Source organism: Miniopterus schreibersii (assembly GCF_964146895.1).
Source record: "Miniopterus schreibersii genome assembly, chromosome: 2".
In the NCBI taxonomy this organism is placed as follows: Eukaryota; Metazoa; Chordata; class Mammalia; order Chiroptera; family Miniopteridae; genus Miniopterus; species Miniopterus schreibersii.
The window spans coordinates 74,575,311-74,636,258 of NC_138102.1; the positions used below are offsets into that span (position 1 = coordinate 74,575,311).

Here is a 60,948-nt window from a genome sequence, read left to right on the forward strand (position 1 = left end):
ACAGGAAATGTTAAAAGGACTGCTATAATTAGAAGTAGGAATAAAGAGAATGAGAAACATACGTATAAAGAAACAAAATGGAAGTAGATAAGTATCTTTCAATAATAACCTTAAATGTAAATGGATTAAATGCCCCAATAAAAAGATAGAGTGGCTGAAAGGATAAGAAAACATGACCCAAATATATGCTGTCTACAAGAGACCCACCTCAGAATGAAAGACTCACACAGGATGAGAGTGAAGGGATGGGAAAAATTTTCCATGTAAATGAAAATGAAAAAAAAAAAGCTGGGGTAGCAATACTCATATCAGACAAAACAGACTTCAAAATGAAGACCATAATGAGAGAGATCATAATAAGAAAGGTCATTACGTAATACTAAAAGGATCAATCCAACAAGAGGATATAACCCTGATAAATATATATGCACCCAATATCGGAGCACCTAAATTTATTAAAAACTTCCTAGAGGACTTTAAGGGAGAGATCAACAGTCATACTAGGGCACTTTAACACCCCACTGACTTCACTGGATAGGTCTTCCAGACAAAAAGTCAACAAGGAAACAGTGACCCTAAATGACACACTAGATCAGATGGATTTAATTGACATTTACAAAACATTCTACCCCAAAGCTGTAGAATACACATTCTCCTCAAGTGCACATGGGACATTCTCAAAGACAGACCACATGTTAGTACACAAAACAAGTCTCTACAAGTTCAAGAAGACTGAAATAATATCAAGCATCTTCTTGCAGCACAGTGGCATGAAGTTAGAAATCAACTACAATAAAAACACTGAAAGGCACTTAAATATGTAGAGGTTGAAAAGCATGTTTTTAAACAATAAATGGTTACCAAAGAGATCAAGAAAGAAATAAAAAACTTGCTGGAAAGAAATAAAAATGAACACAAAACAAGTCCAAATCTATGGAACACAATGAAAGCAGTTCTAAGAGGGAAATTCATAGCACTACAAGCCTACCTCAAAAAACAAGAAAAATATCTAATAGATTCTCTAACTCTTCAACTTAAAAACTTAAAAAGAGAACAACAAGAAAATCCCAGAGTAAGTAAAAGAAAAGAAATAATAAAGATCAGAGCATAAATAAATGACATAGAGATTAAAAAAAAAAAAATACAAAAGATCAATGAAACCAAGAGCTGGTTCTTTGAAAAGATAAACAAGGTTGATGAAACTTTAGCCAGACTCATCAAGAAACAAAGAGAAGGGATCCAAATAAACTAGAAAGATCACAACTCAACATAATAAAGGCCATATATGACAAACCTATAGCCAACATCATACTCAATGGGCAAAAACTAAAACCAATTCCCCTAAGAACAGCAACAAGACAGGGGTGTCTATTTTCACCACTCTTATTCAACATAGTGCTGGGAAGTCCTAGCCTCAGCAATCAGACAAGAAGAAAACATAAAAGGCATCCAAATTGGAAAGGAGGAAACAAAAACTCTCGTTATTTGCAGATAACATGATATTGTACATAGAGAATCCTAAAGACTCCACCAAAAAACTACTAGATTTAATAAATGAATTCAGCACGGTAGCAGGAACAAAATGGACACCTAGAAATCGATGGCATTTTTATACACCAATAATGAACTCTCAGAAAGAGACAATCCCATTTACCATTGCAACTAAAAAAATATGATACCTAGGAATAAACTTAACCAAAAATTTAAAAGACCTTTACTCAAAAAACTACAGGCCACTGAAAAAAGAAATAGAGGAAGATATAAACAAATGGAAAAATATACCATGTTCATGGATTGGAAGAATTAACATCATTAAAATGTCCATACTACCCAAAGCAATCTATAAATTCAATGCAATCCCCATTTAAATACCAACTGCATATTTCACAGATTTAGAACAAACACTTCGAAAATTTATATGGAACCAAAAAACACCCCAAATAGCCATGGCAATGTTGAGAAGGAACAAAGTTGGAGGGATCACAATACCAGGTATCAAGTTATACTACAAAGCCACTGTAATCAAAACAGCCTTGTACTGCTCCAGGAATATGCATATAGATCAGTGGAACAGAACAGAGAACCCAGAAATTGACTCATGCCATTATGGTCAACTAATATTTGACAAAGGAGTCAAGAGCATACAATGGAGTAAAAAGTCTTTTCAATAAATGGTGTTGGAAAAATTGGACAGATACATGCAAAAAAATGAAACTAGACCACCAACTTACACCATACATAAAAGTAAATTCAAAATGGATAAAAGACTTAAATGTAAGACATGAAACCATAAAAATCCTAGAGGAAAACATAGGCAGCAAAATCTCAGACATCTCTCATAGCAATATGTTTGCCAATACATGTAGGGTAAGAGAAACAAAGGAGAAAATAAACAAATGGGACTGCATCAAAATAAAAAGCTTCTGCACAGCAAAAGAAACCATCAACAAAACGAAAAGTGAGCCCACCGTATGGGAGAACATATTTGCCAATGACACATCAGATAAAGGGTCAATATCCAAAATATATAAGGAACTCATACAACGTAACAAAAGGAAGACAAACAACCCAATTAAAAAATGGGCAAAGGACCTAAAGAGACACTTCTCCAAGGAGGACATACAGATGGCTATGAGACGTATGAAAAAGTGTTCAACGTCGCTAATCATCAAAGAGATGCAAATTAAAACCACAGTGAGGTATCACTTCACACCTGTCAGGATGGCTACCATCAACAAATCAACAAGCAACAAGTGCTGGTGAGGGTGTGGAGAAAAGGGCACTGCTGGTAGGAATGCAGACTGGTGCAGCCACTATGGAAAGCAGTATAGAACTTCCTCAAAAGATTAAAAATTGACCTGCCATTTGACCCAGTGATCCCACTTCTAGGAATATATCCTTAGGAACCCAAAACACCAATCACAAAGAACTTATGCACCCCTATGTTCGTAGCAGCACAATTTACAATAGCTAAGATCTGGAAACAGCCCAAGTGCCCATCAGTAGGTGAGTGGATAAAAAAGCTGTGGGACATTCACACCATGGAATACTATGCAGCTGTAAAGAAGAAGGATCTTTTATCCTTTGGGACAGCATAGAGGGAACTAGAGAGTATTATGCTAAGTGAAATAAGCCAGTCAGAGAAAGACAAGTAACACATTATCTCACTTACATGTGGAATATAATAAACAAAATAAACTGATGAACAAAGTGGATCCAGAGACATAGAAGCATGGGGCAGACTGAGGGATCTCAGAGGGAAGGCAGGGAGGGGGGTGTAGGTGGGGAGAGATTAATCAAAGGACTTATATGTTTATAAGCATAACCCATGGACACAGACATTGGTAATGGAAAATCCTGGGGGTGGGATGGATGTGGGGTGGAGGGGATCATTGGGGATAAAAAGGGGACATCTATAATATTCTCAATAATAAAGATAAAGAAACCTAAAAGAAAATAGAAACATAAAAAAAAAAGAATTAATCTCTTTTCTTTGATTAACATTTGATTAGCTCATGTTAAAGAAACTAAATTAAACAGTAAGTACAAATTTGGATAATTAAATTCCCTTAAACATTTTAAACTGCATTTATAAATTTAAGAGTTGTTTTGTATTTTAAACATTTCAAATGCCTGCAGAGCAAATTTATAACTTAATGAGTACTTCCCCAAGTACTTAAATAACTCTATAAATCTAATACATTAAATGCATTAATATGGCAAATTAAATTACCTTAACCATTCCAATTACTTGGAAAAAAGAAGAGTGTTAATACCATAAGAAATGAAGAAACTGGAAAGAGAAGGTCATGTGATGGAGGCATGCTAACATGAGGCCTTAAAGATGTGCCATAGGAACTGGTGCTAAGAGGTCTGGAACTGTGGTTCTCTGAACTTAGAATCACAGGCTACTTCAACGCACACATGCCCGAACCCCACCTTGACCTACTTAACTTCTGTGGTAATATTTTGAAAAGGCCCCCTGATTCCTGATGTTGCCCAAGTCTCCCCAGCCCTCTGACTCCCCCACTTTAACCTTATATCTTACACCCTCAGCCTGTTTATGAATCGCTGGCTGGATGGAGGGAAGAGATGCAGATTTGATAGTAATCACCAGGATAGTATCTTCCTTGTAAGCAACACCCATGGAACAGACGCTTAGAGAGTAGAGCACCAAGGCTTGGGAGGACACCCACAAGGGAGGGGGCAGAAGCAAGAGAAGCCTAAAAAAGGAATTATGGAATTCTGTACCTAACTTTGTCTTAGACAAAAGAATAAAGTCATGAAACTTACCTTTTGTCCTTAGCACATGTGAGAAACCAAACCCGGGGTTTCTACTCTCTTCCTCCCCCAAATATGTATATATACTTATTATCAAATACCTTAGAATAGAAATCTGGTGCTAAAAAAAATCTACATTTGAATTCTGAAAAAAATGTAGTGAGGGTTTAACCAATAGCTATGTATATATAATATATATTCATTGCAGGGTTTAGGTAGAGACTTTTTCAAAAGGGACCTCTCCCCTGAATAACAAAAAATTCAATGAATCTTTTTTTTTCTTTATTCTTTCTTTCTTTGTCCCTCCCCTCCCCTCCCCTCCCCTCCCCTCCCCTCCCCTCCCCTCCCCTCCCCTCCCCTCCCCTCCCCTCCCCTCCCCTCCCCTCTTTTCTTTTCTTTTCTTTTCTTTTCTTTTCTTTTCTTTTCTTTTCTTTTCTTTCTTTTTTTGTATGCCCAGCACTAAGTGAGGCACTGTGGAGGTTATAAAAGAAATTCAGGTGATGTTCCTTTCCTCCAGAATATACAATTTAAGTGAGGAGATGAGTCTAACCCAAATATAACAATAAAAGCAATATGAGAACAGGTACAATCAAATGCTACATAGATGGTAACAATCTGTAGACTGAGTAAGAGATGGGCGAAGGAAGGTTTCTGAGATGGTGGGGGAGGAAGGTTGGGCTCTACAGGGATGCAAAGACATCAGCTGACGTTCACAGAATGGGTAGGACACCCAGCCCAATCCAGACTCAGAGGCCTTGTATGCCTTGAGGGAAAGGTCCATTAGAGAAATACTGACCACATTTTCCATAAAAGTGCCAGGACACATTGTTTGACACATGGTCTAACAACAGGAAAGAATATTTTTTAATTAAGGCTGTCCCAGAAAATCTAGAACATATGGTTACTGTTTTTACAGGCCAAGAAAATCCTAACTACAAGAGAGGGCTGAACTGACCGATCCTAGGTAGACAAGAAGCGGCCACACCACCCGAGAAGCTGCTGCACTGTTTCCCAACGGCCGTCAGTTAATGTTCTTTGTCAAGGTTTCTGTTAATCTTTTCCAAGGAAAGGTCAGTGCCGGAACAGTAAAAGACAAGCTGGAGAATTTATATTCAGATTTCTTAAATTACATTCTTTAATATTCTCTCAATTGCCTCAGATAATTTTTATAGTAGACAGGGTATAAATAATGAATGCAAAAATGTTTCTACCACCAGGGGTAATACAATAAAATCCAATTTAAAGTTGGATTTCTATGAGGAAAAAGAGAACATCCACACCCCAAGAAGTTCTCAGGCATCTCAGCAGAGCCTTCATTTATACTGAAAAATATACTTAAAAATACCAAGATTGTTATATGTAATTTTGGCCTTTACTTCCCTGATGTCTCGCTGTTTTTCTTGCTATTTTAATAGCTTGCTGCCTGAAATAAAATAAATGCCAGAAGCTTCCTTATCCAGTTTTGCAATTTAATAATCTTAGCAACTATTGGAAAGATAAACAGTTTTAAGGGCTTGAGTTTTCAAGTCTTGGCAGGTTAAAACATCTTTCACTTCACCTTGCAGCGAGTCCCAGAGCTCAGAGATCACTTGCCAATTCATTCTGAATATTATCAAGGAAATGCACCCTTTTCTCCTTTTATGGTGAGTGAGTATACAGCCCACGGTGATGTAATCATTGCTGAAACACAACAACAAAGCCACACATTTGAACAACTCTCTGTTGTTCCTAGAACAAAACCTTATATGTATGTATTTCTGATAAAAGCAAAAATATATGTTTTTAATGAGATTTCCTGGATACTAGAGGTGTTTATTTCCCCCCATCAATCTTCCACTATTATTTCAGGTCTCAAAAAATCTGGGTACATTTAAAGACAGAGCCTAACTTTCATTAGCTAGAGTTGCTTAAAAGGAAAAAGGACCCAAATACACAGCAATAGCAAGGAAATGTTTTGCAACCATTAAAATAAAAATTTTTATTCAGCCTTAAAGAAGAATGAATTGTGATGCATGCTAAACATGAATCAACCTTGAAGACATTATACCAAAAGAAATAAGCCAGAGACAAAAGGACAAATACTGTCTTATTCCACTTATATGATGAGATACCTAGAGGAGTCAAATTCGGGAAGTAGAATGGTGGTTGCCAGGGCGGGATGAGAAGAGACTGGGGAGTTACTGTTTAATGGTTACAGAGTTTCAGTTTTGGAAAATGAAGACAGTTCTGGAGATGGATAATGATGATGGTTGCAGGACCATGTGAGTGTATTTCTTGCCACTGATCTGTACACTTGAAAATGAATAAGATGGTAAATTTTATGTTATGTATATGTTTCCAAAAAATTTTAAATTAAAATTCAATTATGAATAAACTTCTAGATATTCATACCACCAGTTATCCACCTGAATAAAAAACTCTCTATCCCAATTCCCAAATCTAGGACCAAAGCTGACAGCTGAATTATCCATGGCCTTTGGAGAATTCAGTCAAATTCTAAGTACTCGATTAAACGTAGGTGGCAGAGCAGCTGGGCGTGGCTCAGCCGTTGAGCATCGACCTGGAATCCAGGGTTATGGGCTTGATCCCCAGATGGGGGCGTGCAGGAGGCAGCCGATCAATGACTCTCTCATCATTGATGTTTCTATCTCTCTCTCTCCCTCTCCCTTCCTCTCTCTAAAATCAATAAAGATATATTTAAAATAAAATAAAATAAATGCAGGTGGTGACAATGGTGTGACAGTTATTTTCCTTGTCTTCTTGTGTAAGTAAATATTGATACATTTTAATATCATTTAAATACAACAATAGCTAAATTTCTTGAGTGTTTACTATATTGAGTACTAGTCTAAGTATCAAAATCCTAGCAACCCTGTAAGTTTTTTATATATGATCAGCCACTAAGTGATAGATCTGTGATATTAATCATGCCAGCCTGGCTCCAGGGCCCATATTTTAAAGCAATAGTCTAAAGCAATGTTTTGGAAAAAAAGGAGCCTAGTTAAGTACTACTATTTTCATGGGTAGAATCTCTTTGCTCAACCTTTCATTTCCTCAATAAACATTTATTAAGCACTTACTATGTTCCAGATAATGCCAAGTGCTAGAGACCAATAAAATTATAAGACACTACCTTACAGTACAATAAAAAGAGAGAAAAATGAAAGGTACACAAGAAGGGCGATAAAGAACACTCAGGTCACAAAAAAGAGTGAGTTCTACCTGGAGTGGGCACTGTTTTTTCCCTTTGTATTCTCTGAGAAACATTCCAGCTCTTAATTTCACTGGTATGACATGAAAATAGATTGGGCAACAGAGAAAAGTAAAAAAGGTCTCAGAAGATACTGAGGATACGAGATACAACAAGATAGAAAACACTCTAGAATGTGTACATTAACCACAAGGAGGCCAGCTAGAAAGGCTGGGTTACAAGGTTAAGAAGATTAGGGGGGAAAAGTAAAAAAAAAAAAAAAAAAAGTAAGCAATAAACAATATTTAGTGTATATAATAGGATAAACTACAAAAGAATTCAGTGTCACGTGCTTTATTGTTAAGGATCCTACAATCTAGCAGGGAGAAAAAAGAAACATAAGAAACGTTTTTAAAACAATAATTAATATGGACAAATTACCATAACGTAAAAGACATGTAGGAATTAATCAGGCAGAGGAATAAAAACAATAAGATCCCAGAGGTTTGGGGTCCAATTTGGAAATAAAGGAGGGATAAAGTTGGGGAAGAGGGAAAAGGACATTGTAAACTAGAAAGAGCGACAACAAAGCCCTGGAGATTGGAACAAACTGAGTCCTAGAAGACGCACATGAGAACTTGAAGGAGCAGCAAGCAGTGAGAGTGACTGTCCTATAGGTGGCTATTCACAGACGACATGGAGGGATCCAGGAGAGTGAGAAGTACCTACAAGTTCATGGAAGAACACCTAAAAATATACTTTCAAGTCATACGAATTTAAATTCGCTAGTCATTGAAAGGGGAATCACTACAATTGTGTGGATCCAGCTAGCCAAAGGCTGAAATTCAAATAGGTCGAGTTTTTCCCTTATTACATTGTAATCAAACAGAAGGGCCCCAAGGTGTCACAGAGCACTCACTCTTGACTCTGAACTAGGTATTGGGTAACTGACAAAAGCTAAGTCTGAACACAGTGTGGGAAAGGAGTCAAAATGGAAAGTCTGTCCTGCAAAGTCCAATAACAGCAGCTGTCACATACTGTACACGTCACTGTGCACCAGGCACTATTCTAAGGGCTCCCCGAGGGTTCACTTATTTCATCTTCATGATCCTGGTGGAAATGGTGCTGCTGCTGCCAGATCCCAGGCCCTGAACCACTGCTACTCTGTTTTTCTACTGCTTTTCAAAGGATTACAGAAAATTCTGTCTGTTCTTGGAACGGAGGGGCAATTAGTTGTACATATGAATGCAATATAACAAACATTTTCCAACTGTGATCTATCCAGCCTCAAGAATTTGTTTTATTTTTAATGAATTTAATGAATTTACTTATAGCCTGCCACATGCCATGAAGAATTTGAGATCAAAAGAAATACAGGAAGTGGATTCTGAATGAAGTAGATTCTATATATGATATCATAAAGAAGTATTCTTCTGAATTTTGGAAATGATTGAAAATGAACCCACAGAGAAGTTATTAGACTGGTCAGAATTTGTTCCTCAGACCTCTGTTTATTTCCAGCTCTAAAGACTTGGAACCTCCTTGGGAATCAAGATACATGCTCATCTGGGAACTCAGCAGGTATCAATTCACAACCCAATCTGTGCCCTGAAAGATAATGAATGACTTTGTAATATCAGGCATCAAAGAATAAATATTCATTTTCTGACACTTGGAAGAGAAGGTAAATTTAAAATGTCAGTCGCATTCCATCAAAACTGCTGAAAATTTGTTCTGTTCTTGTTAATCTGTTAAATAAAGAAGCTAAAGACATATAAACACACTGAAAAAGACTACAAGCAGCAAGCGTTTTCGTACAGTATAAGCAACACTGCTCCCTAGGAACAAGCAGCAACGCCTGGAGCTCAATGATAATGTTTAGTGTTTGAGCACAGTTTTTCCAGCCCTGATGCAATTGCTTGTTTAATTGTTATATGTTATAGGCTGAGTTGTGGCTCACCTAAATTCATATGATGAAGTTCTAACCTCAGTACATTCGGCCCCTCAGAAAGTGTTTGTGTTTGGAGATGAGATATTTAAAGGGATAAGGCAATTGAAATGAGGTCATTAGAATGGGCCTTAATCCAATGCGATTGGTGTCTTCATAAAAAGAGGAAATTTGGAGACACACACATACACACACAGACACACACACAATTTGATGATGTGAAAACACAGGCAGAAGATGGCTATCTACAAGCCAAGGAGAGAGCCCTTGGAAGACACCAACCCTGCAGACTTCTTGATCTTGGACTTCTAACCTCCAAAATTGTGAGAAAATTAATTTCTGTTCTTTCAAGCCACTGGGTCTGTGGTACTTTGTTATGACAGCCCTACTAAAAATGATAAAAAGGAATTTTTCCCTTTACCAACAAATAACTTTATATTCAGATTTTTAAAAATGATGTCCACCCAGCCCTGGCCCACCAACCCAGCCGTGGCTCAGTTGGTTGAGCGTCGTCCCAGGCACCAAAAGGTCGCCAGTTTGATTTCCAGTCAGGTCATATGCCCGAGTTTAGGGTTAGGTCCCTGGTCAGGTTGTGTGTAGGAGGCAGCCAATCGACAGTTCTCTCTCACATCAATGTTTCTCTCTCTCTCTCTCTCCCCCCCTTCTTCTCTGTCCAAAAATCAATAAAAAATATTTTTTAATTAAAAAAATACATTACGTCCATCCATTGTGAAAAATACAGAGCATTATAAAGAAAAAAATCACTTAGAACCCTGCTTAGAGATAACCACTTTAAACTTTGACACTTTCTAGTCTTTTTCTATACATATACATATTTTAACAGTGGAATAATACTGCATCACTTACCTTGTCACATTTCCTCCACATCATTAAAAATTCTCCATAAACATTTTAAATGCCTATAAAATTTATAATATCATGTGTATCTTTCATAATTGAAATCCTCATTTTTAGACATTCAGATGTTTCTAATTATTTTCCATCATAATTAGCACTGCAGTCTTTGTGAAAAAGTTTTTATCTACTTTTCCAAATATTTTAAAGAATGACATCACAGCCCTATAATTATTGATTCAAAATGTATGGCTATTTGAATCAACTGTTAAGGCAATTGAAAAAATAAGCCAACTTATACTCTCACAAGCAGTCCATGAGATTTCCCTTCACACTTTACCTTGAAGTATGATTTTAACTAATCTTGTTAATTTGATAAGATAAAATGGTATCTGAGTGTCATTTTATTTTCATCCTTTGAATATTAATGAAGTTTTCCATTTCCTCCATGCATTAGCCATTTATAATTTTGCCTTTTGAATTGCCTGTGTGTGACTTTTTAAAAAAAAGATATATAATATCTTTATTGATTTCAAAGAGAGAGAGGGAGATAGAAACATGAATGATAAGAGAGTCACCACTGATTGGCTGCCTCCTGCATGCCCCCAACCAGGGATTGAGCCTGCAACCCTGACATGTGCCCTGACCGAGAATTGAACCTCGATCCCCTTGATCCTAGGTCGATGCTCAACCACTGAGCCCCACCTGGCTGGGCCTGTGTGTGCCTTTTGAAAGGGGTTTTTCTGAACACTTTTTATGACAAAGTTTTCTAGCTAAGCCCCCACTGCAATATTGCCCGCCCTTCAAGAGGCCTCTACCTCTAAGTTAATTAGATGACACATCCTAGGGCTGTCCCAGAATCTTATCACTGGCTGCTGCACTGTAATGAAGTCTTCACTGTTCTGATAGACAAAGAAACTTGTTCCAATTATTCACCTCCTACTAACAAAATTTTGATACCTCAAGGACATATGGATATATTTAATTTAACCACCTAAGTCTGAAAACAGTGTTCTTTGTGGGATGAAAAGGAAGCTCTCACTTCAAAAACAATGAAATTTTTGTGAGGAAAGCAGGTAGCTCTCTACTTGCAACACAGTTTTGGTTTAAATGTTCCTATTTCTCAACTGCATTTATTAAATTCAGATACAGAAGAAATTAAAAATATATATATTTGTCAACTGATTTATTCTAAAATTCACATCCATAATAAAACAAAATGTGCCTTGCTAAACCTTAGAGGTCTCTAATCAAATGCCTATATGTTCAGACAAGGGAAACTTCAACATTATTATTTTTTAAAGCAGGGGTAAGGGGCAGAGCTCAGTTGTAGAGAAACTGACTAGATTGGTTAGATTTAGCAGGGAGATACTGGTGATAATGAACAGCTGAGGGAAGCCAGTCAAGTATCGTGAAATAAAGATCATGCAACTTTTTTTTTTATTGATTTCAGAGAGAGGAAGGGAGAGGGAGAGAGAGAGGAACATCAATGATGAGAGAGAGTCACTGACCTCTGCCTCCTGCCGGCTCCCCACTGGGGGTCGAGCCCGAAACCCGGGCACGTGCCCCGACCACCAGGAATCGAACCGTCACCTGGTTCATAGGTCGACCTATGGCTCAACCACTGAGCCACACCAGCCGGCAAGATCATGCAACTCTTAATGCTTTAATCTGCTTCTTTTTGACGTCCTCACGTAGCTGACCTTCTTTGTCTCCTAGTCACAGTGAAAAAGGTGTCCTGTGCCTTTCCATGGATAACCCCTGCCCCTCCCTTCTTCATCGTTTCCCCTCACACCTCCGGATGTCATCTGTTTCTTCTCTGTCTTATGATGTCATCCTTCCCTCTCCATCTGTTCCTCTAACTAAAAATACATTTGACTTCCCATCTCCTAAAAAAAAAAAAAAAAAGAAAGAAAAAAGAGCTTCGTTCTGGGCTTTCCTAGCTAACATTACCCTATCTTGTCCCCTTTTCAAACTCCTTCCTACACACATATGTTAAGGTAGCTGCTGCATTTACTCCACCCCACCTCCGGCTAGGTTTGCCTGTTCTTGAACTTCGTATAAATGGACTCATAGTGTGGACTCTTTTGTGTCTGGCTTCACTTATGCATTTATTCTTCTTTACTGTGGTAAAATATGTATAACATAAAATTTACTGTTCTAACCATTTTAAGTATATGATTCAGTGGTATTAATTACATTCACATTGTTGTGTAATGATCACCACCATCCATTTCCAGAGCTTTTTCCATCTTCCCAAACTGAAACTCTATACACATTAAACAATAACTCCCATTCTCTCCTCCCCTCCAACCCTGGTAACTGCTATTCTGCTTTCTGTCTCTATGAATTTCCCTATTTTAGGAAACTTGTATATGTGGGATCACACAATATTTGCCCTTTTGTGTCTGGCTTATTTCACTTAGTATAATGTCTTCAATATTCATCCATGCCACAGCATGTATCAGAACTTCCTTCCTTTCTAAGACCAAATAATATCCACTCTATGTACATATTACCTTTTGTTTATCCATCACCCACAATGGACATCCACTTTTTGGCTATTGTGAATAGTGCCGTATGAACATTTGAATACAAGTATCCGTTTGAGTCTCTGATTTCAATTCTTTTGAGTATCTTCCTAGGAGTGGAATTGCTGAATCATATGTTAATTCTATGTTTAACTTATTGAAGAATTGCCAGAGTGTTTTCCACAGCAGCTGCACCATTTTACATCCCCAGCAAAGCATTTCTCTACATTCTTGCCAGCACTTGCCAACATTTGTGCTTTTTTTTTTTTTTTTAAATAATAGCCATCTTAACAAGTGTGAAGTGGTAGCTCATTGTGGTTTTAACTTATGCATTTACTTGTAAAATGCTCTCTGCCCTTGGTTCTTGCCTTCATATTGGTTCCTTGTTTACTTTCATTTTCTTTGGCCGAATCCTCCTTCTCTCTCTGCCTCGTTAGTGGGTTTCCCTGGCGGCCTTCTCAGAATCTCCTGCTTTCTTTGCACACACTGTCCCTGGAGATTTTATCCACTCCCATGACGGAAGAATTATGGCCATGCCGGCCACTATGAAATTTGTATTTCTCTAGTCAGGACCTCTCTCTGAGCACAGTATTTGCCTTTAAATCATCACCTTTGGAAAATAAAAGAATGTGAAGTTTGAAACTTGGTTAAAAATAGAGACACAATGGTCTGTTACTGGTGAATGGAGTTGGGAGTGAGGAAGAAAGAAAAGACTCACATTCTTTTATTGTGGTAGAAAAACATAACAAAATTTAACATCATAATCATTGTTTTAATAGATTTTTTTTTTTTTACATCATTATCGAGTTCACAGCAAAATGAATGGAGGTATAGAGATTTCCCATTTACCTCCTGCCTTAATATATGCACTGTCTCCTCCACTATCAAAATCCCAAACCAGACTAGAACACTTGTTGTAATCGATGAACCTACACTGACACATCATTGTCACCCAGAGTCCATAGTTTACATTTGGGTTCACTCTTGCTGTTGTACTTTCTATGAGTTTGGACAAATATATGGTGACACGCATTCACCATTATAGCCTTGGCCGGGTAGCGGTTGACTGGAGCGTTGTGCCAATGCACAAAGGTTGAGGGTTCAATCCCCAGTTCGAGCACATACAAGAATCAACCAATGAATGCATAAATAAGCGGAACAACAAATCCATGTTTCTCTCTCTTTCTCTCTCTCTCTCTCTCTCAGATCATCTTTAAAAAAGAATTGATAAGCTGGACTTCATTCAAATTACAAACTCCTGATTTCCAAAAGATACTGTCAAGAGAACAGAAGCCACAGACTTGGAGAAAATATTTGTAAAATATATATCTGATAAATGACTGTTATCCAAAGTATACAAAGAACTCTTAAAACTCAGCAATAAAGAAACAAACAACCCAATTAAAAGGTGGATAAAGACTTAAACAGACACCTCACCAAAGAAGATACACAGATGGCAAATAAGCATATGATGAGGATATTGTCATAAGGATATTGCAAATTAAAACAGCAATAAGATAGCACTACACACTTGCAGGCTCACCATAATCCATTGTAACCATTTTTCCGTATACATCTTACTAGTGTTAAGTATATTCAGATTGTTGTGGAGCCAATTTCTAGAACTCTTTTCATCTTGCAAAGCTGAAACTCTATACCCATTAAACAATAATCTGCATTTCCTCCCTCTTCTGTCCTCCTGGCAACAACCATTCTACTTTCTGTTTCTATGCTTTTGACAACTTAGTTACCTTATGTAAGTAGAAGCATACTGTCCTTTTGCAACTGGCTCATTTCTCTTAGCATAATGTCTTCAAGGATCATCCATGTAGCAGCATGTGACAGGATTTCCCACATTTTCTAATTTTAAAAGCTATTAATGTTTTTAATTAGGTGGTATATGTTGTGCTAGTTATTTGCCCCATCTGCTCCTTTCCCCCCATTCTCTATTCACCCATTATCTATTCCCCATTCTTCTCTCCAAGCTCTAACCTCACGGAATGCCTGACCCTCACCCTCGCCCTCGGGTTTCTGGTTGGGTCTGGCTAATGGAAGCACCATCAGGAGACTGAAGGGCACAGGTATTTATTTACCCCCACACATTATTTACTCCCTTCCTGCCTCACCAGCAGCTGTCTTCACTCCTCTTCCTGCTGTTGCTAGTCCCTGCATGCTTCACCATCCCGTTTTTGTTTTTGTTGTTCCTTTAACCTCACCCATACTTTTGCAAATACTCTTTTTATTAAAGCCTCTTCATTAAACCCTTTTGGGTTTGCCATCTCTTCACATGATTCCTGCTGTGATCCAGAGTCAGACAAGCAGCTATAAAAAAAAAAAGTAATGGTGTAGAAGTGAAAAATAAAAATTTGTGTCTATCCCCACACCTCTTTACTCCTTCATTTCATGTACAGTTGCCATTTTGGTTTCTTGTTATTTTTTATTATTATTACTTTTTAATCCTCACCCGAGGATATTTTTCCATTGATTTTCAGAGTGGAAGGTAGGGAGGGACAGGTGGGGGAGAGTGAGAGAGAGAGAAACATCGACAGGTTGCCTCCTGCACCAGCCCTGGCTGGGGAGGGGCTGGGGATCAAACCTGCAAACCAGGTTTGTTCCCTTGACCAGGAATTCAACCCGAGACCCTTCATGTCCACAGGCTGATGCTCTAACCACTGAGCCACACCAGCCAGGGCTGTTGGTTTTTTTTATTTTGAGTTATTTAGGGAAGGTGGGCAGGTAGGATTTACTTGACCTCGCCCCTTGGGCAAGTTTTAATTTGCCTCAGACAAGATGTTAAATCCCTTTCTCTTGCTGGTTACTGGTTCAGAAATCCCAGCCTAAGCAGTAGGGGTAGGGAATTTCCCTATCCCAGGGATTGTGCTGAGAATGCGCTAATGAGTCACTGCCATGATCCAGTTCAGACCAGTGAGATGCAAGGGGAAACTGCTGCGGGGGATTCCTCTCAAAAGAACCCTGCTTGGAAGAGAGGCCGGGAACTGCTGGAACCAGTTTGCAGAGTCAGCAGAGGAGGTTGAGCCAGGAGAATGAGGCAAACGGTGAGTTGGGCCACTGGATTAAGACACTAAAGCCAACTCTAAACCCAACAGGCCACCACACTTCCAATTATGGGATCTAATAAAGTTCATGCATTCCTGTTTACCTGCAACAAAAGCATCTTAACCAATACATGTACATATGGTAAAACACACATACACAAAGGGGATCATATCATAGATTTTCTACTGCAAATTACTTTTTTCACTAAGTTACATGTTCTGAACATCTTTCACAGATAAAGCACATTTAGCTCTGCTTCATTATTTTAAATACTGATAGTATCTTGTTGAAGGAAAGCATCATAGTTTATTTATCCTTTCCCCTGTTGAAACACATTTAGGTTGTTTTACAGTTTTCCCTCATATCAGACAGTGGCACAATGACACATATTTTGGTGTGTCCATCTTAATATGTACATAAGATAAATTCTTAGTAGAATTGCTTGGTGAATAAGTCTGAGAATTTAAAATAGTCATAAGTACTGCTATATTGGCTCCCAAAAGGCTACATCAATTCCCACTCCCACTAAGAAAATATCAGCATACTTATTTTGTCACATCCTTGTCAACACTGGGTATTATAAAAACTCTCTGAACTTTTGGTAATCACATAAAAATTACATCTCATTAGTGTATTGATATTTTGTATTTATGAGTGAGATCAAAGCCTTTTTATGTTTGTATTATTTTTTGTAAACTATTCATCTTCTTTGCCCACTTTTCTATTTAATTTTATTTTTCTTATTGATTTGAAGTAGCTCTTAGTAAAAAATAGCTATTTTTTATAGCTATTATAAATTTCATCTTGCTGCTTTTGTTAATCATTTTAGTTTGCTTATAGTACTTTTTTCATGAGAAAGTTTTATGCAATCTAACATATTGATTTTTTTCTTTCATCCTTTCAGGATATTGTTTTATGCCTAGAGTCTTTCCCTCACTCCAAGATTATCATTTAAATTCACCAGTTTCTTCCAGTAATTTTATGGATTCATTTTTACATTTAAATCTCTAATAAGTGAAAAGATTTTGCGCTATACAAATCTGTACTCTTCAATGCTTTTGTTACAATGAGCATAAATTATAATTATAATTTTTTGAAATATGGTCACTAGCTAGTATAGTACCGATATGTCTTTCTATGAAAATCTTAAAAAAAAAAAATAACAGATGTAATTTGAAAAATATCAATATGGTAAAAGAATGAAACTAGGCTTTGCATATTTTGTTTTGAAATTTGAAAGATCACCATATGTGAGCCTCCCTCTGCTATGGCTAAATTTCTCTTCCATGTGTACACACTGTTCAGCACATGAAGATTTCCAGCTTGCTATCAGTGGCCTTCCCTCCTGAGGCTTGATATCAATCCCACAGAAAACAAAAAGGAAGAAAGAAGGAAAAGAGTAACAGAATAAGACATAAGTAACCTTCTGAAACAGAATCAGCATTTGTTACCAGGCAGCGCCAATTCTTTTTGAAACGTCTGAACTACCTGATAGTACAAGTTATTTCTTGATTCTGACCCCATAGAAATTCCTCAATTTCCCCAGCCCCCGCAGTCCATAGCCGCAAAGTGTCTCCACTACACACAAAGTTAAGAACACAAGCTCTGGAGCCAGGCTACCTGATTCACACTAGACGCTACCAGCTGCGAGGTCTCGTCACATTGCTTGAACATCTCTGTGTCTCAGTTTTCTCACCTGTAAAATGATGATGATGATGATGATGATAATACTTACCTTACATAGATGTCCTATGGATGGATTATCTGAGTTAATACTTATAAAGCACTAATACAGTGTCTGGAATATAATAGTGCTCAGTGAATATTTATCGGAGACTAGTTAAGTGTGAGCCACAAGTCCATTGTAGAAGTCCAAGGGAATCAGGAAGTCAGAAATTCCAGGATTTTCCAATTGTTCTTTTGTTTGACAGGTTTGGGAAGATCATGCAACTTCTCCCTTTCTACTTTGCTAAGCTATAATGTGTGGGCAATTAGTTTCTTATTACAATTAACTACTGCAACAAATATGTGGTTTGAGGGCTATTGCTATTAAAGTTGTTCTTACTCACCTGATCTAAGACAAGCTATTTTTTTCTCCAACTGGCTCAATGGTCTATTCACTACTATTATGCGATACAGTTAAGAGAAAGTTACTGAATCATTTCAAACCTGTTTATTGATGCTGTTTACGTAATGGCGAAAAAAATCTTAGTGACACACTAAGGCAATGGCACTGTAATGAAAGAAAAGTTTGTTTCTTGGTAAACTGTGCAACTGAGATGCAGGCTCATTTTAGAAAAGTATCTACCACATCTATGTGTAGGTATAAGTTATTTTGTGTGTGTGTTTTTTTTCCAAAAAATGCATTAATACAATTAAAATGCATTAATTTATTATTTTACTCCTTTTTTGTGCCGTATGTTCTGTCTCTGTCTGGCACACTCTATTATGGCTGAGTTCTTTGGATCATTTCTTACAGTTCACTAATTTATACTTTGATGTATTTGGTTTTTTATTTTTTTTATCTACTAGGAAATTTTATTTCAATGATATTTTTTGTTTTCAAAATTAACAAATTAACAAAAGATTCTTTAATTAAAATCTGCCTGCTGTTATGATTGTCATATCCTGTCATATTGCTGAAGTTATTAAGTTAATTTAAAATCTTATTTGCTTGATTAACTGTTTCCTTGGGTATTCATGCTTTTATTTATTGAGTTTGGTGTCTGGCTTTCATGGCGTCGGTTTTCCTTAAAAGCCTGGTGATTCTTGGCTTGCTGCTGGTCTTTGTGTTTGAGCATCCCCGTCTTGGGAGCTGGTTCTGTTCCCAGGAGCTTGTCTCTGACACTGGACAAGCCAGGGCAGAGGTGCTGAGGGGAGCCCCCACCCCCTGCCATTCCTCCTGCAGTTCACTGCTGTCTGCAGCAATGTTTCTCAAACTTTTTGTCACTATTGTGCTCCTCAGAAGCCTTTTTAGACAGTCCCCCCTTCACTGCCTAAGCCCAATGAAATTTTATACCACAGATACACTGCACATCTGTTTACTTACTGGGCCCTTTGGAGGGCCACAGCTATTGCAATATCGAAGGGTTTTTTGCTTCCTTTCGCCCACTCTCCATCCAAAATCAATTTTTGCCCCAACAGGAGCAATAGCGTCTACCCCCAGCAGAAAGTGCATGCTCTGAAGGATGTCCAAGCTTTTCTGCACTGAATATCCTGGAAGTCAGTGCTCTTACTCCCTTCTGCTTAGAAAGCAGTTGCCCAAAAAACTCTCCTCCTTCATTCAATGCCTCTGAGCTTAGAACATTGAACATTCCCTGAACCACTCCTACCTCTAAAGTTTGATACACTAGGTTTTGTTGTTGTTACTGTTTTAATTAATAGACTGTATTTATTAGGGCAGTTTCGGTTCACAGCAAAACTGAGCAGGATGTACAGAGAGTTCCCACGTATTTCCTCCTTACCCCACACGCAGCCTTTCCCACCGACGGCCTCAGCAGCGTAGCATGTTGACTACAGTCTGCACGAGGTTTTAAACTGAGGTTTGCTCTGTTAATCTGATGATACATGTTTTCAATATTTCTGGAATTTTTCAAAAACTCAGATCTACTGATAGCACTATTTTCAAGCAATAGTATGAATTCTTCTTTGTCTTTATAACTTGTGATTTTGAGGATCTGGGGCAGCTGGGTAAGGAGGCCTTATTCCAGTTCTCCATTTCAAGTCAGTTTCTTGGAGAGAGAGTTCTAACATAACAAAAAAAAGCAAGTAGGGTGGGAATTAACTTTCACAGACTGTTATTTTACGTTGTCACAAAGATCCTCCAATTTATAGCCCAATAATTCTTCTAATAATAAAAGGCAAGCAATTTATTCTTAACTAAATAGTCAACATTTTAAATAAGTAGTACATGTTAGCCTATATATATTAAGTAGCATGGCTCTATTTTTATGAGTTCTTTCTTTAATATACAGTACTGTATTTATGATTGCTGGAGTTTATGATATATTTAATTTATATAGTATGTTTAAATTATTTGTTAATACTATACATTTAAGCAAGTTTATTGAAAAAAGAATACAAATGCCATTAAGTTATATTTCTACTGCTTCATATTCACTTTTAATCTGTCACTGTATATGTAGACATATTATATGGTTCTAATATTTTATGTTTACTAATTTTCTGTTGTTTACTCAGTGTGGGGGAGGTTGGGGAGTATGTGTTTCAAGTCTACAAAATTGCCATTTTTACTGCCCATGCTTTTTATTATTAAATAGGATGGAATCATGTTTACTGACATCTGGTTAGTATTAAGAATTAAGAATATTTTTATATTGTTTCAAAGAATATAAATACTGTCAAGCAGCTTTACAAAAAACTTAAACCAATTTACAATGCACCTTCAGCCCTGTCAAACACTGGATTTAATTTTTTTTTATTCTTTTGGAAGTTTTGAAAGTAGCATTTTACAAAATGTTGGGATCGTATTTTCCCATATAATGACTTTCTATCTGTATTCTTGCATGTATAAAAGTGTTTGCAGCAGGATGTATTTTCTTAATCTGTCTGTAACAACCAAACCATTGCATACCTTCTTATTTGACACTCCTTCCATTGACAATGTTCTTCCCCTTGATTTGGGGTGGCCTTATGACTCTAGCAGAAGTGACACTGTGTGACCTCCAAGGCTAGGCTGCAAAATGAGGTTCAGCTTCTGGTTGGGCCAAAAAAAGTGTATCAAAGATACATTTCCTGGTAGAACTGAGCCACCCTGCTGTGAAAAAGTCCATGTTGTAACCGCTAAAGAGAAAAGAAAACAAAGAGTTATAGTTAAAAAGAAATAAAGAAAAAGCTCAAGCAACTTGAAGAGTTCCACGTGGAACAGAACTGAGGACCTCAACCCACAGTCCTGGCTGAGATCAGTACAAAGCCAGCACAGACTTTTAGCCATGTGCATGAGTCATCTTGACCAAGCAGTGCCCAAACTAGCCACCCCTGCTAAGACGGACGGAGGTATGCAGAGATAAGGCAACTTTGCCGAGCTCTGCCCAAATTAAAGATTTCTGAACAAAATAATTATATATTTTTTGTTTTAAACCACAAAATTTGGGGCTGGTTTGTTACCCAGTAATAGATAACTGATACAGTATACATACCTCTTTTAACTACTTAACTGCAATTTGAAATGTTGACATGTATTTGTTTAATTCTTTACTTGAAACAGTCACTAGTCACTATTTTTTAATCAGAGAGAAATATAGAGAAATGAGAGGCAATATACCATAATGTATAATAGCACTCTGAAATTAGACTACCTGGGGTCAAATCTTGGCTCTGCCAATCATGAGCAAATTATTGACAGATACCTTGTCATTTATTAAAAGTGAATGATAAAGGTAACTACCTTATTAGAAACATTGTGAGGATTAAATGAGTTAATGAGTATAAAGTACTCAGGCCAGTGCCCACCTCACAGTAAAACCTGTTTAAGTGTTAGCCATTCCTAGCAGGTACATATTTTTTATATACTTTCTCTATTTTGTTACTTTCTTTAAAAAAAAAAAAAAAAAAGCATTAAGACATATGCATTTTCTTTATTTTTATACTTGGTATCAGCCAGGATCCATTCCAGTACAATAAACAGAAAACTCAATAAAAACTGATTTAAGAGGAAATAGCTTAACTAACTTAACAGGAGGTCTTGGTAGGGCAGGATCTGCAGTGGTCAGCTTCTCATTTCAATAATGCCAACAAAGACCCCCCTCCCCCCCAGGTTCTATTTAGCATTTAGATTTGCTAATGTTTATAATAAAGCAGATAAGTAATCCCAAGCATCATAGCCAGATACGGCAAGTCTAGGAGAAGAAGGCCATTTCCTCTTGTGATTCTCTCATAGAATCAAGAAAGTTTTTCTTCACAGACTTATGTTCATTGGCAATAATTAGATATGTACCCAATTCAAAATCAAATTTGTTCAAATGTGATTGGAGTGGAAATGTTGGACTATCAACCATGATGTCCACTGAACACTTTCAAGGGTATACAACTTGTTTCTGATAATATGTAAGGGTGGGCAAAAATCAGTTAATCATAATAATAAATAATACAATAATTAATGAATAAATACTAATAAAAGGATAAACTCTGTATTCCACGTACTCACAACTGTAAACCTACTTTGGCCAACACTGGTACTCTATTTCATCAATAATTCTTATTTCTTCTCTGCCCCAATGTTCTGTGCTTTCAGGTGGTTGATTACTTTTCAATTCAACTTTTGTTATTGTATTGTAGAAAAAATGATATGTTTCAGAATTACGGTCTTTTGTGTTTATTGTGCACTTTTGAATCTCATCCTATTTCTCAAGGAGAGAATCTATTCTTTTTTTTTTTTTTTAAATATATCTTTTTTGATTTCAGAGAGAGGAAAGGAGAGAGAGAGATAGAAACATCAATGATGAGGGAGTCACTGATCGGCTGCAGCCCGCAACCCGGGCATGTGCCCTGACCGGGAATCAAACCCTGATCGCCTGGATCCTAGGTCGACGCTTAACCACTGAGCCATGCCCGGCCGGGCAATCTATTCATTTTGCTCCATACCTATTAGTTCTACTTATTTCATTGTTCAGTTATATAATTGTTTAACTGATCCGGCATTTTAGCAGTGGAATTATAAAGTCCTTAATTATAAATATATTTCTTATTTGTTTTTGACTTTCTATGTTAGCTTTTGTTTTCAGCCTTTTTCTTGGGGTATTTAATATTGTGTTAATACAGTTTTTACCATCACGTAGTGATCTTGTTTCTCATTTCTACTGTTTTACTTCCAAATCTACTTTTCCTAATACCATGATAGTAACTCTGCTTCTGCTTCTCTCTCTCTTTCCACTCTCTTTCTCTCGTTTAATTTTGTTTTGATTTTGGACAAACATGTTAAAAGTCAGACCATCTCTTAATAGCCTTCTTATTTCTCTTTTTGATGACAATGATGGCAATAACAACTGTTAGCCTAGAAAAGTACAAAAATAGCTGTTAATTATATTTTTTATCATATTCAAACTTCCTGGAACTTTGAGGGCCTATGAGCCTCTGAAATTTGCATATTTAAAGAAATTAATCTTTTACAAACCAATTTGTACTTTATTATGGAGTATCATCAACATTGTTAAGGTTAATCCCAGATTTTCTGATAATGAAGGTGACCAGTTAGATATAAGGATATTGCTTCAAGCTTTTGCAAAAGTCAACAATGCAAGTAAGGCTATATTATCATCCAGTATTTTATTCAATAGTATTTTGTAGGCATTACAAGTAATTTTATATGGAATCCCCCAAATGGTGAAAAATATATAGATTATCTCTGAACAACTGCAGGCTTTTAAATTGTTCGTATTTTCTATTCTTTTAAAATAAAGATCATCTTTCTTTGAAACTTCATAGCATTTAAAATCTACACCATTTGCATATTCTTTACCTTGTAGAGTTTCTGTTTATTTCACTTGTGTATTAGCCTTGCCTTCTCAACTATATTTGTGTGTTATACTCTGAGGCGGCGATTGTTTCATACTCCTTTGGTTTTGCTAATGCAACTTTGCATAGAGTAGGTGCTCAGAAAGTACTTATTAATTAATTAGAGCTCTCCAGGTAGCCTAGTGATGACTCCTAAAATAGTGTGTCTTACCATATATATGAGAGAGAATAGAGTGTATGCCTATAGTAGACTGAATAATGACCCCAAAGATATCAGATCCTAATCCCTAGAACATATAAACATTACCGTATGTGGAAAAATCATCTTTGCAGACATGATTAAGTTAAGGAAATTGTCCTGGATGATCCGGTGGGCCCGAAATGCCATCACAAGTGTCCTTATAGAGACAGGCAGAGGGAAATTTCACTCACAAAGAGAGAGAGGATATGGACAAAGAGAAAAAGAAGTATAAAAAGAATTGAAAATGCTGGCCTTGGAGATTTGATTGATGAGGCCACAAGGCAAGAAATGTCAGCAGCCACCGGAAGCAGGAAGAGGCAATGGATTCTCCCCTACAGACTCTGCAGGGAGTGTGGCTTTGCCAACGCCTTGAATCAGCCCAGTGATGCTGGTTTAGGACTCTGGCATCCAGAAATGTGAGAGAATAAATTTCTGTTGTTTTAAGCCTTCAAATTCGTGATAATTTGTTAGAGCAGCCATAGGAATCAGATATAATGCCAGTCACATTGTTCTGTGCTTTTGGGTGGACTATGTAAAGGAAACCATTCTGCAACACCCTTCAATGCATATGTTTCCCACAATAATATGTAGACAACAGACATTTCTACCCGCTGCCCCCACCAATTCCATATAGGTTGATTTCTAAGGACCTGCCCACTTCTCAAATTCTCTGATCTGGAGACTGTAGCCTTTGGTGGTATCCTGTGGGATGACAACAGGATTCCTGTATGTAGTACTAAGAGCCATCTTTGATATCTAATCTGAAATCAAATAACTGTATGAAAGTGACCCAATGGCCAAGTGGGATGCCTTCAAATTCACAAGTAAATTCTGCTACCTTCCTAAATAAAATTGCTTTAATTATCTAGTTAATAAGAATATGGAAACACCCTAGTTTCACTAAAACTCCAGTCAAATCTAGAAAATGCTAATTGAATGAAACCCAAATGGAATGCAGCTATACAGGTAAGGCATGTAATTTCTCTGTTCACACAGATTCCCACTTGACAGAGTGTCTTTGTATTTAGGTTACTTTAGAACCAGCTGGGGCCCTGTGGGCAGATGCAAGGCTGTCACTGCTTTTCATACTTTATTTTTTTACAAGTTTCTTTCTTTGTTTCTTTTTGTTTTTAAAACCAGGAAAGCAGCCTGCATTTCCAAGGTCATTAACTCCCTGGCAGTTCTCTTCAGGACCATAGTGTCTTGTTTTTCTTTAACCCAGGAAAAAACTCAACCACAAATGTAATGTTTATCTTTCAAAATAGCAGCTGAAAAGAGCACAGGATGTGTGAGAATGAAAACACCCTTGACTTCCTCTCGTTTTTGTGTGTTTGTGACTTCCCTCAGGTTCTTCCCAGAGGATGCCTGCTATAAGTAACATACTGCAGTTTGGCTTAGGGAAAAAGCTCCCCAAATGAGAGCAGCCATCATGACCTTAGGAGCAAAACCGTGTCTGTTATGTGCATTTTGGCACAGGGTTAACTTCAGCTCAGCAATGAGTCTCCTCTATCTTGTCTTCTTCACTATGTCGTGACTTGAGCTATGCCGGTCTTGCCTCTCTCCTCAGTTGTTTGAAGATTTCATTTGATCATGGGTACAAGAACTTCTGAAATGTTAGCTCTTCTTGGGACCTCTAAAGGAAAAACTCGGATCTGTCTTCGACTGAGTTATTTTTCTTTTGAATGCATTGTTAGACAACAGGATTTATTAGTTTGAATTCTTGCCTCATAGAACTACCTGTTCTTAATGACATGCGTCCTTTCTTCTACTTCTCATACCCTGTTCCCTCTTTGCTCAATTTCTTCTTCCTTTATTTTCTGTGTCTATGCACAGTCTTCTGCAACCCCTCACCCACTTGCTATTAACAAGGGACCTTTCTCACCCCCATTATTTTGGGTGTGACTTTCATAAAGTGTATATAGGTACTGTGGTTTTTAGAAATTTGAATCGAATTGTTTTAAGTGCCATTAAAACTCCTGTCAGCAGTATGTATGTTTGCTGCTGTTATATGCACTCTAATTTTTCAGAAAAGTAATTCTGATGTCTCAGGCTGATATTCATGCTATTTCTTGGTAATGACTAGACTGTAATGTTTTATTTTTCCTCCACAGTATCATCTTTCTCCTTGCAAAATGAATTAGTTCACTTTCAGAAAGAAATGAGTATCAAAGTCTAAAAATTGACTAGCCCAAAGAATGGAAAAACTAGTTATCTGGAGCAGCATGCTCCATTTGACCCACAGCACTGAAAGACAGGCATTGGAAGAATCAGGAAGGACAATGGTCTCTTCTGAATAGTGCGCCAGCCACACTGAAGTATTGCCTCCCTTTTAGTGCCGTATGGAGCTTGCACTGAGACTAGACTACTTTAGAAGAGTTCCTGAGTGTCAGGCATTTCTTGAACTACTGGCAATTTTTTTTTTTTTTTTTCTATTGACGAGGTCTATTTGCAGTTCTATGTAATTTTGTTCTTTCAGGGGCTGTCTTACTGTGCTCATCCCTTCACTCCTTCTCTGCCTAAAAGAATGGCGCTGAGCTGGGCACATAGAAAGGGGAAGAAGATGCCATTTTTTATCCCTTTGCTGTGTTCACTGGTGAAACCAAAGACAGACCACTTCCTTAGGATATCTTTTAGCATCTTATCAGATTATATATATATATTTATACATTTTTTCCCCTCTCTCTTTCTCTGTGGTCTCTTAAAGAAAATGACAGTTAAATAAGCTGTTTCTGGCTTAGGTCAGGTACTGTCTCAAGATGGATTTTAAAGGCCTCTAATGTAGCATAATCCACCAGCTCCAAGAATATACTAAGGAGAAACTTCCAAGTTCAGTATACTTAACATGCCTGATTTTCTCTTACCCTTTGAAGGGTATATTCTGGCTCTGCTCTTATTTTATCTGTCTGAAACATCCTTTAAGGGAAATCACAAAAATACAAAAGAGGTTTTTACATAAATATTTGGATCTTGGTTCTCTGGAGTTTTAATAAATCAACCTCCCCCTTTCTTAAAATAAGCCAGAGGAAAATTGGATGAAAGATTATACACAAACAACCTCTTTAGATGCTTTCCTACTCAAAGTACAAACTACTTTTCTCTTGGGCATAAGTACTCCCGGTTATTCAGTGATTCAAAGCACAAGAAAGTTGATTATACCAAACTCAAAAGTAAAAATTGTGAACCCTGGGAAGGAAGATACCTAATAATAAGGGCTCCTGGTGGCAAAGTGGGTTCAAATTTTAAAAACAGGGTCTAGTAAATGAACAAATTGAATAGAGATAAGCAAAATAGAGGCAGACTCATAGAGAGCAGGCAGGCAGCTAGGGGTGGTGGTGAAGGAATTCAACAACAAAGGGAAAAAAAAGAGAGAGAGAACTTATGGACATGGGCCACGGTGTGGTAATTGCAAGGGTGGGAGGGGATAGGTGGAGGTGGAAGACGGCACAAGAGATAAAAGGTGATGGAAAAAATTAAGTTAAATTAAAAATTTAAAAATAATAAAAACATAAAAATAGGGTCAAGCATCCATTTCTACACAGGGGCCTCTCACACAATCCACACTTCAGGGAGAAGCCTGCACTGAGCTGCCTTCCTGCACAGTGTTTCTGTAATCAGAGCCAGCCCTTTAAATTGGAGTTCCTGAAGCCCTATTTCAACCAATAAGACTGAAATTCACCCTCCAGTCAGAGCTTCCCAGCTATATCCCCATCAGCACTTCACAGATGAAACAGAATGGCTCCATTCTGACCAATCAGGACAGTGCCTTTGGACCAATCAAACTTCAAGGATTTGGAGTCCTCATTTGCATGAGGACAGACGGACCAATCGGGGACCAGGAGCCAGGACTTTTATGTATCAGCTCAGCTGGCTCAGGGAGCACACTTTCCTTTTCCACCCAAGACTGGCAGGAACAGAGGTGAGCTGTCTAGCCAGCTGCCTTGCCCCAGGGACTTTTCGTACCTATGCTGTTTGACATCCAGGCTGCTTCCTAACTGAGCTCTAACACTATTAAGCTCTTCCACAGCCTTGCTACTGTCACAGCTGTGTCATATCACAATTGAGCTGTTTGTATTGAATAAAATTTCCTTCTTCACCACATCCTGAATTGGGGGGTTCTGTTGGCATTAAATTGGTACCAAGGACCATTGGTTGACGAAGTCCAAGTCGATTTCTCTTGCTTTGGTGGGCTTATTCACAGTTCCCAAAATCTTTACATGTTGGTTAAACTGGCCTGGAACCCAGGCAGATTTGACCAGACTGGATTAGGAAATAAAATAATTCCTTTTGTATCTGAGTGCTTTGTAGGGAGCAATCTGTAACAGGGAGACTCTTACACTTCTTTAAGACCCCTTTTGGTCTCTGGCATGGGTCACACAGCACAATGCATTTCTTATACTTTTAGCGCACCTTTGGTTATAACCACCCAATTTACTTTACAGCTAGCTATCACCTCACCAAAGACTATATATCTATATCTATATCTATGTGTGTGTGTGTGTGTGTGTGTGTGTGTGTGTATACACATATATATATATTCTCCTAAATTAAAATAAATCTTTAAAATTTTAAAAATAGAGAGTATTGGGCCAGAACCCCAAAGAAGAAACTAGCTCATTTCACCAGTAGCTTCACACATGCAATTTTCACCAAGTTTGAGAAACATAACTCAGGTACAAGCCCTGCCTCTGCTTGCCCTAGGAGTGCAGTAGCAATAAGTTCCAACTGGGCAACACAGGTTAACTAGGCCAGTTGGTTTTAAGGTTGTATTTGTCAGTAACTCATTGTGGAGCCCTTTCCCAGGTCTTTGTGTCCACTAAAGGCTGGGAGTACAGGCGAGAGTTTTAGCTAGGCATACACTGTCACATTGATCTAAGAAATTATCTCTGAGTTAATAGGAAATAACTTCTTCATCAGTAGCTATGGCTAGGTTTGGGTTGAGGTAACATCTAGAAGCCATGAAAGCTAAGTGTGGAATAAAGCCCTTACTGTTTCTATTCATTAATTATGCTGCTTTATGAATGCTTTTCTTGCTTAATAACTATTGCTACATGCAATGTTTGTTGAGGTCCCAAGTTGGAAAGTTCATTTTGGTGACCTTTGATCACAGTTCCATTGACCACAGTTCTGCAGGAGACCAAAATAGTTCAAGTTTTTCTTTCATTTTTGAATAATTTTGTTTAATGATCATAAGAAAAGTAATTTTGTTGTGGCTGTAAAAATTCAGTCTGTCTAAATAACCATGACCTTCCCATTAGATTTAATTACAATCTGGTCTTGGACTAGGCAGAAAAAGAACTATCCAAAGACTTCTTGAAGTATTGTTTCCAGGACTTTGATTCTAATAGCTAGAACACTGTTTGAAGACAAGGCAAAGTCCTCTGGCTATTAAGTCTGAGAGCATGACACTTCACATTTATGGTTTTCTGAAGTTTGAATGTCTCAGGACAGCCAAGTTTGTTTTCTGATTTCCTGCCCAGCACTTTTTTCTTCTGTTTTGACTTATGTTCAAATTGCACATATGCCTTAGATGTAATTGAGTATTTATATATGAAATACAAGATATAATGTACAAAAATAGAGATGTGATAGATCAAACTGTGGTTAGACTATCTCAGTCATTCTCATAAAGCTTCTACACAAATTAATTTTTAAAGTTTTTTAGCAGTTAAGTTTATGTAAATATTTCCAGGAGATAACATATATTGCCATATATTCTGCTAATGAATTCATCTACACTTTTAACAATATTTTCAGAGTTAAGGTTAAGTGATATTCTTTTCTTTATTTCATTAAAGCGACAGAATATTAAATAATTCACCAAAATTAAAATAAAGTTAGTATTGTTTTTATCTCGGCGGTGGGGAAAAGGTCAAAAAATAAGGAAGAAAAAATATTTAGGGATCACATGGGGGTTTTAATTAGATCCTAGGGTAATTAATACATTTTTAAAAATCAGTGTTAGTTGGAGTCTGCCTTCAGGGTTTCTGTATGTGTCCTACTCTATGTGTCTACTTATTTTAGAAACGTGCACAAAAGATGGAACTAACTGTCTGGAAATTTAGTCAACCATTTAAGAAACTCACTAAAAGAAATTTCTTTGTACTAATTTCATGTTCCTTTTTTTTTTGTAATAAAATTGCATTAGAAATGGCAAACTACCTGCTTTCTATTAATTGGAATAATGATTTTGATAAAGATATAAGCAGGGTAAATTCCTATACTTCAGGCTGGACAGAATAGAGTGTAGAGAGAATGCACTGGGGATATAGGTTGGCTTGGTGATAGGGGGCCTTTAAAAGTTTAGAGTATACATGTACACACACAGACTCACATATGAAAACTGTGGTGGGGCATATTTGCGGTCATGATAGAGAAATATCAGTGCCTCCTCTCACAATCCATGTTGCCAAAATAATGGTTATGATAACAGCACCTCTGTGCTACTTGCCTGGAAGTCCTAAGCCTAGTACAACACTTGGTAAGATTTAACTGGAGTTGGGCAGATTTTTTATATTAGGCCAGCCTCTGTTTTACCTTATTTGACTTATAAAGATACATACTCTATTGTACATTATTATTAGTAATGTTAGTTAATATGCTATCCTTTATTCTAACAAATAAAAGCATTAGAAACATCTCATTTATCCTCATTAAAAAAGAGAGTGAGAAGCTACTTCAACGGTCTTGAAATTTCTGTCTTTGGTGATTCCTTCTTTCTCATTAACCTGGAAATCCAGATTAATCTTTATGGAGCACCTTCAAAAAAATAGGTTATTTACAGAAACTTTTAGCAATATCCTCAGGAAAAATTCCACACTAGTCATTCTAAGAGACGTGGAAATTTATGGCTCCATCTTACCAATCAGCTGTTATCCTCCACAATTACTCAGCTATACCCTCCTCTAGATGTTGCTCTTCTTGCTATGTGCTATCTTCTGGTCTCGGTCTTCTTCATACTGTTTCTTCCACTCAGGTTCTTCTTTCTCTTCCTTTTGCTTCATCCAAATCCTTTCCACTCTTCCAACTAAAATCCTCTCTCCTCTATGAAACCTTACCAGGCTACTCCAGGTCATTCTAGACTCTACCGTCATGCTAAGAACAGTTGGTTTATTTGTTGCATATTACTAATAAAATATGAGGCATAATGAAGTTTAAGCAAGACCAGGTTTCAGGTCTTCTGAGTGAATTTCGTTCACTGGACTATCTTTGCGCCTTTCTGCCATTTCTCTCATTTCCTCTTTTTAAATTTTATTTTTCTCATCTTATCTCTCTTCTTTTCTTTCTCTTTCTTAAATGCTAAGAGACATATTCTAAGCATGGTGCTTAGAAAGCCATGGTTGGAGGAGGGAAACCAATAGATGGCAACTAGAAGACTAGAGTACCCAGTGTGGAGCATATCCAGTCTTTTCATAATCAAAACAAAATAAAAATCCAAAATGCCACAATCGATCATATCAAAAGAGAACTGCATTTATTATTAAGACAATTCCCAAAGGGTTGGTACATTACAGCCCAAGATTCTGAGAGGAAAAACAACAAAAACCTCATCTAGTCAGTTCATCATGGAAAACAGTGACATGCTATACCAGAAAATAATTGAAAATCATATATGGTATTGAGGTAGGGAGGCAATAAAAAATATAAACTTGGGAGCTAGGAAATTTAGAAACAATAAAGGATATCTAAAGTTATAAAAAAAGAAAAACAGTGCTTGCTTAAGTCTGAAGAGAGGTAAGAAGCCCTCACATTTTGCCTAGAAGAAACACTTTATTATAAACAGCTGAGACAAAGCCACAAGATACCTAGTAACAGTAACACTCTGGGTTAAAAGAGAAGGCATTAAGAGCACATTTCAAGGGGCATATTCACTGTTGTTGTTTCACTAAGCGCCTCATATTTGCAAAAATGTTTTTCCAGTCATCCTGCTAAACCAGAAGGAGGTATGGGGATAGAACCTGCAAAAGAAATCCCTGTTCAAGTATGTCGCACAAATCTGAATGATCTAAGATTCTTGCCTTTACTTGGCTTGATTTTGTTCTCCCTCCAGGTTAGGTATAAAAACAAGCACGGAAATCAAGGTAAAATGTGAAGCTACGCTCACCTTAAAAACAGTCTTCTTACCCTCTCAAAATCAACGTGACAAAAAGGACAAAAAGGAAAACAAAGACCTTCTAAAACTTTCTTACACTCAATAGTTAATGGTAACTTATAACTATGTTTTTAACTTTCTTTTGTTGAGTCATCAACTCTCCTTCCCCCACTCCTTAGTTTCCAGGGTCAACAGGCAACATTTTATAAATCACTGGACTGGATTTGCTATGTTTGGTCTTGATCCAGCCTCTTTATTATCCCGGCTGTTTGTTGTGCACTACAGTTTTGTAGACACACCAGATAAAATGAAGAAACAAAACCAGGAGATTATTCCCAGACTGTTTGCCAACTGATTGTAAACTGTTGCTGGTACACAAAATTTCAAACTGCTGATATGCAAAATAATGGTCTTTTATTCCTGAATATTTTAGAATAGAAATAGGGGGGTGGTGGTGATTTCTTTTTCTGTCAAACTGCTTTGTTCCTCCTTTGCCTCCGTTTCCTAATTTGTGTTGTTCAGAATTTTATTTTCTTCCCTAATTCTATCAAAATGCCTTGAGGATTTTTCAGCATTTTATCATAACAAAAGGAGAATCAGGAGGAATACGTGTATAGTCATTTATAATCCTTCAGATCTTGCTTCCAGCATTCCCCAGTCTTCAGTTGTAGTGTCTCAGGAAATCTATGAAACCATTCCAGTTCACAGTTAACCCCACAGAATTGATTCCTGGACAAGTGTCACCCAGGGAAGTTTAAATAAGTTGCTGCAAGTCATATGGCTAGCTAGGGTCAGAATTCACCATAACTAAAAACTCTTCCTATTCTCCATTGAACACAAATCATTTTCACTGGAAATTCAGAATGCCTAAGCAGATGCAAGTTCTCCCCTGGGTTTCTAGCTAAATCCAGGATGACTCATGGAGATAAGATGATCCGATTCTGAAATCTTGGGTTGTTTCTAGGATTGGTGGTCTGATCCTATGGAGTCTAAGAGACCTGGCCCCCTCCTTGAGCAGAACCAAAGCCCAAGGACCTCAGATTGAACCTACTATCTTCTCGGTTAACCCAGGGCACAGCTGACACAGCTCAAACATTTGAGTACACTAGGACAAAGTGGGGTGGGAGAAGGGCCATCTGTTGACACAGTCATTAACCCAACAGTGCGGGCCAGTATCCTCTCTTGAATTAGTTGTAAGTAAAATATCTTCAAAATATAATTTTGTTTTATCCTTAAATCCCCCCCCCAATATAATTTCGTTTTATCCTTAAATCCACCCCACCCCCTGCTCCTCCGAAAACTACTAAAGACTCATTATCATAGAGTACCTTGTCTCGAATCACAAATCAGGCCAGTATGCCTGTGGGTTTTGCCCAAGTCTGCCTAAGAGTGGAACATTTTGTTTTCAGAATGTGAGATGTATGAAATACAAATCTGCTAAATGGCTTCCTCCGTGCATTGCTCTGGAACTAGGCAGGGCAGGCATTAACTTCCCGAGGGAGAGGGAGAAGACCGGGCAAGTCTGAGTCAGGTAAACGCCCTTGGGTGAGGTCCAGGGAAGATAAAGAATTCAGATCACAAAGATAGAGCCCAGTAAACATTTCTGCGCCCCACTGAGTCTGTTCCATAATAAAGTGAGAAAATGCAGGTACGGACGCCCCCAAATTTCACAGCCTTTTAGACTCGCAGTAGGCGCAGCAACCGGGGAGGGGCCGGCCTGGTGCAGCCAGAGGTTAATAATTTGTACGCTGCGAACCCAGGAAAGTGCACCTGATTTTGCTACAAAACTGCAACAACTGAGTGTAGTAAACACGTTCGAAGGGAATTCAGAACTGGAAAATCCGGGTCCGCACCCAGGAGCGCCCCTCCCTTGCTGCCGGATCACGCGTGGGGCCCGGGGGCCAGGGCAGGGCCAGGCTCGGCGCCGCGATCGGCCCCTGGGGTCCGCCCGCTTCCCGGCCCGCCCGAGCGCCCCCTCCCTCGACCGGGACCCGAGCCCCCTCTGGCTCCGCCCCTCCCGCCCGCCCGGCTCCGGCTCGGGCCAGGCCTGGGCCGCGGTCCTGGCCCCCGCGCCGGCCCCGCCCCCGGGGCTGCGCGAGTTGTCCCCGCCCTCGCCCCGGAGCTGGAGGGCTGCGGGCGCGGTGCCGCAGTAGCTGCCTCAGCCGCCGCGGAGCCGCCCGGTCCCGCTCAGCCGCCCGTGAACCGCACCCGAGGCCCGGCCGAGGAGGCTGCCCCGGCAGCCAGGAGCCCGCCGCCCGCCCCTCCAGCCCGCCGCCCGCCGAGGGCACCCCAGGCCAAGCCATGGTGAAGGTGACGTTCAACTCGGCTCTGGCCCAGAAGGAGGCCAAGAAGGACGAACCCAAGAGCAGCGAGGAGGCGCTCATCATCCCCCCCGACGCCGTCGCGGTCGACTGCAAGGTCCGAGGCCGGGAGGTGGGGCTGCGCGGGGCTCGGCGGGGGCGCGCGGGGAGCCGAGCTCGCGCCTTTCCAAGGGCCGCTCCCCTTGTTTGTCCGGCCGCAGCTTCTTTGTAAGAAAGTGCGTGTGCAGGGAGCGGTGCGTGTGCAGGGAGCGGTGCCTGACGCGGGTTGGGGTCTCGGGAGGCCCGGAGAGGAAGGATTGAAGAACTGTGCCCAGGGCACGGTCGTGGGTGCGGTCGGGGGATGTTCGCGGAGCCGGGGCCGGGTTCGTTCGACCTGCAGACCGGCGGCGACGGGCAAACCCTCGAAAACAACAACAGAGTTCGGCACTTCCTCCCACTATAAATAATGTGCCTAAAATGGCTGACATCATTACCAGCCTAAACCTCTGTTGCTTCCTACTTTCGTTTCGAGGCTCAGCACCACTTGGACCAAAGTCCAGCTCCTGTGAGCCTCGTCATTTTAAAAGCATTTTCTTCTTTGCCTCCTTTTCCCACGGCCCTTCGGTATTGTCAGGTGGGGTCTGGAGAGGGGAGCAAGGAGCAGACGGGGGGGGGGGGGGGGAGCAAAGGGAAGGTGCGCAGAGTAGGTTCTGGCTGTTGATTTTATAACTAAAATATTGCAGGTAAAGATCAGTAATTACTATGTGGATGTTAGTGTAAAACCGACAATTGGCTTTTAAATTATATCTGCATCTTTATAGGACCCCTTAGGCTAAGTGAAACTAAATGCGGGAAACTTGTCCTACATCCCTTAGAAAATTTCCCTTATTTTACAAAATCCCTCGTTTTAACCCTAAGTAAAATCAGGAGTGAAACCATAATTGTACTAATTTTCGTTAGCACTTTTCAAGACTAATTACCATAGGATATACTTAGTTTTAACTTTGAAAAACTCAGTTATTTGTGTGCAGATATGAGTAATAAGCACTATTTTTATATAGCCTAATGAAAATTACTACTGAAAAATAGGCCACTAATATTACTGTAAACATGTTTGAGAATTTAATGTGAATTGGATGTAAAAATGTTTAGCCTGTACTTGGTTTTGGAAGTGTTCTGGTTAAAAACACAAAGGTCAGGGGTTGATTTTAAATGTCTGCCTTGCCTTGAAATAGGAACAGTGAACTGATTTCGTACAAGGATTGAGAGTTTGCATATTGGTATTGTTTTTCTGAATCCATTGCAAACAGGCTTGGTCTTACAAGAAAATGTTTGGAATGCACATACCGTAATTCCAGTAGCAAATTATTATCTTAGCTCTATATTTATGTAACATTCCGTGTACCTGAAATAGATTGATAGTCAAGTGCCCAGTCACAACAGTCTCAAATACATATATAGATAGATAGATTTTAATTCTATTGCATGTCTTTTAAAATCTTCTAAAGAAGTATGATCCCTCCTATTAAAAGGGGGGGGGGGGCAGCATCAGATGATGTCACTTCAGACAGCTTTGCTCTGTTCTGCTGTAGTGAAGGAGATTTGAAACTCCACATAAGTCAGAATTAATTTGTTGGGCAGCTGTAAATCCAATTTTTGACATTTACTGTCATTTCTGAAAGGGTGACCCTGTAGATCTTCAGAATTTCTCACTGTTTCACCACAGTCAAATTTTGTGGTCATAGCAGCTGTAAAAAAGTAACCATTCATAGCTCTGTGCTTTGTTTTCCTTTTCTATCTTCTCAGATCCCCATATCCAAAGAAAAATACTGGAACTAAGTTGTGAGGGCCAGAGTCTTCCTTTGTGACCACAAAGCCGTTATGGATGAGTGGGCAGATACAAAATGACTAATTCTTTTTCTAGCTATAAGCTCAAAGGCTTCTTCAGCAAGTGACAAAATACTGCTCTACATTAAAAGTAGAATCCTTATAATCAGCCAGTCACTTAATGATAATTGGAAGGCTTACTTTATAACAGACATTTGTGAGAGAACTGTCTCTTCCTCTTAGAGCTTGGGCAGTGATTACATAATCGTCTCTGGCTCCCTGGGTGACTGTACTGTAACAGCCTAGTTTGACTGCCTGGATTCTGCACAGAATCACCCTTCTGAGGTGATTTCCTTGCCTGGTTGGTTGAGAGAATCAAGTAAAGCTAGTTATGGGTCAGGACGCCTGAGCAAGAATCGGTAATACCTTTAACCCTCCTAGAACACAGTATCCTAAAAAACAGTGTTTCTCAAAATGTACTTATAAGGGTCACTTCCTCTCGTATCATCTGGGATTCTGGTTTTAAAATGCAGATTCTACCACATTCTCTCACTCCAGTCAGCTGTCTTAATGTAGTATGCATTCCAGTACTTTACTCTGCTCTTATCTTTTGCTGTTTCTTTAGCTCTTTTCTCAGTTCAGGGTGAGAACCCCCTGGAAGCAGTTTTGTTGCCCCATTTTTTAATCTTGTCTTTTCAGTAGCTGTTAATTTCAGTAGCCATGTCTATTGATTATTTTATCTCAACCAGCTTGCTACTTTTTGTTCTTTTCCTACATTTCCCCCTTAACTATTTTCACCTTCCTCCACCAGTCCCAATTAGCACAAAACTCTTAGAGATACGAAAACAGCAGAATGTACTTCCTATGTTTTGTGTAACGGGTGAATTTGAAATTAAATGCACGTTTTATATTACAGGCAGAAATTCATTTATGTTCGTGTCTATAACTTTGAGCTTTGCAAAATCGTTTGTTATAGATGTGCGAATGTAAAAGAAAATACTTAATGTACTGAGTCAGAAGTCCCAGTTTTGTCATTACTTAACTGTTTGAACTTGGGCTTAAGTTTTTCATTTTCCTTATCTATAAGATGAGAGGGTAGGACCAATTGGTCTGTAAGGATTCTTCCAGTTTTAAAATTCTTTGAAGATGCTAGGACTCTATAATTATATTTGGCAGGAATTACGTTGTTTTCATTGTGAAAAATAACTACCTCCTCACCCTAACCACACTGTTCCCCTTCATCCTTCCTGTGTTTAGCATGTTATATTCCTTCCTCATATTAAGTAGCAGTAGGCCAAAGAGAAAGGAGATGGATAGAAGTATTATGTAACGAATCAAATATTCAGTTTGGATTACATCACTGTAGAACAGTAGTTGTCAACAGCTCATTTTCTTGTAACGCCGAATTATGAAACACCTTTCCCAATAACCAACCTCAAAAAATCTCAAGTTTGCTTCAGAGGTATTCCCAGACAGTGTCTTGCTGATAAATCATGTTGCCTCTTTTCTACCCTGGAGTTGTAGACTTTCTTAAAAGTGAGATGTTCTTAAAAGTAAAGTGCTGTGTTTATGTAGGGGAGAAGATGGGGCAGGATGGAAGCTTGAGAAAAAGTGAAGAACTACTAACCCAGTAAGGTCTGAGTTACCCATCACAAAATGGCTATTTGGGCCCTAGTTTTTCACACTTCCAGACATTTTCTGTTTGCATTAAACTCAGCTGGAGGGTTTGGGGTTTGGTAATTTAGTTTTTTGGGGGTGGTCTTTGTTTTTCTGATTTTTTTATTTTTATTTTTCCGCGTTGAGGGGCGGGGGTTGAGGCAGAGGAACAAAGGACATAAAGTATACGATGATAGTTACTGAAATGTGTTGATCTTTAGAGAGGGAATTGGGAGTTTAGTTCTTTTTAACAAGTACATATCATTACCTAGTGTTTGTAAGCATCAGTCAGTAAAAACTTTGCAGTCATTACATCTTGGTTCTCCATTGAGGGTATTGATATCTGAAGTGAAGGTTTAGTATTGGAAGATAAATTAATTGCCCCGTGCATACCAAGGGACTTGGCAGGACATCCTGTGTACTCGTGCTCCACCCAACTCTGCTACTGTTGGCTGCAGTTGCAGAGAGTGGACCAGGTTGCATACTGTACAATTGGAGGACAAGTCACCTGCTTGGGATATTCCCAATGTCATCTTAAACACATTTTCTCCCGACTAGACAAGCAGGTATATTATCCTTTGCAAAATCATAACCCTTTAAGACGTTGTGGAATTCATTTCTGCCATGTAAGAGAGGTTTAAGTGAGAAGTATTTTTAATCAGAAATATCTCTAGGGACACATAGTTAGAAATCTTTTTAAGTTGATTTAGAATTTTTTTTTTTTAATTTTTAAAAAAATATATCTTTATTGATTTCAGAGAGAGGAAAGGAGAGGGAGAGAGAGAGACAGAAACATCAATGAGAAAGTCATTGATCAAGCCCACAACTGGGCATGTGCCCTGACCAGGAATTGAACCCTGATGGCCTGGATCCCAGGTCCACGCTCAACCGCTGAGCCACGCTCGGCGGGGCAGTTGATTTAGAATTTAACTTAAGAGGCTTTCATTATGTATTGCTGAAGTTTGACTTGCTTTCATTGTACATTGAAAATGTTTTAAGGAGCAATTGTGGGACATTTATATTTTTCTTAGTTCTAGCATGTCATAACTTAAACATCTGAAGTGTCTATTAGAAAGGCATTTATTTTTTTAAAAGGAAATACTTTCTGAATTCACATAACTAAAGCTTCTTGTACTACTTTGTCTATCATTGTTAACAGTAAAGGAAGATCCAGAAACAATGTTTCTCTTCAAATACATTGATGAATTCATTCTCTTAAACTTTTTGGTAAACTTGACAACTATTTATTAGTGCTCAGATTGAAGAAGGTAAGGACTTTGTCTTCAAAGAAATTCTTCAGGCCACAACGGCTATCTGTTAAATAAAGGATTTGACAATTTTGAATTTCTGAATGAGGTTTTTGTCGATATGATGTAGAAAATAGTAACACTGGAGCTATAATTTCAAAAAGCTTATATTATGTGTAAAGAGTTATTTTCTTGGCTCTCTTACGTTCTTTGCACAAAGCTTAATGAGAATTATTTACAGGATAGACTGCTGAAAATTGGAAATTAAATTATAGATATGATCCTAAGAAAATCATTTAAAGATTATGTAATGATGATTCTCCCCTTTAATCAGTATTTGTGATATGTATTTTTTAATAGCTTTAAGGAAATCTACAATAAAATTGTACCTTCTAAGAGTTACCAATAATTGAATGAATAAACTTATTTTAAACAATTAAAGTTTTTTTATGCTCTTAAATTGATAAGAGGTTGCCCGACCCCTGTGGCTCACTCAGTGGTTGAGCATCAACCCATGAACCAAGAGGTTACCTGTTCCATTCCCCGTCAGGGCACATGCCCTGGTTTCCCACTTGATCCCCAATAGGAGGTGTGCAGGAGGCAGCCAATCGATGTTTCTGTCTCATTGATGTTTCTATCTCTTTATTCCTCTCCCTTCCTCTCTAGAAAATCAACTAAAAACATTTAAAAAAATTGATTAGATGTAAAAAGAACTTTGAGGAAGTATTTCTGTAATTCTACCATTTGGGGGGAAATCAAGAATATTCTTAAGCAGAAGAATTTCAATCTTCAGTTACAGAAATGAGGAAATTACTCGTTTTTTATGATAGAGGGATATTCTAATTTTTCATTTATTGTTTTATATTTTAATGCTGATAATCTCCAGCAGTAATTTTATGACTTACAGCTAATGTAAATATGTCAGAAGAAAAATTAATGGAATAAAATGTGCACAATTTATAAATGCTAACATTTTGAAGTTAAATATCTTGGAAATTTGCAAAATTGACACTAAGTATGGTGTCGTATATTTAATACTTGGGAGATTTTGAATATTTGCATAAGCCTTTTTTGGCATAGTTTTGATGGATTTTTGTATATTTGAATGTTTAACTTTTAATGCCAAAATTAGTTTAAAAAATTTAAGTGTATGTTTTGCAGAATGAGTTAAAAATAAAGATTAAATCTTGAATTTATTTTTCTTTAAATATGATTATAATGTTTAAAATTATTTAATATAAGAGCCAAAAAGATAACATCCAAAAGAAGACCCATCTTTGTGCTGGGAAAAATGATTTTAAGAGCTAGTCGATCTATCTAAGATCTGCATTTCTTAAAATTTATTTTGTTAGCCAACCTTTCTACTATTTCCATTCTGTTGTATATATTACTCCATCAGATTTTGTGGAAAAAAAATTCATTTTTTTCTTGCTTTCATTTTAATGCTAGGAAGAAAATTTCCCAGGCCCATTGGTTTTAGCTAGCTTAATGTTAGTCATATTAAGCAGAGAGGGCAAACTCAATGCCTCGTGGGCCCAAGTAGATGAATTAGTGAAGCTTGGCTTTTTGCATATTAAACAAGTTAGAACATTCTTCAGTTTTGTTTAAAAAGACAGACTCAGTGTTGCTCAACCCTCTAATTTTTAAAGGTACACTAGAATCAGGGTTTTTATTTGAAATCTGATTGTTAAATATTAACTAATTCATGCAAGCATTTTAGGCAAAGACACTGAAAGCCTGTTTTACAGTGCTGATAAATTATCGCCCATGGGCCCAAATATCGCCTGCTGCTGCTTGTTTTTATATGGCCCTTGAGCTAAGAATGATTTTTACATTTGTAAATGGTTGGGGAAGGAGGGAATCAAAAGAATATTTTTCCTTTTTGCCCCAGTCCCCTCAAGCAGTAGAGGGGTACAGTTCAGGAAAATTCTGTCTAGTTACTAAGAATTTAAGATTATATAATTCACAGTTTAAATCCTGCCTCTACCACTTACTGTGTGTGATACTTTGGGTAAGTTACTTCAACTCTGTCTCAGTTTCTCCATCAGCAAAATAGGGAATATGATCATCTGTAAAAAATTGATCACAATGCCTGTAACAGAGTAAGACTATGTTAGCTGCTATTACTGTTATTACTACTGTTACAATTATTACAACTACATCTCTTACAGGCTTTGGCATTCATGAAACAGTTTCATGATGTGAGACAAATGTAGTATCTATTCAGTTTTCCTTTTTACTTTGATTTGGCTTTAAAGATTTTTAAAAGTAGCCGACTTCAAGACAAAAATTAAGCAGAGCAGTTATTAATTTTTTGCTTTTATAGATGAATGCCTCAAACTTAAAGTCACTTTCAGATAGTGTTAGATCCTCCTGGCAAATAGATCCTCTTGGCAAATGATAATTCTGTAACTTGGATGTTAATTTGGCAAGTCAGAAACCCTCCCAAGCCCCACTTTCCTCATTTGTAAAATACAGTGGTAGTACCAACCTTATATAGTGTTGTGAAACAACAGTGTATAGAAATTCATCAAATGTTAGTGCTTCTGCACTATCCCCATCTATTAGAGTCTCACTTTATTCCCTTCATTCTTGTTTTGTATTACTCTCCTTCATGTCAATTATATAACAGTATTGTTGCCATTTCCACATAGGCCCCCACCAACAGGAGAGGATGCATTCCTACAACAGAAAAACCCTTTAGCACAACGATTTTCAACCAGTGTGCCATGAGAATTTTAAAAACATACAGTATATAGTCAGGTGCACTGACCCCTTTTTCCTTAGATTGTCAAATAAAAAAATGACAGCCAACACAACAATAGCCATCTGGTGTGAATGAATCAAAATTATATCGTGTGTGTGTGTCAGATCGGCAAAAAATATAATACATTTTTGGTGTGCGCAGAATTTTAGTAATTAGTTTATGTGTTCCATGAGATGAAAAAGGTTGAAAATCGCTGCTTTAGCATTCAGTAAAGAGTAAAATTGTTTTACGTTTTTGCAGCACTGTTGACTAAATAGTTTAACAGAATGCAGTTGGATTCTCATATCAGCTTCTGCAGCCGCCTGTTGTAGTATCTCACATTTAGCTTTTAGAAAACTCCACTGTACACTAGTCTGAGAATAATGAAGATAACTGTCTTCGTTTCATTGTAAGGATACTTCTAACTGTTGGATCCCCTGAAAGGGTGTCCCTGGACCACATTTGGTGAACTTCTCTAAGCACTTGCTTATACTGCTGTTTCATGGTTTCTGGTTATTTCTATTTTTTTGTTTTTTGCAATTTTATGTATTATCTATTGGCCTCCTAAATGAAGTGAATATTTAGCTTTTTCTATTTATTTTTACATATTACACATAATCTATTCTCCTGGTATAGTTGTAATTTCCGGTAAAACTGATATTCTTTGCTTTTATTGTAATTGACATAAACATTATTTACATCTGAGTAGTATAGAATGACTTTATACTACCTTTCTCATACAAAACCTTTTTATTATTTGATAATTGCTCCTTAGACTGAGAGGAGGATTGCTTCTTTTTCTGTGTATTTATTGCTAATTCATCTTCAGACTCTCTGACAGCAGTATAATTGCTTTTCTGTATGTACAAACTTACCAGATAGCTTATCACGTTTTCTGTTTTCCTGGTGATATTCCACTTGTTATTCTTCAGTCTCACCATCCAGACTGGTTGCACTCCAGCCATGTTGCTACGCAGATGTCCTGAGGGTAATTACCATCTTGGAATTGAATTACTTTTGCCTCCATCCCATGTTGGATCTGCAGTTTTATGAATCAGAGAAAAAGTGTCCGAGGTCAACATATATTTTTATTTTAAATATGTTTTTATTGATTTCAGAGAGAGGGAGGGAGGGAGGGAGAGAGAGAAATGTCAATGAAACATCAATGATGAGAAAGAGTCCTTGATCGGCTGCCTCCTGCACGCCCCCCACTGGGGACTGAGCCCGCAGCCTTGCCCCGTCCTGACCGGGATGGAACCATGATCTCCTGGTTCGTGGGTCAATGCTCAACCACTGAGCCAGGCCGGCTGGGCTGAGATCAATATTTTTTAAACCTTGCATGTCTAAGAATATCCTCACAATTAATTTATCTGGGTATAAAATTCTAAGTGAGCAGTAGTTTTCCCCCCAGCATTTTGATGATAATGCTCTGTTATCTCTTGGTCTGATGCCATTCTGATTCCTGGTTCTTTGTACATTGCCAGTTTTGTTTTATTTTTTTTCCTCTAGAAGCTTGAGATTTTTTCCTTGTGCTTTCAGCGTTCAAGTTTTTATGGACATAGTTTGCTGTCATTCATTTTCATTCTCTGTCTTAAGGTTCGTTTGTCTATCCTTTTTACTGTTACTCTGTCTAGCTTTCAAGAGGAAGTGACGATAAACGTTTAACTGGAAATCAATGGGACTTTCAACTTTGCTATCTTGATAGCCTTTTAAAGATTTATTAGAATATTCCTTAAACATTAAAAATGGACTTAATGATAATAATAGATAATAATGGAAACCATCTGCATTATTAGCACTAGTGTAATGTCAGACAGGGTGGCCTAGAGAAAGATAATAAGGCATCTTCTGGTCTCCCTCTTCAAAGTTCCAAAACTGTCTCCTTTATGAGTAATTTTATACAACTCACTACCAACTTCATGGTTTTGCTTTGTGGCTTTATTACTCTTTACTGAGGTTTCATTTTGTAATTATTGTCTTACTTTTTTCATTTACTTTGAAATGCTTATATGCTGGTGTTCCTGAATTATTTTTCATTATTGTTTTTGCTTCTGTGCATATGATTTTAATACTTTTAATTACTATGCTTTGTAATTTGATGAACAATAGATAAAAGTCTAACACACACCACTTATTACGTGTGTGGTTCAATTGAAGTAAACCAATTATGATGGCAGAATTCTGTGGAAACTCAAGCTATGTTTTTGTTGGATCTGAGTATTATCCAATTGTTACATCGTGTCACTTTACCTTTTACCAGAGTTAATTTGCCTGAGCTATTACTTAGACAGGTAGTTGACCTAATAGTTTCATGCTTTCCCTTCCCCAAGATGCACATGGAGTTGGATGATACTTAGGTCTTATTAGTTCTGTGATAGTACACAGATAATTTTACTTAACTTTCCTGGCTTTCATTATATTTATCTGTAAAATGATGTGTTGGACTAAATGACATTTCATGGTCTTTCCACACGGAATCTTTTATTTCTGAGAACAAAACTGATCATATATTCAGAGGCACCTACTGCATGGCCAGACACTAAACCAGGAATTTTTAAATTACTAAGTGCCCCAACATTAGAGAATCACCTAGCGTAGCTGAGATAGACTAAACCAATTATGTAAACCAAATTAATCACAACCTACTTAAATGTCTGTATCTGCTTTCACAAGAAAACAACACCCCGGGATCCAAGAGCTAGGAGAGTGGTGGAGTAAGGGGACACGATCAAATGACTACTGAGTATTTATTGTACGTGCACTTGGTGCATGGCATAAGGTTGGAAGCACTTTTATTTCTTTTGTTAATCGTCACCCAGGGATATTTTTTTCTATTGATTTTTAGAGAGTGGAATGGAGGGAGGAGTGGGGGAGAGAAAGAGAAACATTAATGTGAGAGAGAGACATCAATCAGGGGTCAGGGATCCAACCTGGGACCCAGGTATGTGCCCTTGACCAGTAATCGAACCCACTGGGTGGGTGCTCTAACCATTGAACCACACTGGCTAGGGCTCAAAGCACTTTTTACGTGTTCATTCTATAGAGACAAATATCCCTGATCTCAAGAACTGGAATTATTTTTCTAGTCATTTTGTGTTAACTTCCACATTTTTCTACTTGGACCGAAGATACAACTTTCCACATTTAAACTATTTTATGATTTTAGAAAAATATACTAGGAATTTTCTTATCAAAAATGTTGTATTTTAAATGGAATTATTCATATTTGAAGATGAATGTGTAACACTCTTGTTGAGTAACATTAAGATCCAAAATTTATACAAAAATGAGTCTAGAACTGGTTTGCTTTTTTCCCCCTCTAACTTCACACTTAATGTTATAACGAATTACAAAAATTATTATTCCTATCATACTTAAAATTTTCAGTAACACAATTGCTATTCTTATTAGGAACAATATGAACTCATGATTCAGTCAGTGGCAGAAGAAATCTATCTTGACCAATTTAGCTATTCCTGGTAAAGGCTGTAATTCACAATAAGTAACGTATGTAATACTGTTTTTATAAACCTGCCTGTAAGTGCTGGTCTAGGCTTTTCTTTTGACTACCCATGCCTTTCAGTCTCACCAATATGAATTTTATATGTAGAAAAAATAGAAGATTTTTAAGGTATCTACTCACATATTAATATTCTGCCCTGTCCCTAATGATACAAAAGTGATTACGTTATTATCTAGCACTAAACGCATTTGCAGCCTGGTTTTTTAACTTTTTATTTCTGACCTACTTTTTAACCTAGACTGGTGCTGGTTATTTAGAATGTCAATATCTGGTTCAGATGTTATAGATTTCTCACAATAGTTAGATTGTTACACGATGGCTTTAAATTTTAATTTCCTTTTGCTGCTTGTATATTGTAAGATTTGTTAACAGTAAAGGACGTTTATGAGAAATCTGTTTTGTAGACATTGTAATTTTAGATTAATTTCTCACTTTCTAAACCTCCCGCTATTCCAAGTACAGAATAATGTAATAACACTTACTGTCCTTGTAATGACAATCACTTGAAAAACTGCCTCCTTTTGGTATCTCAGACACAACATTTCCCATATGGACTTGGTCCCCATAGATGAGACTGTAGCAATCTTGTTTGAAAAGTCAAATGAGAAAGCAAAATTTAAATACTGATTTAAATGTATAAGAAACTGCAAACAAATGTTTTCTGTGTTTATAGCTTTTTAATAAGTTGGAGCAATCTCTGACATAACTTTTGTGGCTCTAAGACTATAGGTAGGAAAGCTTTTGGAAATTTTTAAAGTAGGTTTTTAGATGATCACCAGGCTTTTTGTTTGTTTATTTAAAAATTCTTACTGAAATGGTGACTTAATTTTGCTGTCCAGTAATATGTCTTTTTGCAAGTGGCTTTTCAGTTTTCTGTTGTAGCTTGCTTTTTATTGGCTTCAACCTTAGCATATTCTTGTTTCAGCTTACCTTTCACAGCTAAATCCCCTGGTGAAGGAAATAATGATAGCTATCATTAAGCACTTCCTATTTACTATGTACCAAAATGATTTAAATGCTTCATCTATATTTTCTCATTTAATCCCTAAAACAACCCTATGAGATAATCCAAATTTATGATGAGTAATTGAGATGGAGAAGTTAAAATACCACTTGTCCAACTGTTTCCTGTCCTCTAAAATTTTGACATTTCTTGTTGGCTGACAGTCTTATTTTTCTGTTCTTTTTCTTACAGGTTTGTACCTTTTTTTTAGCTTCTTTAGTATCATTTAATTGGGCCTTGGGGCAGGGGGGTGACTTGTCCTTCCTGCTCATAAATTGAGAAAGGAAAGTAATTTGAGTTTACTGGAGTATTGAATACTGAAATATTTGGCTTTTTTAGGTATACAGTTCCGATAATTTTGACCAAAGTTGTATCTTCTGTCCAAGTTGAAAAATGTGAGAGCTTTGAAAAAGTCTCATACAGAATATTTTTCTCATCCCCTCCCCCCAAAAATTCCTTCATACCACTTTGTAGTCATTCCTGTCTCTCACCCTGTTCCTGTTTTCTGTTCCTATAGTTTACCTTTTCTAGAACGTCATATAGATGGTATTATAACCTAAATAGCCTCTGTCATTCTCATTGTTTTATCTTTTCTGGAAACTGGGAGTTGTTTGGAACAACTCTGTGATTCCTGTAGCCCTTGGACCAAGGTTTTCTTTGGGCTTACCCACTCCCTACTCCTCTCTGCCACCATTTTTTGTTTGCTGATGCCAACTGTTTGGGTTTGTTCTTTGTAAAAGAATGCTGCTTCTGTCATTTGAAAGATTAAGATGCCTTTATCAACCATATTAATCCAGTCTCTAAAACCCGGATCTCAGAATCCTTTATATGAGGAACTGGTTTAGACTGGTGGTTTATAAAATTAGGTTCTCAGAAGGGAGCATACCTAGTCAGAGCTGAAAATGAAGATAAGGTTCAAAACCATGTGATCTAGAAAAGAACTTGGTATGTGTTGTTTTCAACTGGGGACAAAAATCATGAGAAAGGAGTTGAAAAATCTAGACCATTAGTCAGAAGTCTGTTTTTAAAAATTAGAATCACCTAATTTTTTAAAATGTTGGCAACTAATTCTGTATTTTGGAAAACAGTATACAGGCCAAACAACACATCCATGGACAGTTGGCCGGTGCATCCCCATATTTATCGATATTACCAAATATGTTTTAAAATGTATGTTTCTAAATAACTAAATCTACTTCTGAAGTTTCAGTAGCTCATGGTAGTCTGAGTTGAATAAATTGTATTGGTTCTTTCCTCTATTTCTGTCTCATTTTTATACCGGAAGTGTTCTTATGACCCCTCCTCCCTTCCTTCCTTTTAATGTAACATAATTTTTAACCCTAACAGATATATTTCTCATTAGTATTCTGTTTTTTGGGTTTTTTAAATATATCTTTATTGATTTCAGAGAGAGGAAAGGAGAGGGAGAGAGAGAGATAGAAACATCAGTGGAGAGAGTCATTGATCGAGCCCACAACCCGGGCATGTGCCGTGACCGGGAATCGAACCTCGATAGCCTGGATCCTAGGTCGACGCTCAACCGCTGAGCCACGCCGGGCCAGGCAGTATTCTGTTTCTTAAAGCATTGTTGCATTTGCTATAATAATGCAAAATAGTATATCTGAGAGCTTTGAAAAAATGTCTTCATCCTAAGAAGAAGGCTCAAATACAAGTGCCTGGGATGTAAACTGCTTTGTTAGTATGGGATCAGAATAAAAATTTTATGAAAACCCTTGCATTTTGTCTGCGTTAAGTTTATAATTGAAGCACATTTCTGAAGCTTCTTAGGGAACTGATTGAGGTGACCTAATTCTTAACTAATTGAAGTACCAGAACAGAGTTTGTCCTTCATTTTGCTTAAGATATAATTAAGCAGTTTTATTTTATTATATGGTAAGATTTATTTGAACTAGAAATTAGTACAGTGCGAGAATGAGACTGCTTTTGAAAGTCGTATCTTTCTATACCTGCTGTTGAGGAGTGATTATAGGCCAGCTTGTGCTTCAGTGTCTTCATTTATAAACTGGGGTAAAAGCTTGAGGTTTTAGAAAGATTAATGAAATGGTAATTGTACAGCACCTGTGGGAGATCTTATACCTCATCAGCATAATTTAAGGTGTACCAGTTTCGCAGTACGTAGGGAGGACATGTTTCTGTAACTTGTTTTAAATTAGGCCAGGTAATGTTATATACCCTAGTGAAGAAACTCTTGTTCATGAGTAATTTTCCTTTTTCTTGTTGATTTTTGTTGGTATTCTTTAATTATGAAGTAATCTAAGCATACAAAAACAGAATCTGTAATACCATTTTATAGTTTTAAAGTCTTAGATATCATGTACTGTATATATTATGCAATTTGTCTTGTTTGTGTGTGTTTTTGTTTTGTTTGTGATTTAGTATTATGTTTCTGAGATTTATCTCAAAATCAATAGTGCTTGTTGATTGTATTTTAACTATTATTATATGAACCTATAATACTTTCTTCACTTGATGGACTTTTAGGTTATTTCCAGTTTTTTTCTTATTGACAGTTCTACAGTAATCATTCTTGGACTTATGTCTTTATGTACATGTACAAAAGTCTAGGGTTATAGTCCAAGGAATGGAATTGCTGGCTTATAGGGTATATATCTTTAATTTTATTAAATGCTACCAAATTATTCTCCAAAGCAATTGCGCTTTTGTCAACTGTATAAAAGGTCCCAATCCTCATTGTTCCATACTTTCTTTCTCCAGCACTTGGTGGTGTTAGACGTTTATTGCCCAATGTGTAGGATTTCAGTTGATTTTTCCCTCATTCCCCATATTGAAATATAATTTACATGGAATAAAATTGATCCATATTATGTGTACAATTTAATTGAATTTGTGGTAATTATATAAAGTCATATATATTCACCACTACAATCAAGATATGAAACATTTCCATCAGGCTAAAAGGTTTCCTCCTGCCTCTTCAGTCTTCCCTTCATCAGCCCTTGGCCATTGCAACCACTAAGTTGCATTTTGTCACTATAGTTTTACTTTTTCTGGAATTTCATAAAAATGGAGTCATGCAGTGAGTAGTCTTCTGCATTGGACTTTTTTCACTTGCATGGTTTTGATTCATTATGAATAAACCACAATTTATCCATTCATTAGTTAGTGGATATTTGTGTTGTTTCTAGTATGGGCCAATCTTAGTCAGTCTTGCTGAACTATTAATTAGTTTGAATAATTAGACTTTTTGGATTTTCTACAGTTATATCATTTACACCCAGCAATTTTGTGTTCTTTTTTCTAATTTTTATATCTGTGTTCTTGTCATTTGTGTACCAGGTAGGATCTCTAGTACAATGTTGAAAGGAAACGAATCAGTTTTAGTGGGCATCCCTCATATTTTTTACTTGAAAAAGGGTATGGTATAATTTTGAAGTTTCACCATTAAGTATGGGGCTTGATACACGTTTTTGATGATTAGCTTTATTTATATTAAAGAATTCACCTCTTCCTTGTTTACAAAGAGACTTTATTATGAATGGGAGTTCTGGTTTGACAAAATGCATTTTCTACATATTTTGAGATGGTTGTGGGGTTTTTCTTCTATAATTTTATATGTGGCTTCTTTCTTAAAGCTTACTCTTTCAGGTGTTAAAATTTAATCATTTTAAATACACTTAATAAATTGCTTAACTTAAAACTTTTCTATCTTGAATATACTTTAATTCCTCTCCATGACTCAGATTGTAATACGGCATGTCATTTATTTGTCATGCCTAATGTTAATTTTGGCTATAAATTGCTTAGGATGTGAGCCATGTCTTAATCAAGATGTGAGCCATGTTTTAATCACACTTGAATTTCCCAGAGGATCTAGCACTGTACATTGCAAATAGCAGGCCCTTAATAAATGTTGATCTGGGCTAAGTACTTAATTAGGGCTGCTGTTCTTTGCTAAATAGCCACTGTATGTCATGAATTCTTATGTTGCCACCCCCCAATATCATTCTCATGCAGGCTGCCGATGTAACTTATGGGTCATTAAAAAAATAACCAAGCTTTAAAAAAAACTAAATTTCTTTCACTCATCAAATATTCGTTGAGAACCAACTAAATGCCAAGTTTGGCTGCGAGCTGCCAGTATAGCCATGCATTGTTGAGGTGCTGAACAAATGGCCTGTCGATAAGTAAAGTATTTATAAATTAAGTCTTTGAGAAATTTAAATTTTTTTGTTTATTATCATAGTCTTAAATTTTTGTTTGTTTTGCTTTGCTTTGTTTTTTTAGCTTAAACAAAAACATTTATTTCTCACAGTCTAGAAGCTGGGAAGTCCCAGATCAAGGTGTAGGCAGACTGAGTTCTGGTGAGAGCCTGCTTCCTGGTTTGTAGATGGCTGTCTTGTATCCTCACATGGTGGAGAGCAGAGACCTAAAAAGTCATTTTTGAATGAACATGAGAATTCAAACTCCGGAGCATGGCATACAAAGTTGTTTTTTAAGAAATTTTCTTTTACTGATTTTAGAGAGAGGAAGGGGCGGGGAAGAGAAAGAAAGAAACATCAATGAGGGAGAGAAACATTGATCATTTGCCTTCCATATCTGCCCTGACTGGAGATTGAACCTGCAACATAGTATGTGCCCTGACCGGGAATCAAACCCGAAAACTTTTTGTGTATGGGACGATGCTCCATCCAACTGTGCCATACCAGCCAGGGCCAAAGTCGCTTTTTGACCTGCCCCAGTTACCTCTCCATTCTTATCTCTTGTACCCCTTCCCACCATATTGGGCACTCCAGCCATACATGTGGCCCTTGGAGAAATAAATACATTTTAGGTTGATGGTTTCATTCATTTTTTTCCCTTTAACTCTGTCATCTGTGTGGGTAATGAATATATTTGTCCTTTAGCATTCCATTCCAGTATTTTCTACCCTGGGAAGTCTTCCCCAAACAATATCATTCCTTCTTCTGTGCTCTCTGGTTTCTCCTATTAGAACCCATGTCGTACGTATGTTCTCTTTGCATATTTACTTTCCAGACTGATTTTTTATGATCTCTTCTTGACAGAGACTATATAACCAATGCCTAGAACATAGACATTCTTGAAATTATTGTTTGCTGCCCAGTTAAAAATGATACATCAAAAGACCTGGGGACTTGTCATTAATTTGATAATTAGGGCTGCATATTCTTTTGCAAATGTCTGCCTATCGTCTTTGGCTATTCACTTTTGTGCTGCTAGAAAAGAGCCTACCAAACAGTGAGTGTTGTACGCACATTTGACTGTCTCAGCAGCTGGTACCAAATGTTTAGAAATAACTATTTCCACCCCTCCACTCTGCCTCCATCTTAAAATCAGTTATGCTAGGGACTAATTCTTATCTCCCTAGATATTTATGTCAGATCAGGTAAGGACTCAAGCAAACACTGTACTTTATCAATTCAGTTGTCATACTACCTTATGACTTCATGGAATTCTTGTAACTTTTTATTCACAGGTAGAATATCTTACATGTCTTAATAAATTTTTCTAGTCTTAGTTTCATTACATACTACTCTCTTGTAGTGCACTTGTTGTATTATGTATGCAGTACATTGACAAGTATGCCTACTACAGTAACCTTTAACACTCACAGCTTAGTGGTTAGACGGTCATATACTTTGCAAAGTGTTCTCCCCAATTATTTTCAGTACCCATTATTGCAATGTTATTCACTATTATTTCTTGAACCTCTAATAATGTAATGCCAGCAGTTAATCTCCTTTGTCTACTGTTTGCATTTGAAACTGGTACAAATAAGAAATTAGCTCTTCCTCTGAAGTGACAGAAGAGGAACTGGGTTAGGAGGGCAAAGGGAGTATCTCAAGACTTGACCCCAGATGATGTTCTAATGTTAAATTATTTCCTTGAGTGAGTCAAAATAAAAATTCTAGCAATTGTATGATAGTTTTATGTCTTTGGACTTTGTAAGGGTTTTTTATTGAATCTTTCCTAGAAAGATCTTATTTGAAGACTTCCTAGACACTTTTTCTATTGCAATAATGTTATACTCTGAAGTCATAATATACAAGGCTCAGCACTGTAATATTGCATGACAAAGTTGTGTTGTAACCTTTTCTGAATTTTTAAATGTTAGAAGATGTATTAATCACCAAATGCTGTGCACAGAAAATAAAAATTATCCATATAAAGATATGGATAGCAGGTGGGGTGTTGAGAGTTAGGAGGCAGAACTCTCCCAAGGGACTGGATTCTTAGCTCCAGAGGCATTATGATGAGTCTTGGCACCACCACTTTGATCTTGATTGAGACCTGACTCCTCGGTGTCTTTATCTTTGTATATAAAACAATAATCCTTAAGGTTTCTTTCAGTCCTCACCTTCCTATGATTCTGACCGGAGATGTGATATTGACCATCAGTCTGTTTTCATATTTTAGGATCCAGATGAAGTAGTACCGGTTGGCCAGAGAAGAGCCTGGTGTTGGTGCATGTGCTTTGGACTAGCATTCATGCTTGCGGGTGTCATTCTAGGAGGAGCATACCTGTACAAATATTTTGCACTTCAAGTAAGTGGAAAAATACTAAGAACTTTTTTGCCTTGCCTTCACGTGTTAGAAGATTGGTCCTAACTTGCTCTAAGCCTGCACTTCAGTCTGTGGCCTTTAGCCAGAGTGGTGGTCCTATTTGAAAGCTGTGTTTAAAAGTCTCCTGAACCTGTTTGCCCAGCCTTTTAGACAGGCAGCATTTTAGACAGAGAAATACACTGGAGTACTTCTCTCTGCCCCTTTCTCAGTAATTAGTTTCTCTAGAGACTTGTATGACTTCAGCAGTAACTTAAGATGGAACTTATGTAAAACTTAAGTGTTTAGTGGTAATCCTAGTGGATTAAGACAGATTTTTCTTCTGATTATAATTATGACTATCTCAAATATTTTAATATTTAAGTAACTAATTTTGAACTAGTCTGCCAGAGGATGTATAAATTTCATGCTCATTTTCTATATTTTTTGAGAGAATGGCATGTTACTGGACATTACTGAAATACTACTCATCTTTGTTTAATACAATTTTATAAGAAATATATTTAGTAAAGGAAAACTCATTTGCAGTTTTACTGTCCAAAGATACTTGTCATAATGTTTTGTTACATACTCCTAGTCTTTATTACTTATATGTGCTTTTTATAATCTTTATAATGATTTGCTGTAATGATATTTTCCACTTAATTGTGATATATTTTAAGGAAAATCCAGACTCTGGGAATTTTAGAAATATTATTCCTCTATTGGCTAATAAGAGAAAAATTATTGAATTGGTGAATCCTATTAAAAGTTTTAAAAGTATGTTCGTTCAGAAGAAACATTAATTTCCGAATATATTCTTTTATAAAAATAATGCCTACAACTAGAAATAGGCTTGTGTATTTCTTCAGATTTACTTGTCACCAGAGGGATAATTGCTTTACATTCTATTTTTGTGGACCACAAAAAGTAAAGGGAAAACCAGCTGCTTTTCTCCTTCTGAAGCTGCTTTTTACAATACTTCAAAACTTGATCTTAAAGAATGTGTTATCTCTATAATTAAACTGTCTGACTTGTCATCTAAAACTGAGAGTTTGCAAGCAAACTACTATTTAGGTGGCAGCTTAAGTAATGCTTACATTTAAAAACCTGTCTCTCACTGAATTACTGAAATAGTGTTTAAATCCTCTATAGCCAGATGACGTGTACTACTGTGGATTAAAGTACATCAAAGATGATGTCATCTTAAATGAGCCTTCTGCAGATGCCCCAGCTGCTCGCTACCAGACAATTGAGGAAAATATTAAGATCTTTGAGGAAGAAGAAGTTGAATTCATCAGTGTGCCTGTCCCAGAGTTTGCAGATAGTGATCCTGCCAACATTGTTCATGACTTTAACAAGGTGAGCCAGTGTCCTAAACTGTCAAAAGAGTGCAAGTTCTTTAATTTATGCTTTTTGTAGTTTTAATTTCAGTATTTGCTAATTTATTCTATTTAGAGTTTACTTTTTACTTAAAAAATGAACTTGGGTTTCTTCTGTCCTATAAAATAAAGTGTCAGCATTTGATGGGCTTAATAATTATTTCTAAGTTCTCATTCTACATTTCCTCCCTAGCTATTGAAAATTGTTAATCACTGCAGAAAAGTAGAAGTGAAAATACAGTTAATTTCCCAAGTTCTCCACCTGGTTACAAAATTTTGTCATATTTTCTTCATCTTTTTTTCACATTTGACACTTGACCCTCAGATACTTAAAGCTGTTATTTCTTAACAATGAGGACTTTGTCTGCATAACCATATAATTATCACATCTAAGAAAATGCACATTAGAGTATAATTTAATATTTAGTTGACATTTAAATTCCCCTAATATTTTTTGTCCCAAGAATATTTTCTTCTTTCAAACCAGAATTCAGAGATTCAGCAGTTCTCATATTACCTGTAGATGTTAAATCAGTGTATGTTTGCCATTTTGAACATTCGGACATATTACTGAAGTTGGCGTTGCATTTTATCCGTGATAAAATACATATAATGCATATTTATAAGCCAGTTTGAAAAATTACTTTAAGGTGATAATTCTTATCCAAAGCAAATAGAAAATAATAAAAACTAACACTGATCTCTTAAAATCTAAGTGTTTATATGGTTTTAGTTAACTCATTTTAATCCTCAAAACCATCCTCATGACAGTCTTTCTCAATCAGGGTTTCTCACCTGAACCACAAGAGCACAGACAATCATTTAATTAACTGTTACTCAGTTCTCTAAGGATGGTATTAACTAATACTATTCTAGATAGGCAGATGATCATTTTACATATAATGGATGGATGCCTTGGAGGGCATTAGCGTTTATACCTGAGGGAACTAACGAAATCTCTTATTCAGATCATAGGTTATTTGCAGTTAATTTTAATGGCTTATTATCAGTTATTACAGAAACAAACCCCTGATAAGAATTTTACATCCAGCCTGGCCTGGTAGCTCAGTTGGTTGGAGTGTCAGCTGGTACGTCAAAGGTGCGGGTTCAATCTCTGGTCAGGGCACATACAAGAATCAACCAATGAACGCATAAATAAGTAGAAGGACAATGTTTCTCTCTCTCCTTTCCTCTCTTTGTAAAATCAACAAATAGATAAATAAAAATTTTTTTAAAGAATTTTATTTCTTAGTAGCAATTATTTTTCTTCTCCCATTACTACTTCCATTCCTATCCCAGCAAAGTCTTGACTTGTTGAAGTACAAGTGCTTTATACATTCTAAAGCCAACTCATTCTAATGGTACAAGTTATTCTTAAAAGTCTAGTTGTTGCCTGAATTATAAATATTAATCTAACAAAAATGTATCTTTTTCTTCCCAGAAACTCACAGCCTATTTAGATCTTACCCTGGATAAGTGCTATGTGATTCCTCTGAACACTTCCATTGTTATGCCACCCAGAAACCTGCTGGAGTTGCTTATTAACATAAAGGTATAAAATTTTAAACTATTTCTTATTGGTGCTGCTATAGCATCTTGGAATTTCTTGTTGAGAAGCTACCCCTGTGGGAGTCCATTTTGCTAGAAATATAGCTGAGAGGAACTAGGACTCATGGTTTTGGTTTTTTGAGGAGTTTTTTTTTTTCTTTTAATTTTGAAATTAAATATAATTTTAGGAGTTATATTTAAGTTTTCCTAAAGGTCCAGAGAATAAATAGGAGGCTTTCAAGAAATAAAATCTGTGTTACAGCTACTTAATCCTGATGCCATAAACAATATGTAAACAAATGGGCATGAATGTTTTTCAGTAAAACTTTATAAAAACAGATGGTGGGCAAGTAGTTTGCAGCCTCTGTTCCAACTATAAACTCTAAGAGTTTTGTTTATTTTCTTTGTCTGTTCAATGTAGGCCTTGAGATAGTCATGTAATATATTCTTTCCCAAATGTAGGCTGGAACCTATTTGCCTCAGTCATACCTGATTCATGAGCACATGGTTATCACTGATCGCATTGAAAACGTTGACCACTTGGGTTTCTTTATTTATCGACTGTGCCATAACAAAGAAACTTATAAACTGCAACGCAGAGAAACCATTAAAGGTAATACTTTTTAAAGTGCTGGCAGGAAAGTTTTTTGTTTCACTACATTGTGTTAAACTAGATTTAATATGTTAAAACTCTGTTCTATCACTATAAATATTTGGAGATTTCTGAAGCATCATCTTAACTCTAAATCCACTCTTCTCAGATAGAGAGAATAGGTTAATGTGAAATCTCATTGCCTTGAGGTGCTGATAGGTTACCTTCCATGTAGTTATCCAGTCCAGCTTTGTATCCTACCTCTTTGGTACAGCCACTCTGCACGGGTCCTTCTTACCCAGTGGGTCTCTAGAGGAGTTCTTCAGGTGAATGCCCAGGGATCTGGATTCTAAGCAAATTGTTTGTCTTTTGGATCTTGTTGAAGATCGTCAGTCAGGTTAATTATAAAGGAATTTGGCTGAAGAATTAAGAGTATTGACCCAACTAACATAGCTTTGTCAAATCACTAAACCTTTGTTTCCTCACCTGAAAAATAAGGATGACAGTATCTCCGCATTTCTTTTCAAGATCATTATAAAAATAAAGTTAAAGCACATGGCAGAGCTGTGGGAAAGTAAGAAGTGACATTCAAATACACTGTGGTGTGATTTCTTTGGAACTTCAGCCCACAGTAAAAGTGCTTTCCTGGCTTTTGTTAGCGCTTTTAATAATACAGTTCTCTTACCTCAGGCTGATGACTCACCTGAAACCTGCTGCTTGATTTCTTACATTTTTAAATTATCTTAATGGTTCATAATTTTTAAAAATGTCAGATTTATGTATATAATGAAATTCTGTCTTTTTAGTGTGAAGTTTCAACAAATCACCACTACAGTGAAGATGTATTTCTAAGTTAGACAAATGGCATTGTTGTTACTAAGATCTGTCAAGACACTTAGTTCAGAAAAGAGAGGAAAATTACATTCTTTAATGTTAAAAAAATCAAATTATAGAGGTTAATGTAATATACAGTAAAATATTTTCATATGTCTAAATAATAACTATGAAGGTTAATGTGAATATTCATTACTAAAGAACCAAAAATTTAACAACTTTTCCCTCCCGAACAGGTATTCAGAAACGTGAAGTCAGCAATTGTGCTACTATTCGGCATTTTGAAAACAAATTTGCTGTGGAAACCTTAATTTGTCCTTGAACAGTCAAGAAAAACATGGAGAAAAATTTAATATCACAGCATAACCATACCCTTTGTATTTTGTGCAGTGATTATTTTTTAAAATCTTCTTTCATGTAAGTAGCAAACAGGGCTTCACTATCTTTTCATCTCATTAATTCAATTAAAACCATTTCCTTCTAAAAATCTTCTCTTCTTTCCAAGTGTGGTGTCTTTTATCTTTGAATTAATAGTTACATAAAGTCATAAATAATAGTACACTTCACCATAGATCTTAGATACAGAAATTTTATGTTTTAATTATGCATTTTCAAGAGGAGTGGTTATCTAAAGAATAATCATATAAATTCATTCATAAAAATGGACCATCGTGACTTATTTCTAGTTGTTGGTTGCCCTGCTACTTAGTTGTTAGAGCGTTTAAGCACACAATTTAATTTTTCTCTAATTAAAACACGCAGTATTTTCAGTGTCATATTTAACTATTTAGAGTATAATTTCCACCTCGTTGTTTTAATATCCTAGGCAACTGCTGTAATAATATTTTAGAAATTGTTTGGAACTTAAGAAATAACTGTGTTACTAATTTGTATAACCCATATCTGTGCAATGGAACATAAATATCACAAAGTTGTTTGACTAAAGGCGTGTATGTTGTTTTTCCCATGTAATAAAACCAAAGAGTAATTTGGTTCTTCGTATCTTAAGATATACTCCATGTAAAAGAAGAAACTATTTTTTAAAAATCTAGTTCTCTATATACAGTGAGTAAAATCATTGATTTTTTTTTTTTTAAATACGCTTTTTAAATAACTATATACTTCATGAATACTATTAAAGTAACATCTAAGACTCAACCTTGAAAGATTCTGTTTAATACATTTTAAAATAATGCTTTTGTATTTAATGGAAGGGCTGTTACTAAACCTAAAGTTTCCAGGTAGCATAAAATACAGTGTTTTTCTGAGAATGTCTCCTCACAACATTTTGAGTTACGGTGATATTTAAATCTCTGAGGTTTCTTCCTATGTGAAATTCAGAATCTACCACCATTTAAAATACCTAAGGATAATTTTGTTGTAAATTTCCAAGATGAAAAAAATTATTTCTGATTTTAGGAAGTCAGAATTTTTAAAGCCTCAAAAACCCATAAAGGATTTGGCCTAGAAACCATTTCTAATCCAAAAGGATGTTACTTGGTTCCTGGCCCTTGGTTTCACTTCAATAATGTAAGAGCTTTAGGCTAGCCAGTCAGATTTTCAGGGATTGAGAATTTATTTTAGAAGAGAGTATGTCCTGATAAAATGAAAATTGCTTTTCCCTACCTTTCAGGCTCTAAAATTTCATGGTATTTTAGGAGGCTATGAACATTTAGGAGCACGTTTATTCATTCTGAGCGTCCTTTATTTGCCTGGCACATGAAGTATTAAGCTTTGAAGATACGTCTGTGAAGAAGACAGCTGCTGCCTCATTGGACACTCACGCACTAGTGAAAGGGACTGATGAATAACCAACTATTCACAATACACTTGTGATCAACACTATAACGGGGAAAACAGGTCCAGGAGTTTGGGGAGCATTTCAGAGGGTCAGTGAGATTTTTAGAATGTGAAGTGCATGGGATCGGGTCATGCATTTCATGCATGCCATGCTGAGGGCTTCATTCAGTAGATCATGGCCCACTGTTAAAGGTTTGTATTTCTGTTCCCCACTGATAATAGTAATGCTATATTAGGATAGATGAACTGCTATAACAATTGCAACATCTCACATGGCTTCATCACATTCCTGTGTGGCAGGCTCCAGCTTCCCAGGGATCCATACTTCTCCACTTTGTGACAGTGCCAGCTTTAAGTCTCCAAAGTTGCTATGGAAGGAGATGAGCTAGAGTGGTAGATCCTGCAGGGGTTTTATGGCCAGGCCTGGCAGGCATACATCACTTCTCCCCATTTCCATCGGCCAGTGCAAAGCCAAACAATTCCCAGGCAGTATCAAGGGAGATGGGGAAATGCAGTCATCCTATGTGTTAGGAAGAGAACCCAAATGACTCACTGAACACATTGCATTGTCTTTGCCACAAATGGACATTACGAATGAATCAATAAAATAACTAGAAAATGAAGATCACCCAGAAAAAATTGTCATAAAATGTTGAGTATGTTTGATAACCTGTGTGATATTACTATTACAGCAACATGCTCTTGGTAGATTTGGAAAAAGACAAGGAAAACAAGTTGTATATTCCCTACCACCAGCTCACTGTTTTGTTTTTTGAGGCTCTCTTACCATTATTTGAGTATATACATTTGATTTTTTCTATGTGTCTTTACACTTAAAGTGGGTTTCTTACAGACAACATAGAGTTGGATTGTGTTTTTTGAGTCACTCGGACAGTGTCTTTCTTTTCATTTTTTTTATCTTCACCCAAGGATATTTTTTTCCATCGCTTTTTCATAGAGAGAGTGGAAGGAAGAGGGAGAGAGAGAAACATCAGTGTAACAGGCACATCGATTGGTTGCCTCCTGCACATGCCCCAACCTGGCGAGGATCGAGTCTGCAACCGAGGTACGTGCCCTTGGCTGGGAATCGAACCTGGGACCCTTCAGTCTGAGGGCTGACGCTCTAACCACTGAGATACTGACTAGGGCTGACTTTTTTTTTTTTTTAAATGTATCTTTATTGATTTCAGAGAGAGGAAAGGGAGAGGGAGATAGAAACATCAATGATGAGAGAGTCATTGATCGGCTGACTCCTGCATGCCCCCAACTGGGGGTGAGCCCGCAGCCTGGGCATGTGCCCTGCCCGGGAATCGAACCCCGATCTCCTGAATCTTAGGTCGATGTTCAACCGCTGAGCCACGCCCGGCTGGGCTTTTATTCCTATTTTTGTCTTGCATTCTTTTTCTGCCTTTTGTGGTTTTAATTGAGCATTTTATATGATTATGTTTTTTTCTCTTTTCTTTGTATATCAATTAAACTTTTTAAAAAACTTTTTTACCCTGGCCAGGCAGTTCAGTTCATTGGAGCATTGTCCTATACACCAAAAGGTGGTTCAGTTCCTGGTCAGGGCACATACAAGAGGCAGCCTATAGATGTTACATATTTTTCTCTCCCCCCTTCCTCTCTGAAATCAATCAAAAGATATCCTCAGGTGAGGATTAAAAAACCAAAATTTTTTAGTGGTCTTCCTAGAGTTCACAATATACATTTAAAACTAATCCAATTACACTTTCAAATAACACTAAACCACTTCATGGGTAGTCTGAATACCTTATAAATAACAAAGTAATCCTAATTTCTTTCTCCTGTCCTTGTAGCATTGACATCACTCAATACATACATACACAAGCTTATGGCATATACATAATACACATACATAATCGAATACATTGTTGCTCTTACAATTTCGAAGTTTTATTAGATCAATTAGTAAATTAAAATGTTTTGTTTTACCTTATTTCTCCTTCAGTGCTCTTCCTTTACTTATGTAGACCTGAGTTTGACATTTTTTTTCCTTTCTCTAAAGAGCTTCTTAACATTTCTTAACAGCCAGGTCTACTGGCAACAAATTCCCTCAGTTTTGTCTGGGAAAGTATTTCTCCTTTGCTTTTGAAGAATAATTTTGCAAGATACAGAATTCTAGGATGGTGAGGTTTTTTAGTTAACACTTTAAATTTCACTTCACTCTCTTGCATGGTTTTGGAGAATTTGAATATAATTCTTATTTTTGTTCCTCTATAGGTAAGGTGGTTTTTTCCATCTGGCTTATTTTAGGATTATTTATT

General features: G+C 37.1%; 1 protein-coding gene across 1 annotated transcript; it reads left to right on the forward strand.

Annotated features, from left to right (window-relative positions):
- Positions 1-33,756: 33,756 nt before the first annotated feature.
- Positions 33,757-57,855, forward strand: ITM2B (integral membrane protein 2B). The gene is made up of 6 exons (XM_081124601.1): positions 33,757-34,083; positions 52,385-52,513; positions 53,663-53,869; positions 55,331-55,441; positions 55,900-56,050; positions 57,100-57,855. Exons 1-6 carry the CDS (start codon positions 33,967-33,969, stop codon positions 57,183-57,185), a joined length of 801 nt encoding a protein of 266 aa, XP_080980727.1. The 5' UTR covers positions 33,757-33,966; the 3' UTR covers positions 57,186-57,855.
- The last annotated feature ends 3,093 nt before the right edge of the window (positions 57,856-60,948 follow it).

What these genes read in the sequence shown, in the direction of transcription:
- ITM2B (XM_081124601.1), top strand. Translation starts at nt 33,967, where the DNA reads ATGGTGAAGGTGACGTTCAACTCGGCTCTGGCCCAGAAGGAGGCCAAG. An exon ending in ACAAATATTTTGCACTTCAA is followed by an intron (nt 52,514 to 53,662) that starts GTAAGTGGAAAA and finishes AATCCTCTATAG; the next exon opens with CCAGATGACGTGTACTACTG. An exon ending in ACGCAGAGAAACCATTAAAG is followed by an intron (nt 56,051 to 57,099) that starts GTAATACTTTTT and finishes CCTCCCGAACAG; the next exon opens with GTATTCAGAAACGTGAAGTC.